The sequence below is a fragment of the Acinonyx jubatus genome, chromosome D3, assembly GCF_027475565.1.
Source record: "Acinonyx jubatus isolate Ajub_Pintada_27869175 chromosome D3, VMU_Ajub_asm_v1.0, whole genome shotgun sequence".
NCBI classification, from domain to species: Eukaryota; Metazoa; Chordata; class Mammalia; order Carnivora; family Felidae; genus Acinonyx; species Acinonyx jubatus.
In genome coordinates, this window is record NC_069392.1 from 24,621,937 (window position 1) to 24,693,867 (window position 71,931).

A 71,931-nucleotide genomic window follows, 5' to 3' on the forward strand; every position below is an offset into this window, starting at 1 on the left:
TCATCCTTGCACGGATTTGCACCTGCTTCTGCATCTCCGTGCAACCCCCGCCCCCCACGAGGCCAAGGGAAGCTCCCAGAGGGGTCAGTAGAAAATGTGCAGGAGCGGGGCTGGGGGCTCCGGGGTCATACGGACCCGAGTTAGACTCCCAGTTTGGCCACGCGCTTGCTGTGTGACCTCAACCCCTGGCTTTCCCCCTCTGAGTCTTTGCTTCCTCATCGGCAACAGCGGTTTAATCTCCATGCCTCCCATGTATGGATGCTGGGGAGGCACGGAGATAATACACATAGAATATTTCACCCGGTGCCTGGCACATCGTCGGTGGCTGGGCCACTGAAGACTCCAGGTTGGGAAACGAATTTGCAGGTCTGCCCCATTCGTTCATTCAACAGATATTAATTAGGAACTTCTATGTAACTGGCACCGTCAGGTGTTGGTCGGAGGTGGGGCAGTGATTAAAGAAGACAGGGTCCCTGCACTCGTGGCTCTTACGGTCTCACGGAGGAGACAGGCGTGAGCTAAGGTACTGCGTCAATAATAATCCCAGCCACCCACGGGTTGGTCTGTGGGGGATGAGAATGTCTGATGGGGGAGGGGGGTGAGATTGGCGATGACAACAGGTCTTCCCCAAGGACGTCTGTGTTCCACCTGAGTCTGAAGGATGAAGGAGATGTCAATAAGTGGGGAGGGGGAGGGGAAAGACATTGCAGCCAGCGGGGAGAGCAGGTGCAAAGGCCCTGTGGCCGGCAGAAGCCTGGTCAGGGCAACTCCTGAGAGGAGGGAGTCCATGTGTCTGGAGGGAGGGGCAGACTGGGTTGGGGGGGCTGGCAGGGACAAGCCCTTGAGGCCCCGTGGGCTTTTGGCCTTTTATTCTAAGACCTCCGCAGCCATGAAAGATTTAAAGAAGGCTGTGACGCTCAGAGCTGGGTTTTTGAAAGCTCCCTGTGGCTCCCCGAAAACCTGGCTGGACAGTGGCTTCAGGCCGGGGATTCACATAGCTCATCCTTCTGTGTCAAGGGGTCCCCCTTGGGGCACTTCCCAAGGGAAGGGCAGGGCCTGCACGGCCTGTTGAGAGGCAGGGAGCTGGGAGGCCCCCTCACCCCCAAGCTGGTGGGCTCATTTACATGATCCCAGCTTAATTCTCCCAGGGTATGCAAATGTATGCAAACCACAATCCAGGAGAGGCAGAAATAGCAGGGCGCATTAGCATCCCCCACAGGAATATTGTTTTATGCAAACGACGTGCTCCGGGGGGCCTGCTGAGTGGGCGGAAATGGAGGGTGCTGGGCTCAGAGGTCCCGGGAGTCCACCCACCCTGGTCTTTGCCCTCCTGGGCCCCGGCCAGGCCCCTGCTGTGGGACGAGGGTCCCCAGGGGTGGGGCAGGTGGGGCCTGGCCGTCTAGTGTCCAGGGCCCAGGGAGGGTCTCCAGGTGGGAGGCCCCCTAACCCCATGGCCGCTACCCTCTGACCGTCTCCTCCTCCTGCCTCTCTCCTTCCTCCCCCTCCGCTCTCTCTACAATCCCACCTTCCTCTTTGCTTCTCTCTGATCTTTCTGGTCCTTTTTTTCCCCCCTCTTCTCCATGGCTTCTGTCTGCTGGACCTCCTGGTCCTTCTCCCCTGAGAGTTGGCCCCGGCTTCCTTCTCCTGACGCCTGTCTGACTCCGTGTTCCCGTCGCCAACACATCTCTCTCTGTCCCTGTGGCTCCACGTCCCTTTGTCCCCGTCTGTCCCTGAGACCTCCGGTGTCTCCTAATCTCTGTCTCTCTGTCTCTCTCCCCTCTGTCTCTGGATATGCATCTTTCCTCCCTCGACTCTGGGTCCTTCTCTGTTTCGGTTGCTTTTGTTTGAATTTGTCTCTCTCTGTCTCTTGTCCTTTTTCTGTCCCCACTTCTGCACAGCCTCTGGTCTCTCTACCTCATTATCTTTTGGCTGCCTTTTCTCTGTTGTCCCTTACCCTGTCCCTTACAGGCCTCCCCCGCGTCTTCTTCCTCTAAGGGGTCCTGGAGACCATCCTGGGACATGAAGCGGCGTCCCCTTGCTCTTGTCTGGACCAGGGGCTACCGGACCATGTGGAGAGGTTTCTGGAAGCCCTCCGCACCCCCAAATTCCAGCAGGCACTCAGGTGCCCGACGGAAGCCCAGTCCAGCCGGCTGTGGGTTTGGAGAAGGGCCTGGGTCTTCCCCATCTCTGGAAGGCTGACTCCGGCCTCGGTCTGAGGCCAGCCCTCGTGCTGGCCTGGAGTCGTCTGGGGTATCGGGAGACACGGCACAATCAGCCACACCCTCTCTGGGCAGGACTATGTCCCGACAGCAGACATTCCGTGGCTACATGACCTCTGCTGATGACTTCCTCTCTCTGAGTCTCAGTTTCTGTCTCTTCAAAATGGGTTGATCCTGGCGTCCACGCCTTGGCCTTGGTGGCCCTGGCCTGATGCATTGGCATCGTGTGTGCGTGTTGCACTCTGTAAATAATATTTACTGCTGTTATTATCACCATCGCTCCTGTATTTCCACCTCAGCTCTCCGTGCCTCAGTGTCCTCATCCGGAAAATGGGGAGAATATTTCCCGCATTGTCAAAACAACCCGATGAGACGGTTGCAGGCTTAGCACATAGTAGGGGTTCCGTAAGAGCCCTGTGTTTGCCTGCCTGCTCAGACCAGCTGCATGACTTCGGCAAGGCGTGCTGGCCCCTCTCTGGGCCTTAGTTTCCTCATCTGGGATGAGATCAGTACAGACATCCTTTCTTGTCTCTTCAGAGGTCTCTTGGCCACACTGGACTAGAATGGGGTTCCCTGGTGGCTGCTTGTTGGTGGTGACTCCACAGTGCCACCAAGTGGCCACTGGTCCACCCTGGGGGAGGCTTGGCATTTGGGGCTGGGGGCAGAGGTGGGCCTGACCTCTGTGACCTTGCCAGAGCCCCCAGGCCCAGTACATGCAGGGGACAGAACTGCCTAAGGGCACTGGGCCAGGAGTGAAAAGGGAAAGCCCAGAGTTCCGGGCTGTGGTCCTGCCTCACGCTTGCTGGGTGACCTTGGGTCAGTGCGTTCCCCTCTCTGAGCCATGCTTTCCACCCTACACGGGACCAGCACGGAGGCCTCCCCCACCAGCCATGTCTCCCACCCTCGTGGCTGGTCCAAGGCTACATTCCCTTCCTAGTTCACAGTTTTATTAGGTGCCTTCTCTGTGTTATCAGGGCAAACAACAACAACGGTGAGAGTGATAATAGTAACTGATCATCGGTGATGAGAGTTTATTCTAGATCAGGCCTTGTGCTCAGCATTTGATCTGCGCCAGCATAGTTAATGAACACGGGGCAGAACTTTCTAAGCACTTTACAGAAATTAACGCACGTAATCCTCACGGCAAAGTGAGGCTCGGGGTGGAGAATTGATTTTTTTTTTTTTGTCGTTAAATTCACTCACTAAGTCTTTGCTGAGCACCTACTCTGTGCTAGGCATTCTGTTCAGTACTGGGGCCCAGGGGTGAACATCAGAAATACAGTCGCAACTTGGGTTCACAGTTTAGTGGGGGAAACATATAGTAAGTGAGAAGACAGCAGTGAATACAAAATTGGGAAACATTATAAAAGATATAAAGGAAAACAACAGGGAGAAATGAGAGGGAAGAGGGAAAAAGGCAGGGTAATCAAGGAAGGCAGCCTGGAGAAGGTGATGTTTAAGCTGAGGCCTGAGGGAGGATTAGGAACCTGCAAAGCATGGAGGCTGAGGGAACAGTCTGTGCAAAGGTCCTGTGGTAGCAACAAGCTTGCCCCATTGAGAAACCTGTAGGATACCTATGACGATCCTCAAACCCAGGACCCCCTTCCTATGTCCAGTTTCCATTGGGCACTGAAGTTTACATCAGGGATTCTCAGAGTCTGAGAAGATCTCCAGGTAACTCTGAATAAAAATCTATGCTTGGGCCTGTCCCTGGGCAATCCCATCAAGCCTTTTTGAGATGGGGGCAGCTCAGATAATTATTTCAATGTCTTGGATGATTCCCGTGGGCAGACTGGGTGGGGTCCCTTGGACTCCAAGGCAAGGGTTTTGCTAAACTTTCCTGACCCAAAGGCTGGGGACTGTGCAGGAGAAGAGGGTTCCGTTTGATGGTAACATTTATCAATAATTTTCCCCTTTGTGGGCTCAGCTCTGCCCCCTGGACAAGTCTGCGTGGGGAGTCCTGGCTTATCTCACAGAGCCCAGGGGACAATGGGCTAATCCTAGGGCCTCCTTGGGGATTATTACACCCTAACAACCCCCACAGAACCCGAGAAAGTGCCCCGAAGGGCTCCCGATTAAGGCAGCCTTGGGCAGGAAAGCTGTGCCCAAAATATTTTCCTCTGGCCATTGCTGGCCCCCAGGGCTAGAGAAGAGACTCAGATCACATTGCGGAGGGGGGAGAGAGTGCTGGGATGGATTGGTAATGTCTGCCCTGGATGCAGCCTGGGGCCTCTGAGTAGTGACTGCTCTTTTACTTGGGCTACATTCAGGCCTCGGGCAAGCCCAGGCCATCCCTTGCAGGCTGGGCAGCCTGGTGAGGCGCTAATTCTTAGCACTTTGTGTTCCCATCTGTAAAGTAGGTTCAACGATTACCTTAGTCTGCCAGGGCTGCCGTAACCAAGCACCGCAGCCTGGAGCGCTTAAACCACAGGAATGTATTTTCTCACGGTTCAGGAGGCTGATAAGGACAGTAGCATCGTGGATTAGGGTGACCCTAATGGCCTCATTTGATCTTAATTACCTCTTTAAAACCCCTGTCTCCAAATACAGTCACGTTCCGAGGTCCTGGGGCTTAAGGTGTAAGCGACTTTGGGGAGGGCACAGTATGAATCTGGCGGTGGTGGTGACGGCTGCGGGGACTCAGTTCAGACCACCCCAACCGTGGAGCACTCGCCTGGTAGGGGAGGTGGACTCCCAGCCAGAACTGCCCGTTGGTCAAACACCTTGAAGGTGAAGGCAGCACGCGGGCACCCTGCCAGTCTTGCCGTTGTCTGTTGCTACGGAACAGACCCTCCCAGCACTTAGTGGCTTAAAACAATGATACTAATTTTGTCCATGGATGTGTGAGCTGGGGAAAACACATGTGAGCATGCACACACACACACACACACACACACACACACACACAGCCTCTCGGGGCGATCTGGGCTCACAACATGGCAGCCGGGTTCCCAGGCAAGTGTCCAGAAAGGGTCGCCAGGAGGAAGCCACGTTACCTTTCATGACCTCACTTTGGAAGTCACGGGGCATCCGCTACTCTCAGTCGAGTCCCTGCAGGTGCAAAGGGAGGGGAATGAGTCTGCAGCCCTCGTTCGGCTGAAGCCTCTGAGAATGTTGCTGCCGTCATTTCTGGAAAAGAGAGTTTGCTCCAGTTGCAGACGAGGGAGGCGAGGCTCAGAGGAAGAAAGGCTTCCTGCGCCCAGGCCACACTGCACAGGATACCCGGCCCTCATCATCCCCGGGAGAGCCCCTTGGGATGTGCCCACTCCCCAGCTGGGGTAGGGAGGTGTGCCAGCAAGGTGGCCTTCCTACCCCGGGCCCCACACAGAGCCCTGTGGCTGAGCCCCCATCTGGTTCTTGGGAATGGATTTGTCACTGGGAGGAAAGTAACAGATTTTCTGCTTATTTTTTCTCAGCTCCTAATTCACAGCCTTATTCCCCGCCCTGCGGGGAGTGATCACGCCCGGCCTGGGGGCCCTCCTGGCTTGTTAACTCATCCAAGACCCTTCCTCCTCTTCTCTACCTCTTCCCCCTCCCCCGAGTTCCTCTTTGTTTCTCCCTGCCTTTCCCTGACCCTGCGCCCCTCTCTCTCTCGCTCCTCTGCCTGTGTCTAGTGTTTGCACCCCTGCCTGACCCCTCCGCCCAGTCGCCGACACCCTGCATTGCATTTCTGCCCCCTCAAAAGCATCTCCCTCAGGGGAAATGGGCGGCTTAGTGTCTGGGGACGTTCGCTCAGGATGCTTGACCTGCCCAGCTTTCAACCTGCGGCACCCAGGAAAGAAGCCAGGAAGGAATGTGTCAGCTACCTTCCCAACTTCTTTTATTTTAAAAAAGATTTCTTTTTTTTTTTTAACATTTATTTATTTTTGAAACAGAGAGAGACAGAGCATGAACGGGGGAGGGTCAGAGAGAGAGAGAGGGAGACACAGAATCTGAAACAGGCTCCAGGCTCTGAGCTGTCAGCACAGAGCCCGACGTGGGGCTTGAACTCACGAACTGCGAGATCATGACCTGAGCCGAAGTCGGATGCTTAACCTACTGAGACGCCCAGGTGCCCCAAGATTTCTTTTTTTTAAATGGAGGTGAGATTCACATGATAGTGAATGTACTATTTTTTAAAGTGAACACTCCAGTGGCTTTTCGGGCATCCACGGTGTCGTGAAACCAGCACCTTCACCTCCTTCCAGAATATCCCCATCACTTTCCACCCCCGGCCTCCATGAACCTACGTGCTGTTTCTTTGGATTTCCCTGTGGAGCACATTTCATGTAAATGGAATCTGTATGTGACCTTTTGCATCTGGCTTCTCTCACTTGGCATCGTGTTTGCAAAGAGTCGGACATCTTGTAGCGTGTCTGTGTACTTTAGTCTTTTTTATGGTTTCATAATATCCCGTCATAGGACTAGACCGCTATTTGCTTATCCATTCATCCACTGATGGACATTTGAGGTGTTTCCACCTTTTGGCTTTTGTGAGGAAAGCTGCCGTGAATATATGTGGACAAGGATTCGTGTGAACCCCTGTCTTCAGTTCTTTTGGTTTTGTGTTGAGGGGAACCATCGTGGGGACATGTGTTAATTCCATGTTTAACTTTTTGAGGAGTTGCCACACCTCCTTACTGTTTTACTGTGCAGACCTTAATGATGTCTTCCAAGAATCACGTTGGTGTCCTAAAACCTTCTGTCTGCCATCAGTGGCCTGCACATTTATTCTGAGGGTATGTCTGTAGCAGTGGAGAGGTCTGGAAGGTCAAGGTTCATCCATCCATTGATCCAACCATCCATCCATCCGTCCGTCCATCCGTCCATCAATCCGTCCGTCCATCCATCCGTCCGTCCGTCTGTCCATCGATCCGTCTGTCCATCTGTCCGTCCGTCCGCCCGTCCATCCAACCGTCCGTCTGTCCATCGATCCGTCCGTCCATCCGTCCATCCGTCCGTCTGTCCGTCCATCCGTCCATCCATCCAACCGTCCATCCGTCCAACAATCCAACCATCCATCCATCCAACCATCCATCCATCCAACCATCCATCCATTCATCCCTCCATCCATCCATTTATCCATCTAACTATCCACCCGTCCATCCATTGGTCCATCCATCTACTGACCAATCCAGGCCCTGTGCTGGGCATTGCAGAGAGATGAATAAGATAGAGTCCATACTCTCAAGGGGCTCACAGTGTGGGGATGGGGGACAGAGTCACGTAAATAAGCAATCAGGAAAGAGTGTGATACAGTCCCACACAGGGTCTGTTTAAGGGATTGGGGAAGTACTGGGTAGGAAGAGGCTACCTGAAAAGGCAAGGCAAGCCTTGACAGATGGGCACCTCTTTGAGCTGGGTTTTGAAGGATGAGTAGGAGTTCTTCATGAAGCAAAGGCAGGGAAGAATACTTGAGGATCCAGGACACAGCCTGAACCAGGTTGGGGGATCTGCAGCTACGGTGAGTCTTCTGTGTGGCTGGAGCACAAGGTAGATCTGAAATGGTTGGTATGTTGCTATACAATAATCAAAGCCTATTAATAATATGCTAAGGAACCAGAGTTCTTACCTGTGGGTGGCGGGGAGCCATGAAAAGATCTAAATCTGAGTGATTAGAGGGGATAAATGAAGGCTTCATTTCCCCGTCTATAAAATGGGAGACTTGGAGTAGTTTGTATTGGTCAGTATACACAAGGTTATTCTGCAGTAACAAATAGCTCCCAAATCTCAGTGGTATGAAACAGCGTGTTTTGTTTCTGACTCGCACTGCATGTTCATTGCAAGGTGACTGAGGGGATCTGCTACAGATTTCTATCTGTCACTTGGAGTACTGGTGGGAGGAGGAGTCCCCTTCCTGAGCATGGCTGGTCACCAATGCGGGAGGAGAAAAGAGTAGAGTATCACAGTCCTAAAGCTTCCATACATTAAGGACATGCCATATAACACGGGGGCCAGCCCTCTGGCCACGCCTGCCTCCAGTTGGGTAAGAAAGTACAGTTCTACCACGAGTCCTGCCTGGAGGGCAACAAGACATTCGAGGTGGGTAACGTGAGAGACTACCACGTAGGTCCTCTCTGAGCTCCTTCCACACTTATGGACGCAGAATATTTTGCTCTGGGTTATTCACTGTATCATTGGTTACAATAGCCTGAAAGCTGTAAGCAACCTATGTATCCATCAATGGGGGGTTAATTAATGTTGCTATAGGTACACTTTGAAATGTCACACAGCTATTGAGAAAAAAAGTGAGGGGTGCCTGGGTGGCTCAGTCGGCTGAGTGTCAGACTTTGGCTCAGGTCATGATCTCACGGCTCGTGAGTTCAAGCCCCGTGTCGGGCCCTGTGCCGACAGCTCGGAGCCTGCAGCCTGCTTTGGATTCTGTGTCTCCCTCTCTCTCTGCCCCTAACCCACTCGCATTCTGTCTCTGTCTCTCTCAAAAATAAATAAACACTAAACAAAAAAGATAGGGGCTTCTGGGTGGCTCAGCTGGTCGAGTGATCGACTTGGGATCAGGTTATGATCTCGCAGTTCATGAGTTCAAGCCCCACTTCAGATCCTCTGTCCCCCTCTCTCTCTGCCCCTTCCCTGCTCTCTCTCTCAAAAATAAATAAAACATTAAAAATATATATATTTATAATATACATATATATAGTGTGTTCAATAAGCATCTCTCTATGTGTGTGTATATATATATATATATATATATTTATACACACACACATAGATATATATATATAGATATATATATATATATATATATATATTGCACAAATTCTGGAAAGATAAAGAGGCAAGCATGGACTTTGCTGTTCTGTTCTATCCGATACCTCCAGAGCTCTGCTCATGGTAGGTCTCAAAAAGATTTGCCAGAGAGACAAATAAACATTTCCTTTTTTTTTTAATGTTTATTTATTTTTGAGAGAGGGAGTGTGTGAGCCAGGGAGGAGCAGAGAGAGAGAGACGGGGACAGAGGATCTGAAGCAGGCTCCGTGCTGACAGCCAAGGGCCGGACGCGGGGCTCAAACCCCCCAACCGCGAGATCGTGACCCGAGCTGAAGTCAGCGCCTAAGCCGCTGGGCCACGCAGGCGTCCCAAGAGCGTTTCTAAGGAGAGGGATTTGACTCTTCAATTGGATGCCCGTCCGCGCGGTTACATTTGTCTCAATCCCGTGTGAATAAAACCCATAGGATCTACTTTTTAAAGACGAGATAATTTTCTGATCTTCCTGGCGCATCGGCTCTGCGAAGAAGATATTTGGGGTCGCATTTCTCTGAAGACACACAAAGAGCAGTAAATACGGACAGCTTTGAAACATCAGGAGGAAAACTCCCACGTCAGTCCCATAAAAAAAAAATCCTGAAAACCAAACGAGGGTGTTCGGGCTAGCCGTTCCCGGGGCCGCGGGGATATCAGTCTTGCGAGGCGCTCGACAAGGCCCCCCTCGCTCGCCGCCCGGAACGAGCCTGCCATGGGAGATGAATCACCCCTGAGGCCCCCCCCCGGCACCCCGCACTGCACGGGGGGGGGGGGGGGGCATTAGCGGAATCTGTCCCTGCGTCCCCGTGACGGAACAGCACCCGGTGCCTGTGCGACCCGCGTCAGTCTGCAGCTCGTGCGCACCATATACGCGCTTTTTTCATCCTATCTTATTTAGTTGCTCGTGCGTTGATTTCTTGCCACCTGCACCATTCACAGCCCAACGTCAGATCCTTGCTTCCCTGTGAGAATAATGTTCTTGGGTGGGGGCAGGGGGAGAAACTCAGCTTCACCGAATCATAGGAGCAGGTGTAATGGTGGGGGCAGTGAGGTGGGGATCTGTGGGCCCATGGCACCATCGCCCTGGCCCATCGCGCCTGCACCCTGGCAAAGGCAGGAAGACCTTGCCGCCTACCGCGGAGTCCTACGGTTGGGCCCAGACAACCTGGGTTCAGATCCTGACCCTGCCTTGGCCCCCAGACTCCACCACTCGAGCTGACCTCACAGTTCCCATCCGAAAGATGGGAGAGGATAAACCCCGACTACCTCCTAGGATCTCATGAACGCTTACGGAGACCAGAGATCATAAAATAAGGGTGGAAGTGTGTTCCCTGTGAGTATTTCTATTTAATTGCAAAGCCACGTTCGGAGGGACTGGCCACAGATGCGAGATCGGCCTCAGGGTTGAAAGCAAATACCCCATCTTGGAAGATTTATATTCAGAAAGCCAACAGCCAGCTCTCGTGGGTCTGATGGATGAGCTTCTGGAAGTGGAAATAATATTGGAACTCAAAAGTTCTTCCTAGAGCTTAAATTTAAGTGGAAACAGAGAAAAATGAACATTTACTGTGGGGCCTATGTGCCAGATACAGAGCGACTTGTGTGTTTATCAGAGGCTACGACCCCCCCCCCCCGCCCAGCGCCTGCTTTGGTAGGGTCTGTGAGCTAAAAATAAGTTTTACATTTCTAAATCATTGAAAAAAAATCAGAAGAAGAATACTCTTCTGCGACACATGAAAATTATATGAAATTCAAATTTCAGTGTCCGTATATAAAGTTTTATTGGAATACAGCCACGCCCATTCATTTACATGTTTTTCTATGGCTTCCTGGGAGCTCCAACCACCGCGATGCGTCCTTGTGACAGGGACCATCTGGCCTGCAGAACCGAAAACACTTATTATCTGGCCCTTTGCTGAAACAGTTTGCTGACCTCCAGTACCTCCCACTGCCCTGAAGGCTCAGAGTAACTCTCTGAGGTTTGTTAGCATTAATAACCCATTTTAGAGGTGAATAAAGTGAGGCTTTGAGAAGCTACCTTATGTGGCCCCAGGATTACAGGGCAGTGGTTATTGAGTGACAGGAGCGTTATCCACATTTTATAAATGGGGAGAGACCGAGGCCTGCAGGGGATAAAGTGTTTTGCTCAAGGTCATCCAAGGAGTGAAATAATGCCAGTGTGGGAACTAGAATCCCACTCTTAGGGCTCGGGCCATTTTTCTTTGTTTGTTTTGTTTTTCTTTTCTTTTCTTTTCTTATTGCTTTTTGAAGTTTTTATTTATAGAGAGAGACAGAGCATGCGCAGGGGAGGGGCAGAGAGAGAGGGAGGCACGGAATCCCAAGCAGGCTCCGGGCTCCGAGCTGTCAGCACAGAGCCCGACGCGGGGCTCGAACCCACGGACCATGAGATCGTGACCTGAGCCGCAGTCGGACCCTTAACCGACTGAGCCCCCCAGGCGCCCCAAGTTCACTTTTTTTTAAGAGAAAGACAAATAAGAAAGAATGGAGTCTGTTTGTAAAGGTGGGAGAACCACCCAGCTAAGCCAGCCAAGGCACTTATAGGCCTGGCATGTGTGGCCCAGAGAGGGCAAGTGACTCGCCTGAGGTCACACAGCAAAGGAAGGGGCAGGTGGGAACTGAGACCCAGGGCAGCCCCGGAGCCCTTTCTACCTGACCTCATTTTTGCCCTAACCGCCAAAGAGGTTTCGGGAAGAAACACCCCCAGGAAGCCAGCGTGTCAGGCCGCGACGTGGTTCAGGCAGCAATGCTGTTATAGACACGTCACCTCGTTACCTCTGGATATGCTGTGACTGTAGAGGCAAACTCGTTGAGCGCTCGCACATCAGGCCCCGCGTGGAGTGCTTTGCTCACATCACCTCATTTCCTCCCATAGCGGCCTCTGCTGGACCCCTAAGCTCGGCACACCATAGGTGCTCAGCGAAAGCCTTCCAGAACAGCCCCCACTATGGAGACCTCCTCAGCCCCAGGGCGCGGGCCCGAGGTCAGGGTGCAGGGAGGTCAAACTCACAGCTAGTTTCACGTGTGTCTGACTCCAGAGAAAATTCCGGTGAGGTCTTTCAGGTTGGGGAAGTCCAGCCCCCCAGGGGTCTGTGGAGGTGAGGGATGGCCTCTGAGGAACGCTCTTCCAAATGGGAAGAGCTCAAACAAGAAGCAAGAGGAGGTCAAGGCGGACCCTGTTTTCTACACAAAGCACACAAAAAATGACGACGCCATTTCCCCCTCACCAGGTTGGTTTTGGGGAGGTACCACCGAATGAATAGTTTGCTTTGCAAAACCCAAGCCTCCAAGTCCCTCTGTCCTGGGGCCTGCATTGATATGCTAATATGAGAAGCCCAAGGGACCACCTCCTGGGTCTCTTTGCTCCTGGAGCATTTGTGGAGGTGCCTTTGTGCTCCTCTGTGTGTGCTCTGCGTGTGTGTGACAGAGAGAGACAGAGCACGCGAGCCGAGAGCATGTACAGGCATCACCCGCTCTCCGCAGGAGTCCTGAGAACCTGGCTGTAGGTGATATGCCTGTAGGGGATCAAGGGATGGGAGAGAAACAGTTGTCTTTCAGAGACAGGCGTGTCCTTTCAGTGGGAAAGAATTTCTTGTGGTATACCGGGACTATTTCACTTTCTATCTAGCCTTCTTTCCACCTGCTCACCCGGCTACCCGCCCTCCTGCTCGCTCACCTGTCCATCCACACACCCCTCAACCGATGTGCTTGCCTATCTATACATCTACCTACTCAGCTAAGCACCTACCCTCCCAACCACCCATCCATCCACTCATCCATCTACCCATCCACCCATCTATCCATCCACTCACTCATCCATCCATTCATCACCTATTTATCTATCTATCCATCCAACCACCATCCACCATCTTCATCCATCTACCTTTCCTTCATTCTATTCACCCACTCATCTGCCCATCCACTCATGCTCTTCTCTATCTACCCTTTTCTCCACTCATCGAGACCCCAACCCAAATTTGCTTAGGACACACCAGTGGTTTGCAAGATGACCACTGGCATGGCTTTTCCCATTTTATAAATGAGGAAACCACCCTCCAAGTGGACTGACAGAGAACTCAGAGTCTGAGTCCAGAAGGAGTTGGGTTCAAATTCTGGCTCTGCCGTTGGCTGCTATTGCCATTGGCTCGGGCAAGTGGCTAATGCCTCTGAGCCTGCTTTGCTCTGTTAATATGAGCTAGCAACAGTACCTACCCATCTCATGCTTGGTGTAAGGAAGACATGTGGTGTCACCTGTAAAGTGCCATGCCTGAGGTCCAGCGTGGGGAATGTGCTCAGTCTGCACCTTCTCTTATTATCTGTTGAGCACGTACTGCGTCCCAAGGGACGCTTTTCATGTATTCTCTCATCTTTGTTACCTTAGGGCTGATATAAGTCTCCCCACTCTACAGATGAGGAGACTGAGTCTCTGAGAGATTAAGGGGAGGAACAGAGCCCAGGACCCCAAACCAGGGTCATGAGTCTCCAAATTCCACTTTTCTTGTACTCCACTCCACTTGGATGCTGGTCCCTCCTCTGTGACAAGCATGTGGTGTGGTCTCGGACAGGTCCCTAAATCTCAGTTTCCCCATATGTACCATGAAGAGGTAGACTAAATGATTTCCAGGGCCTCGCTCTGCTTAGAGTGAGGGCGATTTCCATTCAGCACAAGTCTGTGGTACCTCATGTGGCTCTGACCCCACAGCAAGGAGGACGGTGCCCTCTGAGGCTCAGCTCTGGAATCTCCCCACATGCCCCCCACCCAGAACAATGGCTGACAGGGGAGGTAATAGAGACAGTCATACCTGGTTCATTACCATCATTGTCCCTCCCTACTCGGACAACCACAGGGAAACTGCTTAACCCCATGGAACCCAGTTTCCTAACCTATAACATGGGGATAAGGAGGGCTCTCACCTTATCAGGCTGCCCAGACGATGCTTGAAAACTGTTTGGAAAGGGTGTTGGAGGCAGAAGGAGAGGACTAAGCAAGAGCCGGGGGTCACCATCTCCCATGTGCAAGGTCGAATCATTAATTCCCTCAACATATATATACCACTGTATGCTTGGCTCTGGGCTCTGGGCTCAGCTCCAGGGATGCAGAGGTGGCCGAGATGAATAAGGAGCTTGGTTTCTGCTGGGAGGAAACAAAACAGCCAAGTCTGTAAGTAGATGAACATATTACTTGCAGCAGGAGATAAACTTGGGGAAGAACATAGAGCGGATTAATGGACATCTTGGGCGCGGGCAGCATTAGAATGAGGATCAGGGAAGACCTCCATGAGGAGGTGTCATGTGAGAGGAGAACTAACTAAGCAGTAAGGAGATCCACCCTGTCAAGGCGGGTGTGTGTGTTCTTTCAGGGAGAAAGAACGGTGAGTGCAAAGGCCCTGTGGTGGGATTAGCCTGCTGGGGAACCGGAACTGGACTGGGTATCAAAGACTTGGCCAAGCTCCCATTCAGGGCCTCCTTGGGTGGCTTCCATCATATTTGGTCCGGTAACTACTTACCAGTGGCATCTTTTCTGGTACCTGGGAGACAGGCAGGCAGCCTGCTGTTTCTTCTAATTCTTCCTTATTATAACGATCTGCATTTCAAAATTATGTCCCACCCTCTCAAGGCCCCAGGTACCAGGTATATTTCTCCAAATCCCAATAAATAAATACAGTAAATCCATGTGCTTTCAGGGATTTTTATGGGCCAGTCTGCTGGGTGAAATGGGCTGGTTGCCTCGGAGGGCCAAGCCGATGGAGCCGGGGAGGCAATTAGCTACTGAGTTATGGGGGCCACTTAATTACTGAGAGATCTGGGGTGCGCGCCTCATTGGGGTCCATATTTACATGACACCCAGCTGGCTCCGTGGGTATAGGCGTCCCCTCGGAGGTGCAGACACAAAAGTGGGTCTTAAGGAGGGCGTGTTTGGAGGGACACCTAGAAGGGGGTGTGTGCCTGAGCCGCGGCAGCCGTGCCCGCTGGGAGAGCCATCTCCATTGTTCCAGAAGCTTCCTGCAGCCCTCGTTCCAGGCCATGCTTCCACTTTGTGCCTCTGGTTTCAGGCTACCCTGTCACACCTATTTGTTCACAAGTCTGTTCTCCCGACTGGTCTCATTCATTCACTCATTCATTCATTCATTCATTCAATTAACAAAGAGATCGGGGCACCCATTGTACGCCAGGGTATGATACGAAGTTTTGGTGCTCTTGGCAAATCTTTGATGCAAAATACGGATTTGTTGTGGGAACGCAAGGGTGCTGTCTCAATGACCTTGGCCGGCTCACCGCTTAAGTGCCAGGCTGTACAGGTGCAGAGCGTGTGTGTGTGTGTGTGTGTGTGTGCATGCACACTCAGGCACACACCCAAACTCCAAGGCTCCCATGCTCCGGGTGGGTGCTAGATACTCAGGGCGTTCCGTGTCCCATGCAGTTTCCTGCCACCCTGGCCCGGAAGGCTGGGACGGTCCCCTCCCCAGTGTCTCCCCTTCTCCCCTCCATGCGTACTTCCCAAGAACTAACGACACTTGAGCTGACCAGTGAAGGATGAACAGAGAGGTTCAGGAGATGGCTCGTGGGGGAAAGGGTCCTGGGGAGAGGAACATCACATCGCTTAGGAAGACCTGACTGTGATCCGTGTCAATATCGCAAGAAGGGTCAGGGTCCCCGGGGCTGAGACAGGGGTCTCATCTTGGAGAACTTCCAACGTCAGCCTGGGAATTAGGGTTTAACCCCTAGGGCCTTGGGGAGAGACCCCAGCTGGATACAGCAGGAGAGGGGCACAGTCTACAGGGATTTCAGAACAATCTCTTCGGAGACGGTGCGGAGGGAGCCAGACGGCGCAGAAAGGAGAGAATAAGGGCTGGTACGAGCTGGGGACTTTGGAGACCCGCCCAGGGCGAGGGCTGCAGTTGGGATTCCTACATGGCTGCAGAGGTTGTCCTTGGAGAGACGAAGATTCCATCAACCCCAAACCCGCGAGCCGCAAAGAGAGCCCAAGCACCTGGCTCCGAAGTCAATTAACCAGATTTTTAAAAATTGTAACTGCAGCAACCCCCTCCTTCCCCCTCCTTCCTTTTCTCTTAAAAATTTTTATTATATATGGTTTTTTTTCAGCAGCGCAAGCCCCTCAGATCCTTGATGGGCTGTATATTAAGCAGAGTGGCATCTGTGATATTGCGAAATGAAACAAAATACAAAATTTACAGCAGTAAATTCTTCTCTCTTCAGGGTGGTTAATTATCTTAATTACTTTTATTATCTTTTATCTTTTAAGATTCTAAATTGCTTATTTCTGCCTCTCCCGCCAAAGGCGACCACATATCTTTTATTGGTGCATGCTGAGTAAAGGCAGTCATATGTACATCTTTCTGGTGAAGTTTAAAGGAACTTTGATTTATACCTGACTTCTCCTCGTGATTTTAATTGTACTAACTAGTGAAAACAAAGTTCTGTGAAATCTCGAGGGGCTGCAGGAAGCGCCCACACGCGCACGCTCGCTCCAAAGCGGACAAATGATTTTGTCTCTCTCTCTCTCTCTCTCTCTCTCTCTCTCTCTTTTTTAATACCTCTTCTCTGAATTCTTTGTGCGATGTGGGGAAATCCATTTCTCTCCAGCAAATCTTAACTCCGGAGAAAAGAATTACAGGCCTTGTGGACTGTCACACTTTCCCCCCCGGAAAACGGGGAAAGGTGATTTGGTTTGAAATAAATCCATTCACGGTTAACGTTTTAAAGCAGAGGGAAAAGGGGGGGAGGCGGAAATCGCCAGGCACCTAGGCGCGGGGATATTTCAGGCTGGTGGATTTCATGACAGCTCAGCCAGCGGAAGAGGGGGGAGCGGTGGGGGGGGGGCGCCCAGCGAGTGACTCCGTGGCGACTCAGTTTTGGAATAGGTGGCTCGGAGGCCACAGTCCTGTCGTTGGAGCCTTGGGTCCAGACCTGTCCGGGAGTTTAGATTTAATGGAAGTTAGAAAGGCCATCGTCCCCAGAGGAGCCCTCTGGGGGAGGGGGAGATCACTGTGGAATCAGGAGCCAAAGCTCCAGCCTGAGACCCAGGGAGACCTGCGTGGGAATCCCGCCTCTGCCAACTCTGAGCTGTGCGACTCAGGCGCACCACCTAGCCTCTCCGTGCCTCAGTTTCCTCATCTACACAAGGTGGATGATAATGGGGTTGCTGTCAGGGCTCACTAAAAGGACGGCCTGTGTGCGATCAAAGGAGCTCCTACCCCCCCCCCCCCAGTGTGATGGGAGACCGAACTAAAGCTCAGAGAGGTCAGGTCTCCCGCCCAGGGTCACCCAGGTTTCCACAACGCTCTCTGATGCTGCCTGGGGGCTGCTGTGCTGCCAGCTCAGTCTGGGAACTTCGAGCCTGCCTGGGAAGGTGTGTGAGAGAGAGAGCCCCAGATGGGGGAGGGCAGGGGTGGCCGGCTAGGTCCCCTTGCTCACTGGAGCACGAGGGGGAACTGTCTGTGCACTCCTCGCTCCTCCGTTGAAAGTGCCTGGGCAGGTGCAGGTGGCATCAGGGAGGGACATCAGTCTCTTAGTTCCAGCTACCACAACAACTATGCCACAGGCGGGCTGGGGTGGCTTCTAAACCACAGACGTTCATTTCTCCCGGTTCTGGAGGCTGAAAGCCGAAGCTCAAGGCGCCCGCCTGGCAGAGCTGTGCTGAGTATCCTCTCCTCGGTTTGCAGACCGCTGACTGCTTGTCCTCAATGGTGCCGAGAGGGAGCAGGCCCTCTCCTGCTTCCCAAAGGACACTAGTCTCAGTCACGAGGCCGAATCCTAATTACTCCCTGAAGGTCCACCTCTTAATCCCAATTCCATATGGGAGCCATAGGGTCCCCAACACATGAATTTGAATTGGGCGGGGACCCAAACATTCTATCCACAACAGCAGGTACCCCCTCCTGCCTCTGTCCACAGAGAGAAATGTCGAGTCCCTGAGCATTTAGGGGAGGATTCTTTGAGTTTCAATGAGGCCAGAGGGATTGGGGTCCTGTGTCCCCAACGCAGCCCCTGGGGGCTGCCCAGCGATGACCGCCAACCCACCACCATCTCCTTCCCTCTGCCCACCACCCCTCTGCCTCTCTCAGGCTCTCCCTCTTGGTGTCTGTGGAGCTTGGCAAGCTGACCCCAAACTTACCCACAGTAGCACCCAAACTCCCGCATCTCATGTGCCCTTTGGGTCCCAGGGAAACCAGGACGGTTGGTCACCCTATACCCTGAGCATTTTTTAAAAAATGTTTTTATTTATTTTTGAGAGAGAGAGAAAGAGAGCACAAGCAGGGGAGGGGCACAGAGAGGGAGACACAGAATCCGAAGCAGGCTCCAGGCTCTGAGCTGTCAGCACAGAGCCCGACGCGGGGCTCGAACTCACGGACCGCGAGATCCGGGACTGTGGCCTTTGGGCGAGCTGCCACAGGAGACTAGGGAACAAGGAAAACAGGATTCGGGGCGGAGGAGGGGCTGGGACCCCCACTGTGCCTGAGAACTCTCTGGAGCAATCACTTGCCCTGGGCGGTTGTTCAGCATGTTGCGAAGGGAACCGGAACTGAATTTTAAAGTTAATTTCATTTTAATGATTTAAATTGAAACACTGATACTCTGTCCACTTATCGGAAGATGTTCAAGTGTGTGTGTGGAAGAACTTGGCCACACGAATCCACGTTTTCAAACGAATCGGGATGCACTGATGTAAGAGACACACGGAATGCCAAAGACAGAGCCTAAACTACCTGATTGCAAATATTGAACATTGGTTGCAGGTTGGAATGGTAACGTTTTTGATATGTTGCCTTAAAGAAAGGGTATTGTCGAAATTAACTTCTCAGTTTCTTGTTGCTTTTATATGTGTTTTTTTTAATGTTTATTTTTTATTTTATTTTTTGAGAGAGAGGGAGAAACAGAGCACGATCAAGGGAGGGGCAGAGAGGGAAGGAGACACAGAATCCGAAGCAGGCTCCAGGCTCTGAGCTGTCAGCACAGAGCCTGACGTGGCAGAGCCTGACGTGGGGCTCGAACCCATGAACTGTGAGATCATGACCTGAGCCATAGTCAGATGCCCAACCGACTGAGCCACCCAGGCGTCCCTCTTTTTGCTTTTGAAGATATGGCTTCTAGAAAATTTTAAATGACCTGTGTGGCTTGCATGATCTTCCTCTCGGACCGGGCTGCTCTAGGACTCAAGGACTGACCCTGTCACCAAAGGAATATTCCTCTGGCCTCATGGCACTGAGGTAGGAAGCCACCTTGTGTGTGGTGGCTTTTAACCTCTTGACTTGACCTCCCTCTTGCTGTAGGAAGGAGGAAACGTCGCATCCCACGCAATTCTGCCATTCCCAGAAGAGAAGGCTCCAGGAAAGCTGAGGCAGGGAGTGGCAGTTTCAAGGCCCCCCGCCCATATTGCTACTCCGTGGGGAACCAGGCCGCGGAGGGTGATGTCTGTCTGGATGGGGAGTCATTTTTAGACTTTGAGGCCTGAAGCCTGTGCCTCTGACTGTCGGTTGGTGGCTCACCCTCAAAGAGGTGGTTGGATAAAAGCCCCAGTAGAGAGAGAGCCTTGCCTCTCGGCCGCGCAGACTGGTTCGTCTTTGCTAGGACTGTGGTAGTACCCTGGGGAAGCGGAGGGGGCTGGTGTAGCGCCCAGACGGATCCCCTCGGCCAGGCAAGAAGCTGACGGCTAGGTCAACAAATATGCTCTGAGAGCCTGTCGTGTGCCGAGAGCTGCGCCCGGCACCCCGGGGGCTCTGGCGTCCCCAGTGTCTGCGGGGAGACGGCTGTTGCACAGATATCGTGTCTGTGCAGATACTGTAGACCCCCGTGCTGCTGAAGCAACGCTCTGCTGGTTGGTCGTCGTGCGTTGTCTCATGTGCCCATCACACCGATTCCACGAGGCGAGGCTTTCTGCGTCCCCCCCCCCCCCGGCCCCCCCCACCCCAGAAGAGGAGTCTCCGGTCAGAGAGGTGGGAAGCCTCGCCCAGGGTGTGTGGGCGTGGCTTGCGTGGCTCCACGCTCCCAGAAGCCCGTTCTCCAGGCCGCCTCCCGAATGTTCTCAGACCCCTGCCCTCTTGACCCCACCTCCTTCCGGGACTCTCTCCGCACCCAGCCCGCCTTCACAGCGCTCTCGGAATCCGCCGTCCCTGCTTTTAACCCGAACCCTCGGTGAACCGACGTCTATTTCCAGCCTGTGCCACCTCTTGGGATAATGAGTCTCATATGCTGACTTCCCACTGTGTAGAGCACTACAGCACTTTAAGTTCTCCTAAAATACCTTTGAGTGTCCCTGGGAAGCGGAGGGGACGGGGACGGGAGAGGAGAGGCTTATATGGCTTCTCGCCCAGCACGGAGCCTCTGTCTCTCCGGGGGGCTGGCCTTGCAATGGAGCCGTTTAGACCGGAGTCTGCGCCCTCCCCCCGGGGCCTGTGCATGGGGCTGTGGGCAAGGGTGGAGAGGAGAGGGAAGCTTCTCTGCCCGCCTCAGCTTGGGCATGCTGTTGTTTTCAGGGTACGCATGGGGTCACAGAGAGACGGACGGGAGCCCTCCTGCAGTCCATGAGTTGTAAGATGTCTAGACTGCCGGCCGAAGTCTGCATGGTGGTCCAGATACCCCTCTGTCCTTACTCTACTCTGGCACCTCACCCTTTACCAACCAGACTTATTCCTGCCCCAGGGCCTTTGCACTGACTCCTGCCCTTGCCTGAGACCCTCTTCCTCTCCGCGTCTGCCCGTAAACCTCCCTTCCTCCTTCTGGTTGTTCCTCCAATGTCACGTTCTCAACGAGACACCCCCGGACCAACCTAGTGAAGGTCATAACCCCTTCCCCCCGCATCTTCCCTACTACGTCCTGCTTTTCTTTTTCTGCAGCGTTTCTCACCTTTTCTCCCACGCGATACTTTACCTATTTATGGTCATTTTGCCCAGCTCCTCCAAAGCGGGGAGCTTTATCTGTCCGGTTCCCTGCTGTGTCCTCAGCACCCATAACACTGCCTGCTGCACACCCAGTACCCCGGAGACACCGTCTTTACTCGATGCGAGTGTCCTCTAAGTGGTGCCTGCAGGTTGGTGAATGTGGTCAAATGCACTCAGTATCGAACCGACTTCTTTCAGAAAGGTGTTGTATCAGGCAGGGGCGTTTCACACTCGTACCCAGGGAATGCTTACTGGGGCGAGGCGGTCCAGACCCAGCCATCCATTTCACAGGTCAGGAAACTGGGGATCTTGACCTCTGAGTCTTGACACAGCTCTCTGACTTCCTTAGAGTTCCCTGCCTGCCCTCCATACCCTCCCTGCCTCTCTGTCCCAGACTCCCGCATTCAAAAGGGGCAGATCGTGTTGGTGGCCAAGGTCTGTAGGACAGGAGGGACCCTCCCAGAGCACATGGGAAAGACCTGAAAAAGGTGGGAAGGAGACCCTTGGGTTCAAGTATGGCTTCTTGGATTAGTCTGTGCCCAGATTCAGAGGTCATGATAGACATTTAATTCTCAATTCGTAATTGTTTTTTACACCCAGAACCAAAAGGCCTTTGATCTTTAAAAAAAAGTCTAATTTCAGCGCAAATGACCATGACTTTGCTGGCCATTTGTTATGTGCTGACCTCTATACTGAGGCTGGCACTGAGGACCTTACACCTTGGCTTTGTTCTAACTTCCCCACGACAGACTCACGAGGCATGATTGGACCCATTTTACAGAGGGGGAAATAGAGACTCAGAGGAGATTTACCCAAAGTCGTAGGGCTGGTGAATGGAGAGGCAGGAATTCAGCCCAGCCTGCCATATTCTGGGCTGACCTCTTCACCTCTATACGGAAAGGGATTAAATGGGGGAGGGCAAAAAATAAAAAAAAAAAAATCCTAACTCTTAGAAGACTAGACCATGTAGAAATCCACTCCCTGTAAAACAAAACAGATGAAATGCCTAAATTAATTTACGTCTCCATCCATGTAACCAGGGTTTGTTTGCTTGTTTGTCTAATTGTTGTATTGTTTATTTGGAGTCCTTGCTTGGTGCCTTTAAAAAATTTTTTACATCATATTTGCTGTGTAATTTTGTGTCTCCTTTCAATAACGATTATGTTACAATTATGTCTCCACGTTGTTACTCATTTTTGGAAACATTTCAATGGCTGCGTAATATTCTTGCCTGTAGAGAAGTCATAATTCATTTTTCATTTCCCCTCCTGTAGAGGCTTAGGTCACTGCCCACCCCTGGGCGGGGGGGGGGGGGGGGGGAGGATCGTATAGAATGCTAGAGGGAGCCTGGTTCTTTTCGGTTTCTCAGACGTGCCGTCAGGACGCGGCCCCACTCTGCTTCCACGATGCCCCGTCCTCATCCTCCGTTCCCGTCAGGAACGCAGGAGGGGCCCCTCTCCCCACATCTTGCTCTCCATGAACAAGTCCCCTTACCACCCCCCACCCCCAGAAATTGTTCTTCTTTTAAAATTAGGTGAAAATGTTAATTGCTTTCATTTCTTTTCTCTCTGATTCCCGATGAGGCTGAGCCCTTCCCGTATGTTTGTTAGCCACGGACACCACCACTTTGGTAAAGATTCTGTTTGTGGGCGGAATTGTCTTCACGTGAAAAGAGAATTTGAAAAACAGGCCCAAGCAAGACACAAACACGTGGAGATGAGAAATCCAGTGTTGGAGGCTGAGATGATGCTCTGAAGGCTGATTCCTCGACCCGAAAGGTACTGATACTCCGTTGTGGACCCCGGGTCTAGGGTGGGGGGCTGGAACGAGGAAACTGTGGGCAGGGGTCCCCACATGGAGATGGCCCGTACGTTGAGGCCAAGGGGATGACTCGACGAGTGGTTCAAGCCACTCACTGTCCAGAATCCAGCCTCCTCCCTGTTCCAGGTATAGACACAGGCAATGATACGCCACTGGGCTTTGGGTTGGGCCGGGCTTGCCTGGGGTGCTGAGGGAACACAGGGAACCTGATCCAGCCTAGGAGTTAGAGGTGGGGGGAGGCCGCCAGCTGGGGAAGAACCTTCTCGTCCTTCCCCACCAGGACAAACACCACTTTCCTGTCCCTCAAACACATCCAGCAGTCCCCCCTTGTAGAACCTTTGCATACGCTGCTCCTTCTGCTTGGAATGCTTTTCCCTGGATCTGCACAGGACCACCTTTTCCTCACGGTGGACATGGTGGCCCAGATGCCACCACCTCAAGGAGGCCACCCCTGATTGCTCCTCAGGTTTTCCCTTCTGAGACCCTGTTTTCGTCCCTTCATGTCTCTCAGCTGCGTCGGAAATGTCCATGAATCCTAGGCTGTGATTCTCCACCCCCGGGCTGCAGGAGGGATCCCCCTGGAGAGCTTTCAAAAAGTACTGATGCCTGGACTCTGCCCCAGACTAATTAAATCAGGACCTCTGAGGGGTCGGTGGGGGCCTGGGTTTGTTTTAAAAGCTCCCCGGGGGATTCTAATGTGCAGCCAGGGTTGGAACCGTGGCTGGAGGAGGTCACTCATTTATGGCACATTTATGGCCCGTTCCGCCACCCCCCCCCCCCCCCCCCAGCGACAGCTTCACGAACGGCAGAAACTGTGCGCGGTGCCCATACAGCCCTGCCCTCGGACACTAGCACCTCCCACGTGCTTAGTTTGTTTCGGGGGGGAATGATTTTTTTTTTAAAGGAGGTCCCGACTTGTACAACACAGCCACCAAAGAGTCAAACGCCCCCATTTTCCAGATGAGGCATCTGAAAGCTGGAGGCAGGACCTCCAACATGGCCACCCCTCCCCAGCTTGGATTGGAGAAGAGTCTTAAGTCAACAGGGGGGCAGGGAGGGGACCATCCATTTGTCCGTTCCCAGACTGACAATGAGGATTTGAAAAAAAAAAAAAATGGAAGAGGAATGAGCAGCTTATGCGTCTGTCTCTTTTGAAAAGAATAAGTAAAAGAACCAGGTATCTTTAAGGCAGTGGATGTGGGGGGTGGGGGACAAAAATAAGGCACCTCAGTTCTGTGCCCGCTCCTGGGCTTGTCTGTATTCTTGTGGCGGCCCGGCCCGCATAAACATTCCACACCCAGCCCTTGCAGACACTTTTTAATAGAATCGCTTAAAACAATTAATTACCAGAGTTTTCATTCAAGCTGCAGCACGAAAGATACGCCAGCAATAAAAGGCATTTATCCGCGGGTTTCTCGAGGCCTGTTTGTTATTAAGATGTAAATTAAATCATCACAGATGTTCCATTTTTTAATCTAGGCCTGGGAAGATCAGGGCCAAGCGTGGCCTAAATGGGTTTATTTCATTACCCGCACATTCATTAGAAACCCACCGTCTTATTGGATATCATTTTTCTTGGGTTCCTTTTTTCCCCCTCTTCTTAAACAAATTATCAGGATAATTTGTTCATTTCCCTTTCATATTTGCTGTGAGCGCTCGCCAGCCCTGGGGTGGGGTCCGCGGGCCACTGGGCGAGGGGCTCTGTTTGGGGTCCTCTGGGGGGTGGTTTTCCCTCCTGGAGGTGGGAGAGACTCGGCGTCTTCTCCAGGCGTGGAGTCTGCGGGGGGCGGGGCGGGGGTAGGAATCGTCTGGAAATTTCCAGAAAACAATTCTTCCCCCAGTAGTGTTACATAGAGGGGTGGGGTTGAAATCCTTGGCTAGCTCATAACGAGTTTAGTTTCTGAGTGGGAAGGCACTGTCACGTGATTAATAACCTCCTCCCTGGGGCGGAACCCCCACGGTCCACCCCGGTCACCATCTGAACTCACCCTGCAGCCTCTTGGCTTATTTTCTGCCCTCGTGTCTGGGCTGTGAGCTCCATGAAGGACGGGACTGCAGCGGTCTTGTTCGCCACCATCCAGTCAAAGCCTGGCACACTGCCTGGCACGTAGTAGGTGCTCAACTAATGCATAAATGCATAACAGTCAAAATGCCTGGCGTGGTGCTCCACACGTACAATCTCATTTAATTGCCTCCCCCCCTCCCCCGGCCCCGCCCTGGCAACAGCTTAGAAAGGCAATGCCATCGTCGTCTTCATTTCAGCCATGAAGTCACCATGCTGTTGCACAGGGTCATGACCGGCAAGTGGAGGGTTTAGGATTCGCATCCACGTCTGGCTGGCTCCACATCCCTGTGGCTTAACTCGGCCGTTCGGCAGGTGGGCCTGGGGCGTTGAGTCCAAAGCTCACTAGGCCGTCTGACCCGTCTTTGTTCAGTGCCAAGCGTCCTGCCGACCTACAGAAGCGCTCGCTCAGCACAGCCCCGGAGGGTCCTCGGAAGAGCCGACACATCCCCGCTGACGTCGCTTTGTCACCATCCAAGGCCTCTGCTTTGTAGACGTGGCCGCTGACTGCAGCCACAGAAGGCCCCTGAAGGTTGACTCAGGATCTGCCGCATAATTTGCAGGACCAGGTGCACAGTGGCAACGTAGGGACCCTCGTTCAATCATCACATGAACTTCAAGAGCATTAAACCAAGCGCGGGGCCCTGGGCTCCCCAGGGACAGCGGGGGGGGGGGTGCCCGCTGGGACTCGCGGCTCACCTGCCCAGTTCTTTCCACCGTGGATGCAAAAGCAGGACAGCCGCGGGCAATCGCGCTTCTAGGCTGCCTGCACTCGGCCTCAGCCACCCACCTGCCTTCCCGCTTTCCTCCAACTTAATCCTGAGTTTCCAGTCGAACGAACCCATTCCAGCTGTGCGTAAGACTTCTAAACAGGAGAGGATCAACCCATCGGATCCCGTCGTGCTCTGGGATGATTTCCTTGTAGTTCTCCGACCGCTAAACGAAGCGGATGTCCCTGTTCCCGCAGCGTCGGGCAGGCAACAGAGGGGTGGGGTGATTTGCCTACGGTCACACAGCCAGTAGGTTTTGATCCAGCCCTGTGTCACCGGTGGCTGTCAGACTTACTTCTCTTTAAAAGTGATCTTTTGCAGAGGCCGACTCCTCCAACAGAATAGAAACGCGAGCGATCCATCTGAGATGGGAATGGGGATCTGAGGCTTCCCCTTGACCCCAGCTGTGTCAAGTTCAGACAGTAAGAAGCCTACGAACTTGCATCTACGGTGCACCTGGCCACCTCTGCCCAGAAGCCAGGAAGCATTTGCTGGATCTGTTTAGCCACAAATGGCACCCTCTGGGGGCAGGGGCTACAGCAAAGGGCAGGGCTCACGCCAACCTTGACCTTACCCAGCGAACTTGGAATGTCTGAGCCCATCAGAGCAGGGGGGTCATAGAGAGCACAGCCACGGGGACTCCGAGAGGGGAAGGGACCCTACCGGGCTGCGGAGAGAAGACCATCCCTCAGAGGCACCGGCCCAGATACCCCCTCCCGTTCCACATCGCACTCTGCACGGGCACAGCAGCCACCTGCTGTGAAATGATCATTTTCTGCTTCCTGCCTGTGCACGGTCTCATGTTTTCATCAAGTTCTGAAGAAGAAGAATGGGAAAATATCGTGGCTTTTATCCCCCCCGCGTGCTGGAGAAATTGCCTTTTTATGAAAGTCCGTGTGGCTTCCTGAGTATTTCACGGACTCTCAGGCCTGGGGGACCCCGTCGACATCTAGCCCCACTTCCCAAACCTCCCTGCCTGCAGAGAGTACGGGGAAACCAGGTGGGGGTTTCGGGAGCATGCGGGGGCAGGTGGAAGAGATGAGAAGGGGGAGGAACCGTCAGACAAGGTAGTTGAAGCCACCCTCATGACTTCAGCTCCCACACAGCTGGAGGAAGGACGTGCCACTACCCGCGGGACCCGGAGGACGTCTGGCGTCACGCAGAAAGCCACAGGCTCTGTGGACACACGGGACCGGGTTTCCAATCCGATCCGCGCAGGCTGAGCGACCTGGGCAGGTGCCAGAACCTCTCTGAGCCTGTTTCATCATCCGTAAAATGTTATGGTGATCCCCACCATGTAGGGGTGTGACGAGGATTAAATGAGAGGCTGTTTATAAGCTGCCAGCACGGAGCCTGGCACACAGCATGTTTTCGGTGCAGGAGAATTTGCCACCAACCCACCCGCTTTCCCTTTAAGTCATTTTAGGACAAAAAAAAAAAAAAAGTAAATCTCATGAGATTAACATCTCCTTTTTATCCAAACTCCCCTTCCTCCCCCAGTTGGGTAAATGCTGAATGTATAAATAGTTTAAAAAAAAAAAAAAGGCTTGGACACATTCCCGCATAATTGCACCATGGAGTTATTAAAGGTAAGACACCTGCTGTAAGATGCTTCACCGGCTTCTGTTCGCACATCCCCGGGCTTCGGGGGCTTGTTCATTTGTGGCTGGTCCCAGGAGAGGCAGGCTTCCGGTGAGGGGGCTGCCCGGCCAAGGCTTTGATCGTTATGGAGTTCATGGAAGGACTAATATGCTCACTCGTTGAATTCTTCTGCTTTGTCTTCAAAATCGAGTTCCTCATCACGAATGGGTAGCCGTGACCTTTGAGAACGAAGTATATACACAAAGACACACGTATACACCTGCACGTATGCACATGCATATTGTACAACATGTATATGGTAACGTGTATTTTAGACCTTCGACATTTGGCTACAGGCTGGTTATCTCCGTCACTGTTTTCTACCTGTAGCTCCGGGCTTCCCACAAAGCACACAATGAGGATTCTTCAGCGGCTAAAAGCAAATGAACAAGAGTGATAAGGGATGGAGTTTTTTTTTTTTTTTAGAACTGTCTTCACAGAAGTGATGTCATTAGAAAACACTGCTGTGAATTTTGCTCTTTGGAGGACACTGTTCATGAATTCACTCCTTGGTCTGTAAATAAAAGTCCTGTTCGTGAAGTTTCCGAGATCAGAGGAAGAATGTATTTGGTCAATGTTATGGAAATTTTTCTTCAAGGATTTTGCAGCTTGTTTTTTTTTTTTTTAAATCATTCACTTTATTTGATGTTTGCCCAGACCTCTAGAAAATTCCAAGAAAGATTTTACTTCCAGTGTCAGAACGTTCTTATCTGTTTATATATATATATATATTTTTTTTTTCTTTTGTATTCCCATAGTCCTATGACATTATTCTTTTTATTTTTCTAAACAAGTTTCTGAAATCACTTTTCCCCAGAAGTAATGAGAGTGGAAATAGTATTTGCAAAGGCAGAAGAAGAGAAGTCAATCCCTCTTTGTAATGTTCGGCATGGCTGGTGTTTATGTAGTTCTCGTTATGCATCCAGCCTCGCACGATGAATGACAAGATTTGTGTCATAGGGGCTTTACGTCAAGGTGCCTTTCTTTGAGATCAGTGGGGACATGACATGCCTTTGAAACAATTTGAAGTTGGTACATAGCAAACGCAAACAAGGCTAATCTCTGGGAAGCTGGGGATCTGCCTTCCCTCTAAGGGCGAAGCGTCTTTTGGCTTCAATCAGGGCAACGGAATGGGGCCAGGGGACGCGGACGGGCTGGGGTGGGGGGCACGTCCTGGGCCAGTCGTGGAGGGCAGGGACCCAGCCGACTCCCAGGAAGGTGGAGACGCAGGTACACTCTGCTGCTGGTACACTGCTTTAGCTCCTCTCTGGGGCTGCCAGGGAGCTCGGGGTGGATTTACGGCCACATTCCAAGCTCCATTCTGCAGGGGAGGGGACAGACTCCCCAGGACGTGACGCCTCCCCTTGTGGCTTGGGGGTCGCATTTCCCCTGGATCTGACAACAGCCAGCGAGGGTGGCCACGGAGAGGCTTGAGTGTCTCCCAGAACCTCGCAGGGCTCTGGAGACACCTGCTCTCTCTCTCTTCTCTCCTTTCTGTTTCCTCTTTTCTTTTCCATTTGTTCTTCTTCCCTGAATCATTTGTCCATCCTCATTCCTTTCCTCCTCCTTTTTCTTTCCTTCTCTCCTACCTCCCCATGCTTTCCTTCCTTCCGCTTCCTCTCTTCCCTGGCCTATGTCGCCCATTATCTTACCCTTGCTCATCATGTCTCTGTCCCTGCCTTTCCTTCCACTTGCCTTGTTCCTTCCGGGTCTCCTTCCTCATGCCTCTCACCTTCTCTAGTGCATCTGCTTCTCCTTTCTTTTCTCTTTCCTTCTAGGCTCCGCTCTGCCTGCTCATCCCTCCCACGTCCGTCTCTCTCTGTGTTGCACACGCACAGACACGCGCTTCCTTGAGAACATGGCAGGGCAGCCGAGGATTCGGGAACCAGACGTTTGGTGACTTTGGTATGTCCTTACCAACCTGACAGATCAAAAAAAAAAAAAAAAAAAAAAAAAAGAAAGAAAAAAAGGAGGGGGGGGGAATAAAAAAAAAAAAAAAAAAACTCAGCCAAGCCTTGCAAGCACTGTGATGCCGAACGCCCTGTGTTTGACACGGGCGCGAGGCACCATGAGGCTTTTCTATCGATCAACTCGGAGGGGAATTACCTCCTCTCCCAGACCTGTCAGCCTTCCAGACGGTTCTGAAGACAATAGGAGACTGGGAACGAAAACACCTCTCTGGGCTGCCTGATATCCCGCGCTAAGCAAAGGGACACATCCGGTTGGAGTTTCTGGGGGCCGGGGCTGCTGGGTGGCTAAAGGGCACACGTTCTGGAGATTTCAGGAGATGGGAGAGGCTGTCGTGCTATGGGGCGGCTAGGATGCAAAGGTGAGGGGCGCCTGCTGGGCTGTGGGGGAGGCTGGAGACGCTGATGGCCAGCGTGCGGCTGGGTGAGCAAGCTCCCTCCTCCCACTGCTCCTGCCTCCTGCAGGGCTGGCCACTCTCCCTGCATCGGAGTGGGGCCACCCGGCCGCCCCAGGGACTCTGCAGGTGTGACAGACAGGCCTGGCTGTGTCATCTGGGCCCCTTGCCAACTCTACCCATTCATTCCTTCATGTATGCAGCAAGCCTTTATCAAGCACCTGTGGTATACAAGGCAGCGGGCAGACAGCAGTGAACAATGGCAGGCGCCTGGCACCCAGGGACCTTGGGAGGGTGGACGGTTTCAAGAGGGCCTGAAGGGTTGCAACGAATAGATCTGGGCATGCCCTCAGCCCGGAGCCGGCAACTCCACTCTCAGGCCAGCCGTGAGCATTCCCGGGGCTGTATGTTCGGCGCATACACGCGGCAGCCGGGAGGCCCACCCACTGGCCATCGGTAGGAGAGTGGATGCACAGATGACGGGCTGCGCCCACGGCGGGGTCCCCTATGGTGGTGCAGCGTGCCGTCTAGGCCACACACGGGGGCACAGGTAAGTCTCACAAACGCGGTGCTGACCGAACGAAGCAGGACACACGGGAAGCCACGCGCTCTCGTTCCAGTTGATAAAAATCAAGAAGAGGCAAAACGAACGTGCAGGGTCCAGGGCAAGGTTAGGGTTGACTTTCGGGGCTGTATTGAGTGGAATGAGGTGCGACGGGGGCGTTTCTGGGTTTCTAGGCTGTGGGTTCTCATCTCTTCGTCTGGGTGCCTGGTACAGGGCCGGGTTGACTTCGAGAACGTCCTTTGCGCCATGCGTCACCGTGCACAGGATGTGTGCCTTTTCGTATTTCTTGTTTTTATGTATTTACATTTATTTTTGAGAGACACAGACGGAACACAAGCTGGGGGAGGGGCAGAGAGGGGGCGTACCCAGAATCTGAAGCAGTCTCCAGGCTCTGGGCTGTCAGCACCGAGCCCGACACGGGGCTCGAACTCGCAAACCGTGAGATCATGGCCTGAGCTAGAGTTGGACACTTAACTGAGCCACCCAGGCACCCCTATTTTTTATTTTGAGAGAGAGAGAGAGAGAACGAGGGGGGAAGGGCAGTGGGAAAGAGAGAGAGACTCTCGAGCAGGCTCCACACTCAGTGCACAGCCCCACGTGGGGCTCCATCCCAGGACCCTGGGTTCGTGCGCAGAGCCAATATCAAGAGTCCGGAGCTCAACGGCCTCAGCCCTCCGGGCGCCCCAGGGTGCGTGCCTTTTTAATACATTTGTATGTTGTGCTGTCGTTTACATATTTTACTAAGGACAAAAACAATCATGAGGAGCATCCAGCAGCGCGGTGAACTGAGCTGGTGTAGATGTGCCTCTCTTCCTGTACAAACACATAGATTTCTGGATCCATTGTAATAATAAAATAATAGACACGATGATAAAAATGCTCGTAGCACGACCAAAGAAGAAAGAACACCAGAAAGCAGAAACAAAGACAGAGGGCGAAGCTAGAACCACATGAGTAGCTGGTGTGATGGCAGCCTGCCAGGGGCAGAGAAGGTACAGATCCTGGAGCTGGGGTCTGGGGTCCTAACACCACAGGGGACCAGAGATACAACAAGGTAGAAGGCTCTGAAAAAGCCCACTCACCTCCCCCTGTACCCCAATCTTGGAGAAGGGCTCCTGGGTCACACAGACTCAAACACATCCACCCTCCTCCCAGCCTGGGTAGGGAGGGACCTGGCAGTACGGGACATTAGGTAGGGGTGGCAAAGGGACATAAAGGGAAAAGAAAATTTCCCCCAAAGAACGTGAGACCTCAGCCTGCCTCATGTATGGGTGTGGGGTACAGATGTCCATTCTCTGTGTAGCGTGAGGACCGCACGTGAAATTCAGTTGAAATCGCTTGGACCACAGGAATTAGGAAGGCAGAAAGTGCTCGTTGTGGATCATACGGTAACTCAGGGAGCACTGGGATTCCCCAGAGCAATCAGCTCCATTGCTGAGGAGCTCGCAACAAAAATTACAGAGGAGCAGAGGAAACAAATCACCTCGGGAGAGGACCGGCAGTCGGAGCAATTAATAAAAAATTAGTAGCAGGAGAAGGCAACCATACAGAGCAATCTGAAAGGGAGAAAAAAATAGCATGATCTAAAGTGATTACAAACACAAGAGATGTACAAGGAAACGTAATGAAAAAGAAGATGTCGTAAAGGCAGATTTGGAAAAGAACCAAAGGCTATTTGCTCAAAATCTATACTATTCTAAATATATTGTCTATGAATCTTCTCTATCATTTACTTATGACTGCAGTTAAAAATTCAGTGGGTAAAACCAACTGCAGATTTTAAGGGCCAGGGAGAAGTAGTGAATAGGACGATATGATGTAGCCAACTGTCCTTGAGGCAATGGAGAGAAATGAAAAGATGAGACACAGGGAGAGTAACTGGGAGGAATTCAGAAAAGAGCCAGTGAATTCAACGTAAGGGTGATAGAGCCTCCAAAGTGTGAGAAATGATAAGGGGGGTGGGGAGAGCAAAAGTCCAGGAGGCGAAAGCAGAAAGGTAAAAGGCTGTGTTTTCAGACTGAAGAATCACGCAGAGCATCCTCACTCAGCAAATACGCATAAATGCGTGACTGACTGGCTTTACTTGGACCCATCACAGTGAGATTACATCACCCTCAAGTCAGAGAGAGAAAGCCACCAGACAGAAAAGACACATGACCTTCAAAGCAGCAAGAATCAGACTGACAGCAGACTTCTCTTCAGCACTGCTGGACCCCAGGAGACCGTAAATAACACTTTACAAGTGCCCGGAAAAAAATAACTGCCAGGCTGACATTTTCTATTTTTTTCTATCTTCTATTTTCCTTCACACTAAACAGTTGTTGGAGACTAGGGTCTAAAGATAGACACGTTCAAAGAAAAAGGGAGAAGGCTTACTTCTCAGAGACACTCACTGTGTTATCAAAGAATGGGAGAATTTGGGATGTCGGGAAGGGCTCAGCTTGGAATTCTGCCTCTTCCCCCTGTCTCTCTGCCCCTCCCCCCATCTCTCTGTCTCTCAAAATAAATAAACTTCAAAAAATTTTTCTAAAGAGAAAAGCACACAATAGAACGTGAACAAGAAGAAACAGAAACAGGTCAAAATATATTGGAAATCGCCATAAATGCACCTTTAGGCAAATCATGTGTTAAAATAGATTCTTGGTTTGAACTAAGGCAAATTAAAAAAAAACAATCTACTCGTTATAAATGACTCACCTAAGGCAAAAGGAAATGAATCATTGTAAGTAAAAGTTCTAAAAGATAAACTAGATAAATGGTAACCTTAAAAAAAAACCCTGTGTTGGTAGCAATATTAATATCAGAGAAAACATTAGCGATGAAGAGAATCATTACAACAACTTAGGAGGCAAGAAGAACCAGCAAGATAACTATTTTGAGTTTACACGTCCTTTATAACAAACTCTCAAAACGGAGTTTAAGAAATTGACTAACAACAATAGACAAACCCATAATCATAATGTGAAATGGTCAGCATAGGTCTTGGAAATGGATAGATCGAGAAGACAGAAAGTTAATAAGGACCTAGGGGATTCGAACAACAAAATCGGTGAGTTTGATGTCTATAATCATACGCCCTGAAAAGATTAGAGAATACAAAATACTTTCCGCCACACATGGAACAGGTACCATGTGCCAGCCTGCAAGGCAGGTCTCAGTATATGTCAAAGAGTCTGCATCCTGTTCTTAGACCATAATGGAAAAAAGAAAAAGAAAAAGGAGAAAGTTAGCCACCTTTCTCCTCGCCATATGTTTAGAATTAAAACGCTTCTAAAGAAGGCATAGTAATGGAGTTTAGAAGATAGTTAGTCCTGAATGACAACAAAAATATACAGCAAAAATTATGCAAAGCAGCTATCCCTGTGCTCATAATGCACTCGTCACAAAGGAAGGGAAACTGAGAAGTAATGAGTAAAGTATTTGACTCGGGAAGTTAGAAAAAAGAATGGCGGGGTTAACCCTTCATTGTTTTCCTATTGCAATGAATACAATTCAAACTTCTACCTTGGCCTGTGAGTTTGGTATGGTCCAGCCTTCTCAACCACATCACCTCTCACTGTCCCCGGCAGGTGCACACCCACACCTACACAAACACACACACACACTGCAGCCACACTAGCTTCCTTCTGGCTTCGTTCACACAGCAAACACGGCCCTGCTGCCTCAGGACTTTTGCACCTGCTGCTGCATCAGCAGGAACTCCTCTCTCAACCACCACACACACATCTTTCCAGGTGGCTGACCCTGGTCATTCATCCAGCCTCAGAGAAGTCTTCCTGGACCCCCTACTTCAGGTCTTTATTTCCAGCATAACACTATCACCCGTACTACTTAGCTTGGTTGTTTCTTTCCTTTTCTCTCTGTTAGACCCTTGGCTCCATCAGAACAACACCTTGAGTGTTGCTCACAGCTGTATTCCCGGTGCCTGGGAACATAGGTGACCAATGTCCTGGTTTTCCTGAGAATGTTCAGATTTTAGCACTGAAAGTCTGGCGTCCCAGGAAAGCCCCGAATCTCAGGCCTACCAGAATGGTTGGACGCCCTCATTGTTAGAGTGTGTATATTTTTGAATAAAAAAAATGGCCCCCTTAAATTTATCTGGTCTAAGAAAATAACCACTATCATTGGCTGAGCCCTTTTACATACACAGTCTTATTTCGATCCGTTCTTGGGATGAAGTTTGTACAATAATTCACATGCACCTTTGAGTCTACAGACCCAGGGGCAGGGGGCTCTGGCCTTTTCCCAGGGACCCAGTTCAGCAGCAGCCTTGCCCCTGGCCTGGTGAGGACGGAGGAGCCCCAGGAGCTTTTTTTCTTCCCTCCTCATTGCTGAGCTGTGGAGGAGGCAGGGTTCGTATCACTTTCTCACTTTGTAAAAGCAGTGTCAGCCAAGAAATCACAACAAGGGAGGGACAAAGGCCGGGCAAATTGCTTTATTAACCGAGCTAAAAGGCCCAGTAGGTGAGAGCCTTGCTACCTATCAGGTAATTAGCCACCCTGGAAGCCTTCTTTGTCCAAGGTCTCAGAGAAGAGAAACCCTCCTTTTGTCGCAGGTAAGCAGCCCATTTTCCAATCAGCGCCTAATTGCCCGATCACACGATCACACTTCCTCTGGGAGGCAGAAACCTGGGGGTTGAGGAGGCGAGTGTAGACACAAAGTCCCCAGGGAATCTGCTCACCTGGATCGGTGGGGATTGGGGGGAGGGGTCCAGAGCTGGGGGCTCAAAAGTGTTTGCATCCAGGGGCGCCTGGGGGCTCAGTCTGGTGAGCTGAGCATCTGACTCTTGATTTCCGCTCGGGTCATGCTCCCGGGGTCATGGGATGGAGCCCCACGTTGGCCTTCATGCTGAGCGTGGAGCCTGCTTGAGGTTCTCTCTCTCTCCCTCTGCCCCCTCCCTCTCTCTAAAATAAAAGAAAAATTAATGTTTGCAGCCAGGATGGAGACAGGGTGATCCAGTCCTTCAGGAGGGTGCCATTCTTAATACCTCTCTGGCCCCCAAGTACTTTGGAAACATTGAGACCAGCACTTTTCCTGTGTGAATGTGCTTTCCTGGGGCATCTTGTTACGTATGGGATGCAGCTGGCCTGTGGACCACACTTGGAAGGAGCAAAGCTTGGAAACATCCCTGGACAGAGGTGGAGACTGGGTTAAAATGCAGACTCTGTTTGGCCACCTCTTATGTCTTGGCTCAGAAGCCCCCTCCTCCCAGCATCCTGGGCTTCTAGGTGCCCTTTGGTGCCCTCACGAAGCCACCACAATGTGGACCATGCTGTATTGTAAATAGCCGTTTGTGACGCCTGGGCTCCTCCTGGAGGTCACCGGGGACCCACACATCACAACCCATCACCCGGCTCAGGGCTTGGCAGAAAGCAACCGGTTTCTACTCAGCCACATGTCCCTTCCCCAAGGTCTCCCTCACCTTCCTCATCAGCGAAGCAGGCACAGAGATAGGCAACCCACATGGCCTGCTCACCAGCTGGGGGTACAGATGAGGCCATGCTTGCCTTTCTCTCCTTGTACCCACTTTTGTATTGAGGTTTAACTTAGAGTGAAAGGCACAAATTGCTCAGTGCAAGTCGGCATATGTACATGCCTGTCTTCCTCATTGCAGCCCTCCCTCACAAGGGGCCATGGAGCCAGTGGCTTAAACAAAGACATTGATTTTCTCATAGATGTGGAGCCTACAAGTCCAAGATCAAGGTGCTGGCTGATTTGGTTCCTGGTAAGAACCCTCTTCTTGGCTTACAGTTGGCTGCCTTCTCACTGTGTCCTCACATGGCCTTTCCGATGTTCAGAGAGAGAGAGAGAGAGAGATAGAAAGACATAGGGCGAGAGCGAGAGAGACAGAGAGACACGGAAAACTCTCTGCGATCTTTTCCTGTGAAGACACCAGTGTAATGTGATCTTACCACTCTTATGACCTCATCTAATCCTAATTGCCTCCCAAAGGCCTTATTTCCAAGCACAGTGGCACTGGGGGCTAGGGCTCCATCACTTACCCTTGGGGCAACACAACGCAGTCCATAGAAGTACCCACACAATGCATCCGGGCATTGCCCGGATGGAGACAAGGGTATTTCAGGAGCTTTGACAGTCTCCTTGATGCCCCTTAGGTCTTGGTCAACATTCCTCCTCCCAAAGGAAACCACACTGTAAGTCCTACAGTTACGGATTAATTTTGTCAGTTCTTGAATTTCTAAGAAATAGAATCAATCATCACATGCTGTATGTTGTGTGTTTGGGTTCTTTCCATCAACAATGTGAGACTCCTCTTTGTAGAGTCCCATGTTTCCCTTCCTGCTTCTTCTGGCTCTTTTTTATTTTTCTGAGTAGTGTTCCATTGTGTGGATAAACTGTAGTTTAGTTTTCTTTCCCCTACCAATGGGCAGTTGGGTCATTTTCAATTTCAGGCTATAATGTTTAGGCTTACGATGTTCCTGAATGTAAACATTCTGATAGGTCCTTTGGTGGAAAAAAAATTTTTTTTCTGTGCATACGGTGATCCAGAAATGAAATTCTTGGGTCTACGCATCGGGCCTTAGTGGCTACCACTGAAACGTTCTCCCAAGTGGTTGAGCCAAGGTGCTCTCCGACCAGGAAGTCTGAGGTTTCTGGATGCTCTGTGTCGTCCCCAACACTTGATGATATCAGACCTTTGACTTCAGCCATTCTGCAGAGTATGTGGGTGATATGTCATTATGGTTTATTTATGCTTATTTCCTCTTTTAGGTATGTTTTTTTTAATTTTTAACGCTAATTTATTTTTGAGAAAGAGAGAACCAGAGAGAGACAGAGTGAGAGTGGGGAGTGGCAGAGAGACAGGGAGACACAGAATCCAAAACAGGCTCCAGGCTCCGAGCTGTCAGCACAGAACCCGACCGATGCGGGGCTCGAACTCATGAACCGCGAGATCATGACCTGAGCTGAAGTCAGACACTTAACCGACTGAGCCACCCAGGCGCCCCATTAATTATGTTTTTGATTTTAATCCCAGTGCAATTAACACACAAGGTTACATTCGTTTCAGGCCTACAATAGAGAGACTCAACATGGCTATACACGACTCAGTGACTGTGGCTTGAATTTTCATTTTCCCAATGACTTGGTGGTGCTGAGACATTCTTATATGTTTAGTGAACATTTAAGGGGGTCTTCTTTTGTGGAACCAAAGTCTCTTAAATATTCCAGTGCATCCGTCGAACCTGCACCTGCCACATTTGCTAAGAAGTTTAACTTGTCCGTCAGCCCTCGAGGCGCACTCCTTTGTCAGCGGGTAGGTCACTCCTGCTTCTGAAGCTGGGTGGAGGATTAACTAGAGGCTGGTCCCCACAAGGTGGCGCTGTCGAATGCTAACCTGGTGCAGCCTGGTGCACACCTCTTCTCAGATCCCCACCCAGATGACAGGGCTGCTCCATGCCCAAAGTCTCGGGCAAAATCTATTAGAGGTCACAATCGCTCTGCAGCTCCTTAAGGGGCCGCGACCATGGGCTCCACCCACTTCAGCCACTGCCCCTTTTCCCAAACGCTTGGATGTTATTGTGGGGGCGGCCTCACTAGCCCGGACTCTTCCATCCTTCCCAGCGAACTCCACTGTGGGGCTCTTGAGCTCTCTCCAACCAATTTGCTTCTTCCGAGACCTCTCCAGTCTTGCAGGGAAGTTCATTTGGAATGGTGAAAGGAAAGGGGTCTGGCCTCTCCCCTTTTCCTATCAGGAGCCCCTTTCACACTTGTTCCTGAGCAATGGGTGTCTATCGCCTTAACCGGAGGGACCATGTATGTGGCTCTTCTATGATCCAAGAGGTTATCCCGGGGTGACTTACTGTGTTCACTTAGGGAAGTGGCTGTCAGGCTCTTTCAATTAAAATAAAATAATTATAAGTTCTGCTCCACCAAGTATCTCATTGCAAATATTTACTCCACAGGGGTGGTGTCTTGATTAGAGATCATGGATTAAAGCACACGAGATGCTTGGCTTTGGAAGGTGGGCGAGAGGTCTGGCTTCAGCGAGTGACCTAGAGCAGCTGGCTACTGGGTGTTGGCAGGTAACTGAAGCTGTGGTTGTGGGTGAGTGTGTCCAGGGGGAGGGTGTGGAGAAAAGAGGAACAGACCAAGACTGAGTCCCAAGACTGGGGTCGCGAAGGCAGGGGAGGCTGAGATGTGGTTTGCACCTGTCTCTCAGGCCCACCACGAAGCAGTGATGTGACTGACCTCGGGCTGGGTGGGGGAAGAGAGGGTGGGTGTATGAGCTGGGAGGCAGGGCACACGGTCAGAGGTGCACTGTAGATGGTCCCCCTTGCTGCTCTGCAGAATGGACCAAAGATGTCGGGGCTGGGCTGCCAGGAGACAGCTGGGGGCTGCAGTGGAGGCCCAGGGAGGAGGAGAAGGAACACGGTCTTGGGGCCATGGTGTCTGGGGAAATGGGTCCATGGGAGGGGTTGGAGGTCATGGGGCAGGAGGTTAGGGAACAAGAAGAATGATGAATATGTCTTAGCTCTCAATCAGTGGCCCTTTGCCTATTGGGGAAGATGAAGGGGAACCACAGCTTTGGGCAGAGGGGCAAAGTCATGAAGCTGAGTTTGGGTGTGTTGAGCTTGGGGAGTCTGACAGCTATCCAAGTAGGGGTACTGCTATGGGCTGAACTGTGTCACCACCGCCCCAATTTACATGTCAAAGTTCTAACCCCCTGGATCTCAGAATGTGACAGTATTTGGAGATGGGGTTTTTATTATTTAATTAATTAATTAATTAATTAATTAATTTATTTATTTTTTGAGAGTGCGTGCACAAATGGGGGAGGGGCAGAGGGAGCAGTGTGGAGCCTGACGCGGGGCTCCTTCTCATGACTGTGACATCATGGCGTGAGCCGAAATCAAAAGTCGGACGCTTGACCAACCGAGCCCCCAGGTACCCCAAGAGACACGGTTTTTAAAGTGGTGATAAGTTAAAATGAGGCCATTAGGCCAGACCCTAATGCAATGTGACTGGTGTCCTTACAGGAAGAGGAAATTTGGGGGCACCCAAGCGGCTCAGTCTGTAAAGCGTCCAACTTTGGCTCAGGTCATGATCTTGTGGTTTGTGAGTTCGAGCCCTGCTTCGGGCTCTGTGCTGACAGCTCAGAGCCTGGAGCCTGCTTTGGATTCTGTGTCTCCCTCTCTCTCTGCTCCTTCCCTGTATGTGCTCTCTCTCTCTCTCTCAAAGATAAATAAACATTAAAACATTTTAAAAAAAAATAAGAGGAAATCTGGATGCACAGAGACTCAAGGGGTGCATGCACAGAGGAAGGACAGACACAGTGAGAAGGTGGCCATCTTCAAGCCACGGGGGGAGTCCCAAGCATCCCACACCTTGATCTTGGGCCCTAGTCCTCCAGGACTGTGAGACAGTACCTCTCTATTGTTTAAGGCACTCAAGTCGGTGGTACTTTGTTACAGCAGCCTGAGCTGACTGATACAGACACCAAGGAGGCCGCGGCCCTGTCTTTGGGATGCTGTGTCTGACGAGTGGGTAGGAGGACCAGACGGGCTGGCAGCCTTCCCCTCCACTCCTCTCCATCGCTCTGAGCCCTGCCCACAACACCTGCTCTGAGCATCAGAAGGCTTCCAGTGAGGCTGCCCTGGTGACGTCTGAAAGGTGACTTGAGGGCACCTCGCTGCTGCGTCACCCTTCAGCACCCATGATGCTAAGTTACACCTCACATGCCAGGGCCCACATCTGCGCTCTTCACAGATCCCACCAAGGCTTCTCATGAATATTTGCCGAGCCGTTCAGATATGCAGTGGAGAGAACAAATAGTAGAGAGAGAGAGAGAGAGAGAGAGAGAGAGAGAGAGAGACAGGACCACCCCACCCCTGCATTTGCATCTCCCCCAGACAGGACAGAGTCAAGGATGCCGGTACGAGGGGAATCTGGTTTGAGAGCGCCAGCTTTTCCAGGGGGATAAAGGGAACAGCTTCCTGTATAATGAGATTGACTCTTAAATTGAACGCGCTAGCACTTTGCTGCAGTTCAGACTCCCCTGCTGTGCGTTTATTCCCAAGGCTCTAACATTAAGACATCGTACATACAAGCTGGGAGCATTCAATTAGGTTTTCTGTTATTAATCAGTCAATTAAGTCCCAATCTCTGGGATATACATTTTCACTCTTAAAGAGGTGAGAAGCGTGCCGGGGCCCCCGGTCTGGCTTGGAATTCCAGCACGGTGTGGAGGGAGAGGCTGGGGACCCGGGGACACCCGACAGGAGAGAAGCGAGCATGGGGTGGGTAGCAAGAGACAGTGGGGCCTATGGGCAGTGTGGATGTTTGGTTTGTAGAGGCTTCTGGAAGGAAGACAGTTTGAGGTTTTCTTAGGGGGAGGAGCAGACTAGAAGCCAGGAAGAAGGCCTGTGAGTTGCGGAGTCTGGCGGACTTCAGAATGAGGCCTGGTGGGAGAAATACAACTCTGTTGCCCCACGCCTCAGTGTTCCCATCTGCAAAATTGGAAATTCTTACTCCTGGTCTTGATTTCTCCCTCCTTCGTGAGATGCCAGCCAAAAAGATAATGGATATGGAGACCTTGTGTAAGCGAGCCCATGCTGGAGGGCATAGACGTAGTGGTAATGACAGACAAAATAATGTCATTTATGTGTAAATAAATTGAGGACAGCGACAGTCCCCTTGAATGTGTAAGATTGTTATGTAGACTGAGTGGCACACAATTTATTAATTTCTCTGGATGATTCCAAACAAAGGAAAGAGAATATTTTTACCCCAGCTAATACTTCTGAGCCTGCTCTAAGAGATGCTTCTGCAGATTCACAGCATGCCAAAGTATGATCAGACTGTAATAATTGGACAACATTGAGGGAGGAGGGGAGGATAAAGAGAGGGTCCTAAAATCTTTTCATTATGAACTCAAATTTTATTTATATTCATCATGGGTACCAAGCAGAAGAAAGCTGTCAATCTGTCGATGACAGTGCGTCCTTAAAGAAAAGAGATAAGAACAACTAATAATTAGTACATAAATCAATTGCAAGGAAGTATTTGGATTTGTGATTAGCATACAAGTAATTTGTTGTTTGACATTTTTAAAATTAAGTGTTGGTGTAATTAGCACATAAATCATTTGCACATGGGTGTTCCTGAAGTGTCTGTTGTGTAATTAGACATAAATCATTTGTATTTGGGGGTTTCTAAGGTGTTTGGCATATCATTAGCACATAAATCCTTTGTACATTGGTGTTTCGAAAGTGTTTGCTGTGTAATTAGCACATGAGTTATTTGCAAATGTGTATTTCAAATTATTTGCTGTGTAATTAGCATGAAAATCACCAGTGCACAGAATTTTCTAAACTATTTAGTGGGCAGTGAGCACATACTTAATTTGTAAATGAGGGTCTCTAAAGTGTCTTTTGTAATTAGCACATGTACCAGTCATATATGTGTGTTTAAGTTGCTTGATTTGTACTTAGCACACAGATCATTTTGTGAATGAGCTCTCTTAAGTGATTTATAATTTGCACAGAAATCATTTATCAATGGGTGTTTCTAGAGTACTTGATTTATAATTAACACATATGCAATTTGTAGATGGGTCTTTAATAACTACTTGAAAAAAGTTCTTCCTCTCTTAAGAGATACTCTTTTATCCTGTTTACATTTGCTGAGCAAGCCTAATTGCACTTGTAGAAGAAAGCATTTATCAGTGGCTGAATTTTTATGCCTTCTCACTCACTGAAAGTTTGGAATGCATATCTCTATTCTCAAAATGCTTCATGAGAGTCTGGTGTTGACTAAAAGCCTGGTGCTTTCCTAGAGATTTTGGTAGAATCTCAAAGCCCCTTTCATCAAAATGGATGTGTCTCATGTGTTCCAGGGGATCATAAAGTGTCCTCTGTTGGGCGCAATAGTGAGGCTCTGATGCAAATAATCATGGGCAACACCAATTAATGAATAAATATTAACTTTTTTCTAATAAGACGCCCAATTATCCCCAAAATGAATATGAAGGAACCAGAAAAGAGGTTTAAAATTTCTAGCACTTAGTGGGTGCCGGGAATCATCCAAATTATACTAGGGAGAAATCTCAATTAATTATAATAACCGTCCTGAGAGGGAGTCATTGTAGCTCCATCATTAACCAAGGATACAACAGAAACATCGCATGGGGCACCTGGGTGGCTCAGTCTATCGAGCTTCCGACTCTTGATCCCATGATCCCGGGGTTGTGGGATTGAGCCCTGTGTCGCGGGATCCATGCTGAGCATGGAGTCTGCTGAAGATTCTCTCTCTCTTCCTCTGCACCTCTCCCTCACACACTCTGTCTCTCTTAAATAAAAAAAATAGTAATAAAATACAATTCCTTAAGAAAGAAACACCCCAGAATTAAGAAAAAAATCTTGAGAATGAGTCTTGAAAAGCATCATTACATTAAGATAAAATAATAAACAAATGACCATGGCTACATGAATTCTGGCTTTGAATCTCAAAGGTAAATTAAAAACTCCTTTAAAAATGTAAACAGGAAAAATTAAACAGTTAAAGAATCATTTTTACCTTCAAAAGACTAAGATTTCTCCTCTGCAAAAAAATAAAGGCCCCCAGAAAGGAACAATAAAAGAAGAACAATTGTGACCCAACAATTTTATACCCAGCCAAGCTGTTTGTTTAATGTATGAAAGCAACAGAAGAAAACATTCCAACACACTTAAAAAGTCTGGAAACAAAAAACATATTCTCAACTGCCCTTCTTCAAAAAAAATTTGTTTTTAATTTAAGTAATCGCCACACCCAACATGGGGCTCAAATTCATGACCCCAAGATCAAGAGTCGCCTGCTCTGCCTACAGAGCCAGCCAGACGCCTGTCATCTGCCTTCTTGAAAAAAATGTTCCTTAGAGGTATTCCGGCCAACAAATGGACAGATCAAAATCCAGAACATCAAAATGATGATCCAAAAGTGTTTGCACATAAACCGTTTCTTGGTTTGAACCCAGCAAGAGATTCTGTCTGAATAATGCAATGAACAGTGTGACTTTGTGTTTGGTCCTGGGAAAGAAAGAGAAGACGTGCACCTGAGGGAGACTCTCTGTGGTTGACTTCTCTCCCCTAGAACAGGAACATATAGGAGATGGTGCACAATCCCACGGGATTCCTGAGGTCGGGTCCAAACTCAGTACGTCCCTTCTTCTTTTTCCACCCCCATTTCCCCACCTACCAGAAAGGTGGAAATAAACAAAATAGTTAGGACACCTCCAGTCATAGGAGACACCCCCGGCCGTATTCAGAACGCCTTGGAGATTACATAATTAAGCACCCACGCTTTGCCAAATCATTCATACTGGGGATTCCCAACCTTCAGTTGATAATCCAGCCAACAGTATCTGTATCAGCAATGCTATAATTTGGTTAAGATTTTTCATTAACTGCATAAATATGTTCACTTAACGAACACATGTATTTAATATATAATTTAATTTGCAGCAATTATTATGAAATAAAGTGATTACAATTAAATTATTAAAATGAAATAATTTAATGTATTTTTAGTAGGTTCTTTAAAAAAACATATTTATTTCAAAAGCTTCTTTGTGTGGCCACTTTAAATGGAAAATCCTCATCACCAGCCATTAATAGAAGGCAACCACAAACAATATCAAATTTCGCCATTAATAGGATATACAGGGTTTTGCTGATGTTGTTGTTAGTGTGTATTTATTTTGTCTCTCTTTTACATTTTAAGTGCGGCTTTGATTGGGATGTAATTTACAATGAGTGGTCTTTCACAGTTCATTGGGATCTTTCTTCTTTCTTAGGGGTTTGCAAAAATAACGTGGCAACTCACAGTCAAGGCACCTTCGAGTGGGCAGAACAGGAATATTCCATGCTATTATAGGTGGCCGGACAGATACCGCGTCTCACTAAGAGTGCTGTGTTTGAAGCCTGCTTGCTGCTAGAAAGGGAGGCTATCGCAAGTGCTAGAGAGGTGTTAAAAACAGAACAGTAACAAGCGGGATCTTCCCACAGAATCTGGAACATCAAAAGGGATTTGTGGAAGGTCTATCTCATTTCCTACGTCAGGGCTACCGAAAGCACTGTCCTCCCCAGCCCCAGAAGCACTCCTCCCAGGCCCAGCGCAGAACAAGAGTGCACAGTATTCTTGACGAAGCTCACTCCCGACCGTCCTTAAAAGAACGTGCAAAGTTTAGTTGGCCATCGCCCGTGTCTCACCGCCAAGTCAAATTTGCCCCAAACAGAGCAGATTGTCTCCAAGCCTTCAGGAGTGGGATGTAGTCGAACACCTTTAAAATAGAATACAGCTGGGGCTCAATGATCTCTTTAATGGTGTCTGTGCAGAAGCCCAGGCTCAGGGAGGTTTTCTTGGCTGTTGCTGGATCTGTGCAGAGCACTGGGTGCTTCAATCCTCCTTAACCCTATGCTCACTGCTCCCTGGACACACGAGTAGCTCGGAAAACATAACCATTCTGTCTCAGACCTTGTCAGCAACCGTGGAAACGTTGACATGGGGCGGGGGTGGTGACGAGACTGTCACCGGGAGAGGGCACGGAACCACGTGGCGGGTGCTCGTCCACAAAAACAGAGCTACAGAGAGTGGCACAAAAGCTACTTTTGCTACTCAGGAAGTTGAGAAATTGTTTTCTAAATATAAAGCTGGCATTGAATGGCCTGCGTCACTGGGCTTTATTTAAATCAAGAGAGATCAAGTGGTTACCCAGAGGTAGATATTAGTGACATCTAAGTGTTGCTTTTTCCTGGGATCCTCAAATGACCCAAAGTAAGTGTTTCTCTCTCTCTCTCTGTATATATGTCTATACATTTATATGTGTTGACTATATATTGTATGTATATATTTAAACTAATATATATTGAATAATTAAATAGAAATTGAATATGTATTCAATAATATGTACTGAATAATTGAATATACACTAAATATATAATGAATGATTAACTATAATACAATGATAATGCAAATGAATAACTGAATCTATCAGTCATTCACTGATATATTTTCTTTTTTTTAGTTTTTATAATGTTTGTTTTTCAGAGAGAGAGAGACAGACAGAACACAAGCAGGGGAGGAGCAGAGAGAGAGGGAGACACAGAATCGGAAGCAGGCTCCGGGCTCTGAGCTGCCAGCACAGAGCCCGACACGGGGCTCGAACTCACGGACCGTGAGATCATGACGTGAGCCAAAGTCAGATGCTTAACCACTCAGCCACCCAGGTGCCTGGGTTTGAGGTGATTTTTATGTTTTTCCCACTTTTTAGTACATTAAATTTTTTTAACGTTTATTCAATTTTTGAAGGACAGAGAGAGCATGAGTAGGGAAGGGGCAGAGAGAGGGAGACACAGAATCCGAAGCAGGCTCCAGGCTCTGAGCTGTCAGCACAGAGCCCGATGCGGGGCTCGAACTCACAAACTATGAGATCTGACCTGAGCCAAAGTCGGACGTTCAACCGACTGAGCCACCCAGGAACTCCTAAATTTTTATTTCTAAACCATAGATTCATTTTGTAATGGCGATGATAACATTATTTTCAAAGAGGACAAAAACAGCTGGATTTAGCTTATCTGAGAGTACTCTACCCAAGTACTCTACCCCAGACTTTCTACTTACAGGGATAGATCATATATGTAATAGATATGTATTATATTATTATATGTATATATATATATATATATATATATAAATGTGTGTGTGTCTACACACACATATATATGTATTAATCTAGCTTGGATCGGATTGTATAATCCATGACAGAAAGTGTCTCCTAATTTATTTCATTCCACACTCATGGTTGTCCCTAGGGACTCACAGCCTGAACTGGGAGGCCCCTTAATGCAAGCCATTTTTAATGGTTTTGCTTCCAAACTGGCTTTCTAAGAAAACAGTCCCAGCAGGTCAACAGAGTGAAAGCATCCTAGAGGACGTCTGGGAGGAGGGTTTTCCAGATTAAGTTACAGCTGCAGGGGAAAGTGGACTGAGCGCGTTTTCTAAATAAGCCTCGACACAGCCTAACCGAACATCCCTGCTTTATTTCTCCTTGTTAGCTCTGACCTCTCTCCCCTCACCCAGAGCTCTGCCATGCACTCAAGCCTAATTTGTCCAAATAAAACCCGACTGTTTTGCAAGCCCAGGTGAAAGAGACACACTTGAATACATCTTTAAAGCCAAATATTATATGCACACACACACACACACACACACACACAGTCAGAAGTCTGTTCTTGCTCTGTGAGCCCCCATTGAAAACGAAGAGTGGAAGAAGTGATTTGATTTCAGGGCTGATTCGCTGGCTGTGTGGCTTTAGGTAAATTCCTTACTTCCCTTGAGCTTCTCAAATGGTCAAAATGATCTACAAGTGTTCCCGTCCAGCCCTGGCATTTTTGACTATGAGAAATGAGGGGACACACAGGCATGCTAAATGCTCCTATGTACAGTCACAAACTTCCTCTTACCCCTTCATTCATTCATTCAATCAGTCAGTCTGGCCCTTGAGTGAACAGCAAGGTGGTGAGGGAAAGCCCAAGTATAATCAGACAGACCGGTATTCAAATCCTCGTTCTGTGACCTTGGACAGCTCCTTCAAAGTCTGGGAACCTCAGTTACTGTCTGTGTGCTCCAGGATCCATGCGGAGTGCCCATCGGAGGGCCTGATACCAAATGAGATGAACCAATCTCGGAGGCCCTCTTCACATGCTTTCTTGGCCATATGAAGACTTTCGCTTCCAACCCAGATAAACTAACAGGGCCTGGATTTACCCTCCCACCTGAAAACAAAATAAAAACATCATATGAAACAATGGTTTTCAAGACACTGGACATCAGCCAACAAAGAACAGTGGTCCCGGGGACGCAGCAAGCCCACAAATCCGTCCTACAGATGCCCTAGCTTCTTGCCCAGAGAGGCATTCCAGCTCACGGCACCGAGAGGGGGTACCCAGGCAGACAAGGGGTGTTCCTGAGTCATGAAGACAGGGCTGGGTGTCCGGGAGGCCCAGAAAACCACAAGCCTGCAGAGCAGCATGCCAGACAGGAGAGGGTTGCATATAAAAAGAGCTACAGAGACTTGCAGAGCGTTATCCTTTGGTATTTGGCCGAAGCCCTATCAACACACACTCATGAGAAAATGACCTGAGGCGAGGGGGATATGTACTGAAACAGCATCCAGGAATAACCCCCGTCCTCTCAGGCAGACCTCTCAGAAGGGTATTGCCTCAGCAGTGGGCAATAATTAGTCTCAGACCAAGCACTTCTTGGGTCCCACATGACAGAGCTTACAAGCGAGACCTCAGAGGATCAAACTCTTTCCAAGTAACTTAAGTGCATCCAGGAACAAAGCTTCAACAGAATTTATAGAAATAACAAAAATATCCAGCCATTGCACAGCTAAAATTCCCAATAGCTGGCAAGCGACTGAAATATCAGACATGCAAAGAGGTAGGGAGCATGTAACCCCTAAGGAGGAAGGAAACCAATCAGATGAAACTGACCCCAAAATTACAAGAACATTAAAAGGGCTTTTATAATTATATTTCCTATATGCATGATAACCTAGAGGGTGGAGTGAGCACATTAAGTGGAGTCATGGAAGATATTCAAGCACATTCCAGAAATGAAAAAATACAACATCTGGGATGGAAGATATACCTGTTGGCATTAACAGCAGCTTAGACATTGCAGGAGAAAATATTAGTGAACATGAAGACACAGTAACTTAAAAAAAAAACTAAGTCAAATACACAGAGAAAAAGATAATTTAAAAATGGAATGGAGCTTTAGTAAGCTGTGGAGAAACTTCAAGAAACCCAATATCCAGGTACTTGGAGACAGAAACCTTTGACGAAATTGAGACTGAACATCTTCCACAGGGAGATGGTCCGTTTAAAGTATGGAAAGAAAATAAAAATGCATCCATAGTTCTATGCCCAGGGAAAATATTTTTCAAAAACAAAGGTGAAATAAATAGTTTCCAAAGAAGGACACATGAAAGCTGAACCAGTTTCTCTATGAGACATGTCAAAGAAAACCCTGTCGGTCAAAGGGAAATAATACCAGAGGTGAATATGTGTCTATTAAGAAATGAAGAACACTGAAAGTGGCCACTGCGTAGATGAAAATCTTTGTAACCTTGAGGTAGGCAAAGCGTTTTTGATAGGACACTCAGAGCATGGTCCCGTAAAGGAAACTATCGCTACATTGGACCTTATAAAAATTAAGAACTGCTCTTTGGAAAACCATTGCTAAGGGAGTGTGTGTATACACAGATGGGGAGAAAATATTTGCATAAGACATATCTGGTAAAGTACTTTTTATCCAGAATATATAAAGAGCTTTTAAAAATCAATAATAAGAAAAGCAAAACAAAACAAAAAACGTGATTGAAAAACACGCACCCGCTCAAAATCAATTCAACAACCCGCTGAAATTATTTCCAAAGAAAAAGTTTAATGTGAAACAATGGACAAAAAAGGGTTGTGCAGGCATGTGAGCAAAGAAGGTATACAGGTGACAAGTAAGCACATGAAGCTCAACATCATTCATTATTAAGAGAATGCAAATTCAAATCATGAGAGACCACTGAAGCTGATCAGACAGTCCAAAATTTCATTTTTAAAAATATTTATATTTGAGGGAGAGAGAGAGAGACAGCAAACAGGTGAGGGCAGAGAGAGAGGGAGACACAGAATCCCAAGCAGGCTCCAGGCTCTGAGCCATCAGCACAGAGCCGGACGTGGGGCTAGAACCCACAAACCGTGAGATCATGACCCGAGCCAAAGTCAGACGTTTAACCAACTGAGCCACTCAGGTGCCCCAGAAGTCCAAACTTTCAAAGGCTCTTCATCCCAGGTGTTGATGATGCCATGGAGAAACTGGAATTCTCAACTATTGCTGTTGGGAATAAAAAAAGCACAGCCTTTTCAGAAAACGGTTCACAGTTTTGAAAATCTTGAAAAACATACCGCGACCAGATAATCAAGCCATTGACTCCTAGGTATTTCCCCAAAGTAACTGAAAGCATACATTTTTACAAAGACTACACCCAGGTTCACAGCCCAAAACGGTCCTATCTCAAACCTGGAGGCAATCTAAATAATGCCCCTCAGCGGGCTAATGCCTCAACAGACTCTTTTATAGAACGGAATACTACTCAGCAGTCAAAAGGAACGACCCACTTGCTAAACCTTGGGTGAACCTCCAGGGTATCATTCCGACTGGAGGAAGCCAGACACAAAAGACTACATGCTGTATGATTCCTTTCGTACAGAATTCTAGAAGAGGCAAAGAATCCAGAGTGACAGAAAGCAGATAGGCGGTTGCCTGGGATGGAGGGCGGTGGAAGTGGAGGCTGAAAGCAGAGAGAGATTACAAGGTGGCCCAAGGAGACTTCTGGGGGGTAATTGGTACGCTCGTGATCTCGAGGGTGTTGATGGTTTAACGGTGTATACATATGTCAAAAGCAATGAAGTAAGAAGGCGTGGAAAGACGAAACGTAAGCGCAGACTCGGGTTCCTGGCAAGTTGTACCCGCTGTCGGCTCTCGAGCATGGGGACCACAGCACTTGTCTGAACTTGAGACTGAACTTGAGTTCAAGCATTTATTGCACAGGAAGCAGTGGGGACAGCTTTGACCGTTCACATCACGTAGCTCTGAGTTCATCCTGCCTCAGGCTTGCGATGAGAATCAGAACAAGTTACTTCACTTCTTGGAGTCTCAGTTTCCCTTTCTGTAAAGTGGGCACATGAACCAACACCCGGATGTTTATTATCGCGTGTATAATCATTGGTCCACATGTCCTGCTGTGCCTTGGCCGACAGTGGGAGTTATCGATGTCTCGTTGTCCCCAGATGAAAAGTGATGTGCCATCCAGCACAGAGCCCCACACAGGCAACCAGAGGCCACTGCCCAAATCCCAGAGACTCTGTCTCCGCCTGTGGTGGTCCACAGTGGGCATGTAGGACGGAGCAGGGCCCCCTTCCTAGTCACGGCAGGGTCCTCCTTCCAATTCAAGTCTCTCTGAGCACAGGTCCTGGCACAGGGTGGGGGCCACCGTGGCTGTCCCCTGCTACCTCTGTTCTTTGGGAAGAGATCCCCTGTCTCCTGGGTTCCCCAGCCTGCCCCGCATCTGAAGCAGGGGCTTGAGGAGGTGTAGACAGGTAGCAAGGGTTTGGCTGTTATGAGAAAGAATTAGAAAATCTATGAACAGTGTCTGTAGTAAGTGCTTAGTAACAGAACCAGCACTGTTATCAGCCCTGCATTTAGGATGGTGAGTTCTGTGTTTTAAAGTTTATTTTTGAGAGACAGAGAGAGTGAGAGAGAGAGCATGCAGGACAGGCAAAGTGAGAGGGGGACAGGGGATTCTAAGTGAGCTCTGTGCTGGCAGCAGAAAGCCTGAAACAGGGCTTGAACCCATGAACCGGGACATCATGACCTGAGCCGAAGTCGGACACGACCAAGGGAGCCACCCAGGTGCCCCTAGGATGGTGAGTTCTTGAGGGCAGCTCTGGGCTGGCTATGGCCCTCTGTTCCCCTGTTCCTAACGTCTTGCCTACACGTGCCAAGTGCTGAGTTCCTATTTAGCGAATGAATGAGTGAGTGAATGAATGAATGAACACATGAACACAGGCCTGATTTTACAAAGGTGTTGACTGTCTGATCACCCACATCGGGACCTGTAAAAAGGGGCTTGGGCCCGCTTCAGTGGGCGAGTGGGGGCCAGTCTCTGCCGGCCGTACATGTCCCAGTCACCGCACAGCAAAGTCTGGGGGAATAGAGGCTCAAGGGGTTGGGGGGAGAGAAAACAGGATCCACAGCAGAAAACAGAACGTTGTTGGTATTCTCATATTCTAATATCTCGAATCCTTAATCAAGTTTATAGTCTAAAATTCAAAACAGGGTTTGAGAAACACACAGGCTCCTGCATGCTAAGCAGAAGCTTGGGCCCTGGCTGAAACGCATCCGGGTTTTTGCTCTAGGCAGGGCCAGGGAAAGGGAAAGGCGGAGGGAACAGCAACAACAATAACAGCACCCAGCTACCATCTGTTAGTTGACCTAACGTGTCACGCACCATGGCGACTGGAAGTTGAGACTCGATGAAGTGACCTGCACCCGGTCACAGAGCAGGTAAACGGCAGGGCCAGTGGAAACCATCTCAATCAGCTTGCGGGACCCACTGTGTCCCCTCTGTCCCAGGCCACCTCCAGATCCCTTCCCTCCCGTCACACCCCTGTTGGGAACATTGGTTAATGCCCTCAGAAGGGCTATCCCAGCAGATCTGGGTGGCTGCTGCCCCTCTGCCCTTGTCCCCACTGGCTCATCTCTGGAAAATGGAGAGACCACTGGGCAGCCAAAGTGGCCTCTTGGTAAGAGCTCAGAGCTGGAGAATAAGGAATCTGTTTTGGAATCCATGGGCCACCATGGGAGTCCGTGGGACCCATCAGAGAGGACTTGATGGCGGAAGTGTCTGCGGGGTAGGTGGGGTGGGGATGGCAGGAGACCAAGGCTTGTGGACAGAGGGAGGAGGGACAGAAGTGGGAGCAGGGAAGGATGGGGAGGGAGCTGGGCCTGTAGGGCTGGAGGCAGAGTCAGAAACATCAGGACTCCTCACATTTGCTGGGCCTTTGCACATGCTGTTCCCTTTGCCTGGAGCCCTATTTTGCCATCACCCCACGATCCTGAGGTCACAGCCCTGGCCTCACCTCTTTACCCCAGCTCCTTCTTCCTGCCCGCCTTACCCACCCCCCTCCTCTGACTTACTTCTTTCCCTATCACTTATTACTTTCTAGGGTGTCACCTATTTCCTCGGCGACTTGCTTTGGCCATTGCATAAATGTGCTCTCATGTACTCCCTGGCCTTTTACTGATGGCTGCTGAGGTTTTCAATGTTCAGCCAGGGGAGCATCCTTGTGGGTACAACTTTGGCCACTGCCCAGCGACTCCCTTAGGATAAAAAGTTGCTGGTGGTGGGATGGCTGAATCAAAGATGCCCGGCATCTTCTGGACACGGTTCTTGTGAGTTCACAGCAGCCCCACACACCGGAGGATGCCTGTTGACGCGTTTTGTGTCAACTTCAACCAACCCCCGCTTTGACTTGCTTGATGCCTTGTTGGAAAGACGTGTGGCCCAAGCCCAGCGCCAATGGGGGTAGATAGGAACGAGTTCCCCCTGCATCTTTACCCTTTACTGTGCGACCTTGCGAAACCCTCCCAATACGGACTCTGGGCCCCCCATGTGGCATGCTTTGGCCAATAAGATGTCAGCACGAGGGATCCAAAAGCTTGAGATGCACTTATATGGCTGTGCCAGCTCTCTCCTGCCCCCTGCGGTTGCTAGGAGATGTACACGTAGAAGCCAGCCCTCTGGAGGGTGAATGGCGCATGGCGCAGAGCCGACATGCCCCGACTTATCGACTTATCCCAGCGGAGGCCAGCCTAGATCAGCCAACAGCCAGCCAAGCCCCGGACATGGGCGTGATCCCAGCCGAGGCCAGCAGAGCCACCTGGCTCACCACCCTAGATGCATGAGAAATTCAAGCTCATTGCTGAAGGCTCCTGAACCTATTTGTCACGTAGCGTGAGGCTGTGCATCGATAACTGATGCACCAGGCATGGCAGTGAACCAATTGGTTCAGAGTCTCACTGCTTTACCAGCGCCTGGGGCTTTGGCCGCGACCCTGGGCAGGGCTGGATAAACTCTAGGAAAACTCAGTTGATGTGGACATTTGTAAACCTCTTGAATCTGTTCATGGACTGGGGGACTCACCACTGCTTCCAGGATGAGACAGAGCACAGAGTAAGCTTTTATGTTTTATTTTATTTTACTTTTGAGAGAGAGAGAGAGAGAGAGAGAGAGAGAGAGAGAGAGCACGAACAGGGGAGGGGCAGAGAGAGAGAAGGAGACAGAATCTGAAACAGGCTCCAGGCTCTGAGCTGTCAGTGCAGAGCCTGACGCGGGGCTTGAACCCATGAACCGTGAGATCGGGACACCCAACCAAGTGAGGCGCCCAGCACAGAGTAAGATTTTAAAGGAGAGAGGAGGTCGGAGGCCCTGAATGGAACACAAAAGTGATGAGTGACTTCAGGCGCATGAGCACTGGATGTGTGTTAGAGCACAGCCCCAGCCCCGCCTCCAGCTCTTGTCCACACATATACATGCTCGTCTATGCTGCCCGGGTCAAGGGAGCCTGTGCACGAGCAGCTGGTCCTTCGGCAAGTCTCCAGAGATCAGCACTGGAGGGGTTTCACAAGGTTTAGGTTTGGGCTCAATAGCTATGAGAGTGAGTAAGCTCCCCATCACTGGAGGCACACAAACAAATGCAGGCCAAACATCTCTCTGTCAAGGAAGCTGAATAAGAAGTGAAGGCGGAGGGCGGGGGGTGAGATGATCAGTCTCCCAAATGCCTGCCGGGGTTCGGAGCTTATATCATCAGATGATGACGGGGGAGGGAATATTGAATTGCACGTTTCGAACTCTGTCATCCGGGCTTACCTTGCACGGTTAGGGATTTCTGATGAGCGAGGGCCAAGAAAGTCGCCTGCAAAGGCAAGTGTTACCCTGGACGGGAACGTGCACGGGAGCTGACCACGTTAGTGACTGGTGTGAAGGGCACAGCGTGACAAAGGGGGCAGGGTCACCGGCCACGGCTCTGCGGAAAGCCCGGAGATGAGAGGACCTCCTCCGTGTGGGTGCGGGCGCGCTACTGACGTGCGGCGGGGCTTAGAGCGGGCCTCCCTTCTTTTCCTTTGTGCGCTGGCGGTAATAGCCCCCCGCTCGCGGTGCCCAGCCCCAGCCCCAGCACTGCAGGGGTGCAGCGGCTCACCCCTGCACCTCTTGGCTGGCCGCACCCTCCAGCAAGCCCCTTCCCTGCCGGGGGCTCCCCTTTCTAAATGCTTCCACGGGGAAAGTCCCCAGACGGGCCCCCTGTCACCTCGTGGGGTGACACTCAGAAGAATCAGGCAGAGACATCAGCTCTGGGGCAAAGCCGCGTGTGCTCTATTCGTCAACCACACGACACACAGCGATAATCATGCCTGCTACCCTCTGAGCACCGACTCAGATCAGCACAGCGGCCCGATGAGGGGCAGGCTGCCAGCGGTAATACCACACAAGGGGGTGGGCCGCCTGCGCAAGGCCCCCCCAGCCAGTAAGGGGGCCCACGTCTGTGCACGTCCGACAGCTTTTAGCCACTAAGCACACCGACGTAGCCTAGATGGAGTGAGAAGTGGCGGCTGTTGGGGTAAGGACGACAGTCCCTCGCACGCAAATCTCGCCCAGGGCTCGGAGCCCAGGAAGGAGGTGCTCACACACGGCTTCCTTCAATCCCACCCTCTCCAGAAGCCCTGGGTCCTGAGGTTGCCTCCAGGAGCAGTTGGGCCAGCTGAGCTAGGTTCCGGTGACAAAACGACTGGCCGCCCCACCAACCAGCCCGTCTCCAGGGGCTTAAGATAAAGGTTGACTGCTCGTGGCCGTAGCCGTGGCATATGCCCACGGGTGGGCTGAGGCTCCGCCCCCCACTGCCTTCACTCGGGGACAGAGCCCCCCACAGGATTTGCAAGGCTCACTGAACAAAGAGAAATCAAACATCGCTCAAAAAAAAAAAAATTACTAAGACTTCAGAGGTGGTAAAATAGAGAATTAGACCGAGCGCAGCGTGCTTCTGAGCATGGAATCCCGCGGGACCGTGCAGATCACACGCCCGGGAAGCTGGATCGGCTCACGGTCAGCGCTGGAGACGCCGCCATCCTCAACGCGGACTGGCACCTTCTACCCGGGCTCTTGAAACACCTCCCGGAAGTGATGCGTGTCACCTCACTTCTGTCCTCTCAAGTTCTTCAGTTCTGTTCTCTGTGGAAGAAGGAAACGGGAAACATTGGTACCAGCCCCGCGTGGCCTTTTCCGGTGTGCGCCCCCTGCACCCCCCCCCCCCCCCCCCGCTATTCTTCTGTCCATGGAGATGCATCCCCCCTCTGTGATCCTGAGATATCACATCACGGCCAGGAGGTGACAGCTGGGTCGTACTGCTCCCTGTCCTTCCCAAAGGGTGCGCCCACTCTCAGCATACCTACTCCTCCTTGGCCACCGCTTCCCTACGATTGCTCTGACCCTCAACCACACTATCTTCCTCGCTGTCTGGATGGTCACCACCAAGATCTAGATGACCACCCCCCCATTCTAACTGCTCCTCTGGACCCCCAAAATATACTTTCTTGGCCATAACCAAAGGGCTCTTTCAAAAGGGTCATTCCTCTGTTTCAAACCTTCTAGAAACTGCCTATTATGGATTGGTTTGTGACCCTCGCCTCGGCAAAAGATACGTTGAGGCCCTCACCTCTGGCACCTGTGTCTGTGACCTCATTTGGAACCAGGGTCTTCGCTGTTATGGAGCAGGGTGGACCCGTGTGTCCATCACGACTGACGTTCTTATGAGAACAGAAGGGACACAGACACGCTCTTTGACAACACAGACAGAGACTGGGATGGAGTGCCTACGGGCTGAGGAGCACCGAGGGTGGCTGGCCACGCGGGACACAGGGAGAGAGGCATGGGACAGATTCGCCCCTGGTGCCTTCAGAGGGAGTGTGGCCCTGCTGATGCCTGTCTTTTTTACGTCCACCCTCCAGAGCCACGAGGGAATATATTTCTGCGGTGTTAAACCCCCCAGTTTGTGGTACCTTGGGATGGCAGCCCCCGGGAGATGAATATACTGCCCAACAAACTAAGAATCATTTCCAGGGGTGCCTGGGTGGCTCAGTCTGTTGAGCATCTGACCCTTGATTTTGGCTCAGGTCGTGGTCCCAGGGTTGTGGGATCGAGCCCCGTGTCAGGCTCTGCATTGAGTGTGGAGCCTGCTTGGGATTCTCTCTCTCTTCTTCTGCCCCTCTCACCTGCTTGTATTCTCTCTCTCTCTCTCTCTCTCTCTCTCAAAAAAAGAATTATTTCCAAATGCCTCCCCATGGTCTGTGAGCTCCTACATGGCCGGACCTCCACCAACTTCTTCACCACGTCTCAAGCCACCCTCCGCTGTGTTCACTACCCTTCTGCTCCTGCCTAGGGCCCTGTCCAAAGTAGCTCCTCTTGTCTCCCCATTCCACCAGAAATGGCTCCTTGCCATCTTCCATCAAGCACCCCGGTGATTTTCTTTCTGACCTTTTTCACCATTAGCAATGATTTTCTTTCTCTACGGTGTGTTGTCTGCCTCCTGTACTGGAACATAAGCTCCTTAGGCAAAGTGGAGGATAAACTTTGAGGTGGCCCCCAAGTGGCCCACCTGGTAGTGCCCATGACCTTGTGTGACACCCTCCCCTTGGGTGTGGACAGAACCTGTGATGCCTCTAAGCCAATAGAATAGGGACAAAGGGGGTGGCACATCACTCCCATGATTAGGTGACATAAGACCATAAGGACCATCTCGTTGAGATATTCTCTCCCTTTCTGCCTTTGATGAAGCAAGGGTCATGTTGAAAACAGTTGAAAAATGTCCTAGGGAGAGGCCCCCATGGAGAGGAACTGAGGACAGCCTCTAGCCAATAGCCAGCAAGAATCTGAGATTCTTATTCCTCAGGCTTCAAGGAACAGAATTTTGCCACCGAGCAGATGAGTTTGGACGTGGGTCCTTTGCCAGCCGCCCCTGGAGATGGGACCCCCATCCTGGGTAACTTCTTCATGGCAGCCTCGGGAGAGATCCTCAAGCGGGGGACCCAGCAGAGCCGTGCTGGATTTCTGATCCACGGCATGTGCGAGCTATTTGTTACCCGGCAGTAGGTAGCTAACACAGGCAATGACCCCAGTCTGGCTGGTTTTCTGCCCTAGCTCAGAGTCTAGCAGTGTTTGGCTTTTAGCAGCAGGTGCTTAGTGAACCCCTGTTGGCTGATTGAAGGCACGCTCGTCCCACGCACTGTAGCTCATTGCCAAGGTTGTGTGTATGTGTGTGTGTGTATACACATACGTGTGTATATACATGCGCCTACATACCTATGAATTAGACTGGCCTAAGTACATGAAACGTAGCCAGAACTGGACTTGACTCGTGGATGCTTTTTTGCCACAATTCTGCTCTTTGGCCTTCATCTTTTCTTTAACATTTAGCACGTGTAACGTGAGGCGTTGAATTAGACCCTCTCCAGGATCTCGTGCGGTTTTAGCTTCTATTCTGGTCTTTGAAGGAGGGTCATAGAAATGCTTATTTTTCCATACATTATCTTTTTTTTTCCTTTTGGCTGGCCTCAAAAACACAGAAGATCATTCAACTTAACGTAAGGGAAATAAAGACAGAGCGAGGGAGAGCAAGCGAGCCAGTGAGCAAGAGCCACGCCAGGCCAAGCCCCCCTGGCTGCAGTCTAGCGAGATGCTTATTTAATATTTCGAGGGGGGTGAACAATTAGGACGCCCTCTCCTTGTGCCTGCAGACTCCATCTCGGAGACTAATAGATATTCACTTAGTCTTGCCAGTCGTGCTGTGTTTAATATTTACCCATCACAGGAAGCTGCCGCATGTTAAATGTCAGCCTCTTGATTCGGACAGCTTGGAGCTACACGCAGCCAGAACTCCACAAACAGCCCCAGCGGCCTCTGGCCTGTCTGCCTTCCTGGACAAGCCACACCCTGCGTCTGTGCAGTGCCCGGGATTGGCCGCTGGGCGGGTATGCCAGCCCCGAGGGCCTGACCCGTGGTGACGCCAGCCGGGTACTCTGTCTAGTGTGTTGGTCAATGCCAAGGACAGCAGAGGTGGGAAGGCAGGAGATGCCTTCCCTTCTGTGGCTGACCCGTGCACCCAGGACAGTGCCAGCTTGGGAACTCTGCTTGTCCATTAAAGCTTCAGCACGGATGTGTTCTGTATTATGTGCCCCTTGGGGTCCTTCTGTAGCTTTTCTCTTCTGCCGTGTACCCAGGAAGCTGTCTTCCGTGGGCTTTATCAACCACCTCCCTTGACCTCTAGCATCTGGCCGGGGGAGCCAATAAGGAGCCCCGTTGGAGATCCAAGGGCGGGACAAGAGACAGGCAGAGGTATTTACTCCCTTGTCCTGTCTGCCTTCCCTGCAATGCAGCTATAGGCTGGCATCCTCACTTGCTTGCCGGCCTTAGCTCCTCCTACCAGGCAGCCCTTCCCACTTAGCTCTCTCCTCCAGGTATCAGCGATTCTTCCCTACTTCACCATCCAACCTGGGGCTAGAAACTGCTCCCCACTATGACTAACCTTGGGGAGCTCTACCATTCCTGGTGGTTTCCCTATACAGTGCCCCTTTTGGGTGAATAGTCTTTTTATGAAATGGCCCAAGTTTGAAACACACTGTCTCTTTCCTGCAGGGATTCTGTCTACACATCCCTGAGAGGTAATTATTGTTTGTTACCTGTTACAGAAGAGGAAACTGAGGCTTTTAGAGCACGGGTGAATTGCACGAGGTCACAAAGAAGGCCTGGGCAGAGCTGGAATCTCCTGACCATCCGTTTGGTGAGCTGCGTCTGGTGCCATCAAATTCACTGGTTGTAGGTGCAAGTATGGCAAGGCATGCTTCGTTTGCAGCCCTATTACTGTTCCTTCTCTGGAAAAATAATTTCTAAATGCATCAGAGCACAGCCCCAGCCTCTGTCCACACACATAGATGTTTGCCTATTCTGCCTTCAATCAAGTTAACTCGTGCAGGGGCAATTCTTCTTTCTGTAAAGGCTCTAGACATCACCGGTGGGATGTTTCATAACGTTCAGATTTTGGCATAATAGCTATGCGGGCGGTGAGCCCCCCCGCCACTGGAGGTATACAAACAAAAATAGGCCAAGCATCTCTCCGTCTGGGAGGTTGGAGAAGATTCATACAACAGGTGAAGGTGGAGGGGGGAATGGGATGATTAGGCTCCAAAATGCCAGCCTACGATCTGAGCTGCTCATCCTCAGATCATGACGGGAGAGAAGATATTGAAGATGCCAATGCCTGGGCCACACCCTTGGAAATTCTGATCCCACAGGTCCGGGTAAGGTTCAGACACCTGCATTTATATGAACCCCCTCCCCCCCTCCCACCAAGGTGAGACCTGAACATTCCGTGACGTCTTCCAGCTCAGTAACTAGCTAACTCCAAGCTCCCCGCTTCGTGGTGAAGGCTGTGAGGTCTCTTAGCCAGTCAACAAACACTCTGGCCCGTTAGTGAGCTGAACAGGGATGGGGGTGGGGCAGTAACACAGAGTCTTTGGTTCGAGTCCTACTCAGGACACTCAGCCTTGCTCCAGGACCGAGGGGGAAGAAAGGAGCATGTGGGGACCACCAGGCTGCTGCTTTAAATAGCGTAACGGGAAGCCGGGGGCTCACAACCACACCCCCGAGTGTCTTTAAATCCTTGAAGTTTCCAAAGCTTTTTGGATTATAGAATTGAGAAGGAGGGATTGAATCCACCTAAGAAAAAAGTTTCTTGTGAGGATTAAAGTAAATCCTGTACCCAAAGTGTGCACGAGGCACCTACTGGATAAACGTTAACTGCTGACGATCATCATTAGCGGCGGCGTCTTGAATAGTAAAAGGCTTAGCGCAAGGCCTTAGACATAGCAAATGCTTACCAAAAAATTGCCATAATTATTATTGTAAGTTCCAACCAGCATCCAGTTCCGCACTTTCTCCCCTGCTTCTCTGATGACTTCCTAGCAGAGGCAGAGAACATGCTGGCCCCAGAGCTGTGAGCTTGGGTCTGGGGGCCTTCTGATCCCCGCAGAGCCCCAGACCCCTTCCCTGGCTCATGTGACGAACCCGGCAAAGCCTTCTCCTGCTCCCCATTCGTTACAGGGAGGTTTTTCCGTCCCGTAAACTGGATGTTAAAAACAAATGTCCCTAATTAGAAATAAAATGTTTCCAACCAGCTCGAAATAAAATCAAATGTAATTACTAATGATATTTAAATGGCGGAGATATTTTATTATTATTTTTTAAATCCCCTGCATTTAAAATGAGGTATGATTTTAATTTAGTTGAAAATGCATTCAGCTGGGAGGAAAGTGGCCTGGCTCCTGGCTCAGGGTCTCCTCTTGTTGCCTCAGGTGGAAGATCGGAGCTTTCTAGAGCATCTCCCGGCCTGACAAATTGCCATGAAGGTTCTGTTTTGTTTTGAAGAGGGTGTCTTCCAAGGAACCCTGTGTTTTCAATGAGTGACCCGCGCATGGGATATTAAGGTTGCAAGATGTAATCCAGGTAATCTAATACAATGCCTGCTTAAAGCCTAGATGGATGCAATGATTGATTTCTTTCTGCTTGTTTCCTTCTAAGGATGGGAAACTCTCTATTCCATGCCCGCAGCCAACTGCAACTTAGAATTCTGACCTACTGAAAGCATCCTTCACCCTGGCTCCCACTATATTCCATAAGTTGGGTCTCTCTCTGCCCTCTGGGGCCGCATGGGATGGGACAGGGCCCCAGAGAAGTAATTCCTGGCCTTGTCGTTTCATAAAATAAACTTGTTCATCAACTGGATGGCAGGGTATCGTGACGGAGGTTGTAACATGAGCCAGGGGCTAAGCCGTCACAACTCAAACCCAGACCTTTCCACTTACTAGCTGTGTAATACTGGGTAACTTGTTTCCTGTGTGACTTTGGGGATGTTCCCTGGCCTCCCTGAGCCTCAGTCTCATCATCCTTCTCAGTGGTCGAGAGAGACTCAGTCTGTGCTCTTGGCAAAACTACGTAGCACAGACTGCCATGAGGGGGCTTGGGATGGCAGGTCCAGGTTCCTGGGGGGCAGTCAAAGTAGCTGGCTCTCACCTCTGCACTTCTCCAAGGTGAGTAGCCATTTAAAGTGTTCCTCCTGATATAGGGTGTTCCAGATCTCTCCCCTCTCAGCCGACCCACTCTCAACATGCCCTTCCTGTGAGGTTCTAGAGAGGATGGTGTCTCCAAAGCCAAACTCCCTGAATTCATCACAATAGAAACAGATTCCATTTAATTGGATAGTGTTTTTTTTTTGTTGTTGTTGATAGGAAGGGGGCTATGTCTTGATCCTGCTCTAGTCTGGGCCATACTTGTCTCTTGCTTGGACTGGTGCAGTAGCCAGTTGTCCACACAACAGCCTTCCCAGTCCCATTATAACGTGGGCTCTGGACAAAACTTTTCCAGTGGTGAGCATCACAAGGCATTTTTCAGCCCTCTGTCTGGGGCCATTGTGAAGAGGGAGACCTCCCTCTTCATCCTCCCCTTCTGGTCCTTCTCCCTTTTCTCACGCCAGCGCGCTCCAGCCTTGCTGGCCTCCTCCCTGCTCCTCATTTGTGCCGAGCTCCATCCTGCTTCAGGACCTTTGCACTTGCTGGCCCGGCCACCCTCCACGGTTCTCCGCGTGATTCGCGCCCTCGTTCAAGTCTTGACTGAACGCCACGCCTCACAGAGGGTGTCCCTGAAGCCATCCTATCTGTACTGGCCCCTCACACGTCTGTCATCCCCTGTCTGTCACCCTGCTTGGTTTTCCTTCACACAACTTTCTGCAGCGTGACAATACATCATCTCCTCGTTGTCTCCTGTTTGCCCTCTTACCCTGAATGACTTTGATTTCCATGACCCCCGTGTTGGAGCAGGTCTCAGAGAGGAAGTGTGACCTTGTAAGTGTGACCACGGGCTCTTTTTCCACCACCTCCTTGTGCGTGTTGTTGGCTAAATGACCTGGCCTCTCTGAACCTCAGTTTCCTCATCTGTGAAATGCAGGCGGTGCTAATCTCATCGGACTGGAGGGAGGTTCATTTCCAAGATGCACGTCGAGTCCCCAGCAGGAGGTAAGGACTTGATAGATGTCAGCAGCTCTTGGATATCACCCTGCTTGGGCGAGTGAGGGCAACAGGCCAGCTAATAACATACTCCCAGCGAGGGGCCTCCTTTGTGGCTTGTTGGCCTTCCCAGCTGATAGTAGGTGCGCAATAAATGCGTGTTGGGTGAATGACAGGGATGTGACCATGAACAAATGGGTCTGCCCCACCTGAACCCCACAGCCCTACCGTGCTCTGAGCGACGTCCAAGCCCAAGTGTACAAGATCTGAAAACGAACGGGGGCTTCGGAGGGAGATTATGTTGGAAGTGACTGTCACGACTCCAACACTGCCATCGTCATTATTTTTTTCGAATGAATTCCCTTTTGCTCTTGCCTTGAAGCTGGCGAGTGGGAGTGGCCTTTCTTTGCCTGAGAATTCAAGTACTCTCTTGCCATTTTTGGAACGCTTGGTTAATGCGGACCGGGTGACGAGGCAGAAAACGAAATTATCCTGCCACTCGGGGAAGGCCACACACACAAAATGCCTCAATGTCATTTGTTTTCCTAAGTTGTTTTGTCTCAAACAAACAAACAAACAAACAAACAAAAAACCAAAAAAAAAACTCCACAAGCTTTGGTGAGAGTTCATAGGGTATGCCGACTTTTATATACTAATTGTTTTATTTTGCCTTCGCTTTCCATCATAAACACTTTCTTCATATCATTAACAATGCTTTCTCCCTGTCATCTTTAGAGTGAGGGAATGTTCCCGTGTGGCTGTGTCAAGGCTCCCCTGAAATGATCTTTTGGGGGTCGTCCCCTGGCCACTGCCATTATAAATAAGGCCACGATGAACACCTTGTCCCAAGGGTCGCCCTGCATCCCTGATCATTCTGGATGCCGGAACGGTGCAGGCAGAACATTGGACTAAAGAATCTCCCAGGGTTGAGGACCCTTGCCTGATTATCATCGTTATCAGCCATGATAGAGAAACCAGAAGCTACTAGACTCGTTTATGTATTCGTTCAATGTGGAATTAAGCATTTGCCATGTGCAAGGCAATTTTTACCTGAACGAACTTTCCATCCACCCACCCACCCACTCGCCATGCCTTTGCCTCTATTTTTTCAGGCATCTTTTGGCCGTAAAACTCCGCTTCCAGCCTATTTCTCTGCTTTTTATCCCATTCTGCCCATCTGATGCTCTTGGCAAATACGGCCCCCCTCCCCTTCGACCACGGCCCTCCTGTTGTTTGGCTGTGGTGCCCACCTGCCAGCACCTGTCTCCCGGCCTGTGAGCTCTTTGGAGGAGGCGGCTGGGACTCATTTGCCCCTAGACCCCAAGACTAGTGCAGGGCCCCATGCATACCAAGTGCCCAACAGCGTCCACCGAGGGGGGTGTCTGCTTTTCATCTGTCCATCCATCTCCTGTCATCTCATCTATTTAAAAATTTGGCTGGCCTCTACCACTCGTGTACACGGAACTGTGTTCGAAAGACACTCAGTCTTTGGGTCACGACTTGCTGAATTTCCACATATGTGGACTCCCATGGAACCAGAAGCTAGATCAAGATTTAGAACGTGTCCAACACCCCAGAAGGCACGCCGCCCCCCCCCCCAGGTTAACACCCCACCCCGGGGGAACCGTTCTCCTGACCCTGATTGTGTAGCTTAATTTGGCCTGGTTTCCATCTCATGCAAATGGGATCCTCCGGGTTCTCCTCTTTTGCTGACACGTGAATCTGTGGGACCCATGCACGGACGCGGCCCTGGCTGCCTCTTCCTGACTGTGTGTGAGACGTCATGTTGTTTACAGAGAGGTCAGACTTCCTTCCCTTCCTTCTCTTCCCCCTCCCCTCTTCCTCCCTCAGCTCTGAAGGGGCCCATTTGCTCATTGTCGGGTGAGAAGGTCAGTGCCCCAGCCATGCAGAGCTTGGGAAGGCTCAGGTGGCTGAGGAGATGGACGGGGACAGGGACTTTCCTTGTGCAGGGAGGTGAGTGTGATGCCCAAGGCGCAGTGTGGCACGGGGACGTGGGGGGAAAGAGGCATCCTGCTCTCATCCTGTTCAGGCTACCTGCTCGATGCCTGTTTGTTTATTAGCGTCTCCATCCGCCCGTCCATCTGTCCATCCACCCACCCACCCACTCGCCAGGCACTAATAACACTTTCCAAGGCCAGCAACAGAGAAAGTCGCCCTCCCTCGCCTCCTGCATCCCCATCAGGCTCCCCGTCCCCCGAACTCCCCTTGTGTGAGCAGCTACCCTCACTCTGCAAAACAGCCAACTGTACCCCAGTCAGGCGCCAGGAGCCCACATTGGAGCCGGATTTGCTTTGGGGTAAGGAAGAAAAAATATGGCCAAATGTTGGGAATCGGGCGTTTGAAGTTCGCACTCCAGGACGTGGAGCTGGGGGAGATCGCACCTCCCTTGGCTGGGAGCCCCTCAGTCTGCCCATCTGGCTGCTGAGCCTGAGTGGCAGTCCCCCCCTCCAGGCCCCCAGCCCCTCCACATCTCGCCTCCCCCAGAAGGAGGGTGGGCTTGGCTGTGGCACCTCAGCTGTAGGAGCTGACGCCCCAAGTTCGGGAGCCACATGAGGACCTTCTGTCTGGGGGGTGTGGGTGTCACTCCCCACCCCCCGGGGGGTGCCCAGGGGTGGGGACGGGGAGGGAAGAAAAGCCCCATCACAGCTTCCCAAGCCCAGGGAGCCCCGGACCTCCCTGAGATCCAGCCTGACGGCAGAGACCCACCCCCGAAACCACGTGCGGGTGTCATTTCCCCTCGGGCAAGTCATTTCCCCTCTGCTTCCTCTTCTCCTCCATGGGTAGAGGGAGGGAACGAGTCCGGGCACATTAGGCAAAACAGGGCCTGGAAAGTTCTCAGCACAGGGACAGCCCCCAGGGAGCCCACGACAAATGCTCTCACTGTTGCTCTGAGTAGCAAGCCATGTGGCTCTGTGACTGGCCTTTTCCCCACTCTAAGCCTCAGTTTCCCCATCTGCCACATCTCCCACCCATTTGCTGCCTCTGTCTGCCGCCCCCAGCCTCCAGAAAGAAGCGCTGTGGGACGAGGCGGAACGTGTGGATTGGAGCGAGCTGTGTGACCTGGGGAAGGTGCCTTCCCCGCTCGGAGCTTCCATTTTTCTAACTGCCAAACAAAGATCCTTGGGTAGCGGTCTCCGCTTCTAACCGTGACAACCACACTTCTGTTCATTTTAAGTTCATTGTACCGAAGGGTCTCTGTTCGTGAGCCTCAAGGGTAGGGGTTTTGTGTCTGTGCCAACACCCTTGCCTGGGAACCACCTTTGGCTCCAGACGTCCCAGACCAGCCGTGGCCAGTGGCCGCGTGCGTCCCCAGCAAACGATGGCGTGTTCCAGGGAGCGTGTCGCCCCAGACGTGGCTGTTGAAGCCATAGCTCCCAGTGGGACTGTGTTTGGACATGGGGCCTTCGGGGAGGTGATTAGGGTTGAATGAGGTGGCAAGGAGGGATCCTTGATCCATCAGGACTGGGGTCCTTACTGGGAGGGGGCACCAGAGACCTCGCTCTCCGAGCACACGGAAGAAAGACCATGTGAGGATGTGGCGAGAAGGTGGCTGCCTGCAAGCCAGGAAGAGAGCTCTCAGCGGAGCTGAGCGGCACCTTGAACCTGGACTTCTAGCCTCCGCAGCTGTGGCCTTTCCTTACGCCAGCCGGAGCCGACCAACATGCTCTGTGTGAAGGGATTTCTGTGAATTGTTTTTGCTCGAGGATGCTCGCTATTCTCAGTGGGTCTACATCGGGCTTGAGGCACGGGTGAGTTCACAGGACTGAGATGCACGCGGACAGGGCTTCAACCCTCCCCACCCCCGCCTCCCCCCACCCCAGTCCCTCTGGGACTCTCCTGGGAGCAGGGACACACAGTTTGCAAACCTCCACTTCCTCATCTGTGTAATGGGCATGGCAGCTTCTGTTGTGTTCACTCCCTGTGGCAGAGGGATGGGGCTCTGGTTATATATCCTATGGAAACAGCATCTGGTGGTGATGTCCTGCTCAAGGCCAGTGCCCCCGGGGCACAGTCCTTCCCTGCCCTCGGGTGGTCTGGGCTGCTTTTCAGTGGCAGCCAGCACTTAGAGACCCCAGCGGCGTTCCCAGCGCAGAGCTTGGGTTGCATGTTACATTGTCGCCTCAACCAGTCCTCCTGTCAACCCTGGGGACCTGGCGTCCCCATCCAGCAGCGTCACGTAATGGTTAAGGAGCCAGATACAGGAGCCAAACGGCCTGGGCTTGGATCCTGATGCTGACCAGCGAAGCGACCTCTGTTTTCTCATTTGTAAAACAGGGAGAGGGATTTCATCCAACTCGTAGGGGGACTGGAAGGATTAGATAAGCCAATCAACACCCACAGAGCCCTCAGTATTGTGCCAGGGGCAGCCTAAGATGGCAATCACTGGTCACTGTCATTATCATCCCTATTTCGCGGATGGGGAAACTGAGGTCATAGAGCCATAGTTCCAACCTGGCCACTCACCTCCAAGTCCCCGTTTCTGGAATACCACTGGCTCTTATTTGTGAGACGTTCCCCTCTTCCTGACATCCCTGTTGCCCTCACGGTGAGATCCAAATCCCTCTCGGTGCACTTAGATCCCTCCGAGGCATGAGGGTGGCCACCTCCTCTCCAGGCCCACGTCTTCCCCTTGCCTTTGAGGTCCCACCAGCTCTTAAAACGACTCTCAGTTCTGAAACCTGCCACCTCTCTTCTTCCTGTAAGCCACTGGCTGCTTTCTGGTACGGATCCTTCAAGGCTACATTTAAATATCACCTCCTCAAGGAAGCCTTCCTGGAGTCCTCCTCCGTGTTCCCACCACCTCCACACTCACTTCTACGGCAGCCCTCGTCTCACAACGTCCCGTAGCGCGTCCCGGGGCCCATTCTCCTCCTTGCAGCTGCCGTGATTCCCCAGGGTCTACCATCCTTCCTAATACTTGCTGAATGGATGAATAAATGAGGAGATAACTGTAAAAGTGGGGGAGAACCACATTATCATGTTCTAAACTTCCAGGAACATCATTATATTTTATTAATACAACTTGTTTCAGCCTTTCTTAGCAGTGTCTTTGGTAAAGCAAAATTATTTAATTTTGATGAAGTCCAATATATTGATTTTTTTTTTTGCTTTTATGGCTCATGCATTTTTATTCTTTTCGTGTTTTATTGTAAAAATCTTTTTGAGAGAGAGAGAAAGAGAGGCAGAGGGTCAGAGGGAGAGAGAGAAAATCCCAAGCAGGCTCCATGCTCAGTGCATAGTTGGACACGGGGCTTGATCTCACGACCATGAGATCACGCCCTGAGCCGAAATCACGAGCTGGAAGCTCAACCGACCGAGCCACCCAGGCGCCCCTAAACATCTTTAACAAATTTTGTTAAATTCGTGTGAGCTGTAGTTTTCAGCACAGGGCCTGGCACACCAGTTTTTGCAAGCAAATAGATGGATGGATGAACAGTGAACGAATAGCTCACCCTACTCTCAACCACCTGAATCCGTGTGCAACGTATTGTGAGGAGTAAACAGGTGGGCAGAAAACCACAAGCAAAAACACAACGAAAACGGGCCAATGAATTCGTTCTCCTAGAAGTAGAATTTAATTTTTTTAATGTTTATTTATTTTTTTGACAGAGAGAGAGACAGAGCATGAGCGGAGGGAGGGGCAGAGAGAGATGTGGGGCTCGAACCCATGGACTGTGAGATCATGGCCTGAGCCGCAGTCGGATGCTCAAGGAACTGAGCCACCCAGGCACCCCTAGAAGTAGAATTTTGACCCAGAGCAGCTTCCTCTTTGTAAAGGTGATCAAAATTCTGAATGGGTTAGAAAAAGCACTATCTTAACAGCAACAGCAAAGATTTGCAAATTGGGCCATGTTAAAATTTGAAAGCATTTTTTCACCAAAGGATGACAAGAGAATGAAAAGGCAAAGCTGCAGGGGTGGGGGGGAGGAGAAGTTTGAAATGCACACAGCAGAAGATTGGTTTCCAGAGTAAGAAAGGGACACACAACCCAATAGAAGAAGGGGCAAAACGTGTGAACACGCCCCTCACTACAGAGGACACACGAATGACCAATGGGTATATAAAAAGGTGTGCAACCTCATTAGCCAATAGTAAAACGCAAATTGAGCACGCTGATGTCCACTGCACGTCCACCAGGATCATGAACTCCAGTGAAACAGATACTATTGAGTGTCGGCTGAGGTTTGGAGCCACCGGAACTCCTGTAGCCTGCTGGGAACCTCAGCTGGTGCTGCCACGTTGGAGATTTGTCTGGCAGCTTCCGCTAAAGCTGAACCCGCTCCTGTCCTGCGGCCCATCTGTTCTACAACCAGGCACACACCCAGGAGAATGGTTTACATACGTTCCCCCAAATTATGCACAAGAATGTCGGTCGTGGCACAATTTCAAGGACCCCAAACAGAAGACTGCCCCTAAGTATGTATAAGTAATTGGGGGCAGAGTTGCACCGTTGAATACTATCTGGAAGTAAAAATGAACGAACCACTTGTCCATGCAAATGCAGCCACGTGGATGAATCTCATGGAATAATAGTGAGCAAAAGAAACGCAAAGACACAAAACAACATCCTGTCTGATTCCATTTACGTAACGTTCAACAATGAGCAAAAGCGATCCATGCAGGAGGAAATCACGATGGTGGTGCCCTTGGCCGTGCAAGAAAGGGGTGCTCCTGGGAGGGGGGTGGGGGGCTTCCGGAAGGCTGGTCATTTCTGTGTATTAACCCAGGTGATTACTCTCAGGCCCACTTGGTAGAAAGCCGGAAAGCCACGCATTCATGATGCATTCACTTTTCTGTTTATGAGCCGCACATCACAAATACTATCAAAAATAAAATGACTGCCCTGCCAAATGAAGTTGAGGACAATTTGCCAGCCACCTTGCAGGGTCTTGGGGCCCTCTGGGCCAGGGGGGCGTCAGCCTCCACTCGCCATTCCTCAGAGCCTGTATTAGGGAGAAGAAATCCTTTTCTCCCCCTTTCTTATTCTTTCCTCTGCCTTGGCCCGGAGCTATTGTACATACGCAAATATGACAATCTCAGCCATTGAGACAACCTCAGCTATTTATAGCTGGAGTCTTGCAACACTTATCCCAGCCGCCGCAGACTTTAGGAAGCCGAAACACACCCACCACACACACACACGCACACACACGCACACACGCACATGCACACGCACACACTCTACACAGAGTATATTTTTTTTCCCCAGGATATAAATTTCCCATCCCATTGCAGTCTGGGCCGTCGCATGCAACATTGATTGTCTGTTATATTACATTTATTAAGAAGTGATAACTTGTAATAATTGGATGTTAAATTAAAGAACTCTCTCCTAGTTATTGCCGTCTCAATTATAACTGTCGCTGGCTGGCAGTTATAATGATATATGAGGGTTGTATTTTACGCAGCCGACCATGACCTGGTGAGTAATATTCCCCCAGCTATGGGGGCACTCATGCACTCCTTGGCTTCTAATGCCTTGCTTGGGTGCTGATTGGAATATTAAGTTTCTGCAAGGCTGCAGCTCCGAAATCCACACAGGGAACCGCGGCCTCTCCACGGCTCAGAGCCCCCCTCTGGCAATCTCCCCCCCCCCCTCCCCCCCCCGCTGCCTCCCGCTTCTCCTTGCTGGTACATGTCCAACTCGTTTCGGCTTTGTTTTATGGTTATAGGCATCAGGTTTATTTGGTGAGTTATAAAGTCGTAAAACGTGGGCGAGGGCGTGTTTGTGGTTTCCTTTTTAGACGGAGCGGCTGCAATTAGCTCTTGGGTCCAAATGTCAGCGGGCAGGGGCAGCTGGAGGTGGGCCGGGGGGCCGGGGCAGGGGGGGGGGTGCGGGGTACGACTGGATTTGTTTAGAAGAATCCGATGGGGAAATCCGGTTGTGTTTCTGCAGGGATTGTCAGGGAGAAGTGGCTCCGAGCGGCCCAGAGGTGAGGTTTCAGTGCGATTTTGAAGGCTCGAGACGGTTCCTACCCTTCAGGGCTTTTGGCCCCTCCGCAGATGAGAGGGGCCGCTTCGAGAGCAGAGCTGGGAGGTAGAGGTGGCTTCTGGCATGGCAGAGGGGCCACGGGACATTTAAGGTGCTATTACCACCGGGGCCCTCGGGAGCCCTCTGTACATCCTGCAGTCCTCCCCAGATGGAGGCTATCACTTTGAATTTTTTTTTAACATTTATTTATTATTGAGAGACAGAGAGAGAGACAGAGCACCAACAGGGGAGGGGCAGAGAGAGAGGGAGACACAGAATGCGAAGCAGGCTCCAGGCTCCGAGCCATCCGTGGGGCTCGAACTCACAAACTGAGAGATCATGACCCGAGCCGAAGTCGGACGCTCAACCTCCTGAGCCACCCAGGCGCCCCCAGAGGAGGCTGTCACTTTGTATCACTTTGTGTTCCCGTCCCGCAGCTGCTGTAACAAAGCACCACAAATTAGGTGGCTTCGAACAACAGAAATGTAGTGTCGCATAGTTCCGTGTGCCAGAGGTCCCAAATCAAGGAGTCTGGAGGGCTGTCTCCCTCTCAGCTTTCCACGGGAGGATCCTTCCTCACTTTTTCTTCTTCTGGGAACCTCAGGTGTCCTTTGCCTTGTGACAGCATCCCGCCAATTTTTGCCTCCTTCTTTCCATGCAGTCCTGTGTCTGTGTCTGCCTGTGTTCAAATTCTCCGCTTCTTGTGAAGCTATGAATCATGGGATTCAGGGCTCATCCTCATCCAGGATAACAGCATCTCAACTAATTCTATCTGCAAAGTCCCTGCCTCCAAATAAAATCGCATTCCCGGGGGGTTAGGACTTGACCGTATCTTTTTTTGGAGACACAATTCCAGTCACCACACTCTCCAGTTTTATGGGAGAGAAAACAGAGCACCGGCTATTCAAGTCCACACAGCTGGCAGGTCGCGGACCTGCGATTCGAGTGGGTTCCGTCTGAAGCAGGATTCTTCACTGCCTCTTCTCCCCTGGCCAGCCTCCAGGCAGCTTGGTCAAGTGGCATCCCCTAGCTCAAGGGGAGTCGGACCCCTCACAGGTAGGATGCCCGGGGTCTCGCCAGAAGGTGCTGGTGAGTGAATCATTGCTTGGGTCACAGGTATCGTTCATCTGACAAATATTCACCGAGGGTCCCCATCTGTAAATCCGACCGCAAAGAGCCAGACTTCTAGCGAAGAGAGGGAAAGACACAGGAGTGAATGAAAAGAAAATGGATGTAGAATGTCAGAAGGGGCCAAGTGCTATGAAGGAACATACAATGGGAATTGGAGCAGGGCATCTGGGTGGCTTAGTTGGTTAATCGTCTGACTCTTGGTTTTGGCACAGGTCGTGGTTGGTGAGTTTGAGCCTTGCCTCCTGCTCTGTGCTGATAGCACAGAGTCTGTTTGGGATTCTCTCTCTCCCTCTCTCTTTGCCCCTCCCCTGCTCTCTCTCTCTCTCTCAATTAAATAAATAAACTTAAAAAAAGTTAGGAGTTAGAGCTAGGGGGTGTTTTGTCACCCCCCTGGAGATGACATCTGAGAGACACCTGGGATTGGTGAGTGTGGCCATATTGCGGAGAGGCGTTCCACACTGACTAATCAGCAAGTGCAAAGGCCCTGAGGCCAGTCATGTCCGTGAGGCTGTGGTGCAGTGAGCAGTGAACACGGCAAAGGCGTTTGCTCTGGGAGTGCTGGGGGGCACTGGGGGACTGGAGCAGAGGGGAAATGAGACGTGCTGTACATTTTAGCTTTTAGAATAGTCTGTGAGCAGTATGAAGACATTTGGAGGCAGCTACGACATTCCTGTCAAGATATGGAGGCCTGGGCTTGCGTCGTAGCTGCAGAGAGGATGAGATGTGTCCAGACCCCAGAGAAATTATGAAATCGGAGTCAACAGCATCAGCTCTATGTGCAGGGTGAGCAACGCGGGGGGCGGCATTCAGGGCAACTCCAAGGGCCCGGGGACAGAAGAAGGTTGGCACAGTCCTTTGCTGAAACGGAGACACTGTGCGGTGGGACATTGTAGCAGAATCAAGGTTTGGGCTGTGATCGTGTGAAGTTAGGGTGTTCAATGCCAGAGTGGGGGCCAGGGGGTGGGGGCAGAGCAGAATGG